This window comes from Dermacentor albipictus, unplaced genomic scaffold (genome assembly GCF_038994185.2).
Source record: "Dermacentor albipictus isolate Rhodes 1998 colony unplaced genomic scaffold, USDA_Dalb.pri_finalv2 scaffold_19, whole genome shotgun sequence".
NCBI classification, from domain to species: Eukaryota; Metazoa; Arthropoda; class Arachnida; order Ixodida; family Ixodidae; genus Dermacentor; species Dermacentor albipictus.
This window is the reverse complement of record NW_027225573.1, coordinates 2,907,660-2,977,551: the sequence shown is the minus strand read 5'-3', so window position 1 is coordinate 2,977,551 and position 69,892 is coordinate 2,907,660. Positions and strand designations below refer to the sequence as shown.

General features: G+C 46.8%; 3 long non-coding RNA genes across 3 annotated transcripts; 2 read left to right on the top strand and 1 right to left on the bottom strand.

Moving 5' to 3' along the window:
- Positions 1 to 16,543: 16,543 nt before the first annotated feature.
- Positions 16,544 to 23,789, bottom strand: LOC139052153 (uncharacterized). The gene is made up of 3 exons (XR_011509742.1): positions 23,602 to 23,789; positions 23,228 to 23,470; positions 16,544 to 17,760 (listed from the first exon to the last, which is right to left on the bottom strand). It is a non-coding gene; the product is annotated as an uncharacterized lncRNA (long non-coding RNA).
- A 6,284-nt stretch (positions 23,790 to 30,073) lies between these two features.
- Positions 30,074 to 43,887, top strand: LOC139052127 (uncharacterized). Its single transcript, XR_011509720.1, has 3 exons — positions 30,074 to 30,290; positions 41,755 to 42,341; positions 43,115 to 43,887. It is a non-coding gene; the product is annotated as an uncharacterized lncRNA (long non-coding RNA).
- A 20,761-nt stretch (positions 43,888 to 64,648) lies between these two features.
- On the top strand, positions 64,649 to 66,758 carry LOC139052158 (uncharacterized). The gene is made up of 2 exons (XR_011509745.1): positions 64,649 to 65,221; positions 65,992 to 66,758. It is a non-coding gene; the product is annotated as an uncharacterized lncRNA (long non-coding RNA).
- The last annotated feature ends 3,134 nt before the right edge of the window (positions 66,759 to 69,892 follow it).

Genomic DNA, 69,892 nt, shown 5'->3' with positions numbered 1-69,892 from the left:
GGCCAGGCGCCGGCTTCGCGACAGCCGCGGTAAATGGCGCCGCATGTCCAGAAAGAAACACGAGACCGGAGCCCGGTTCTCGCACGACCCGTTTCTCAGCGTACGCACGCACCGGCGCGCCATGCATTTCCGAGGCCACACGCATGCTTTGCGGCGGCGATGCTAGATGGCGCCGAGTGTTCATACGGAAGCGCGAAAGAGGGGCCCCGCTGTAGTGAACGCCTTTTCACATAAGTCGTTACGACGGTGCCAATACCTTGAATCGGTAGGCTATTCAGTGCTAACGCATTACCGTCGACAGTAATCGAGAGGTGTGTTTTGTCGCAGTTTTATTTAGTTATTCATTAATGCGAAAGCATTTCATGGTTCATGAGGCCTACAATCTGGCGTTGGCGTGACCATGCCATGATCCAAAAAAAGCTACGGATCCTCGACCTTTGGTGTTGATTAAGGCGAAGTTAATTAAGACTTTTATTTAGGTATAGTAAATTAAGGCACATGAACCCATGACCATCGGTGGGAGTAGAGCCCACGACACGTCGAAGTTGATTTAAACACAGGTATTTAAGGTAGTCAATTAAGGTACTCGAACTCACGATTTTTGGTAGGAGTCCAATCGACGACCTTTCATGTTATTTCAGGCGAAGTTAATTAAGGCACAGTCAAACGCACAACCTTACGTTGTGCGCAAATTGTGGTGAACACTGTTGGTCAAGTCTCGGTGCTTCTGCTGATGTGGCCGCAATCAAGGAATAAGTGCCCTTTGCACTTTTTTAATCATTTTGTACCCGATTCGGCATTTCAGGCATTGCAGCAAGGGGGGAAAAGTGCAATTCCACAAAGGGAAACTACATATTATCCCCTTTCTAGAGCATGGCAAATGTCATCATTAAAAAATTAACCCACGATTGCGATACTCTCTAATGCAAAATTTGAGCGCAGGTGTACACGTTTTCAATTGGCGATATAATGACTGGCGCGGGCAATCTCTCTCGGGTGGCGCGCTGCAAACGGAGCTAAGTGTAGCGCGACTGCATCGCTAATCGGGAGATCGCGAGAGGAAACCCGTGGATGACGCGTGGGCACGACTCAGAGCAGCCGCCGCAGGCAACCTCCACTCACGAAGTGCTTTGTTTCCATACAGACGATGCGCGCTACTCTGGCGCAATCTCGTAGCCATCGTCACCGCAAAGACCCCTCGAGCGCGGCACTACGCGTTTCCTCTCGCCCTTTCATCATACCCTCCTCCTCCGCTTTCCTCCTTGTTCTCTCATCGCTCTTGCCACTTCTTTAATCCCCCGCAGCGCTCCGCGTTTGCTTTCATCTTTCGCTGGGCTCGTTCGCTCAGTTACGAGGTAGGACGCAGACGTTCACCGCATGAATTCGCGCCTAAGAGCTGCGCTCCAAAATGTTAACAATATTGTGCAATAGAAGCTTCTAATGCCTTATTGACTGTACAAAAGCAATAGCGAAAGGCGGTACCACAGAGTGGAACCTAGCATATATTCAAGTAATGGTCTCGTCTTTGAGAGACATAAATGGGCGGCTTAAAATGCAACTCTATATCGATGCCAGTTTTAAGGTAATGTACATTATGCAAAAAAAATATTAATCTAAGATTTCGATGGCAGTCTTCTAGTTTGTCCAAATATAGTGTTTTTTTACTCTCCATCATACTTAGCGTCCTCTCATAATTACCAAAGGCGCACCACACTGCCCTGTTCTGCCCTATTAAACTGTGCCTGCGAGCTGAGACCCCAGTGTGGATCCTAGCAATAACTCCTATAATCGAATACAGTACGCAGGGAGGTGACACATAACTGTTCTTTAGGTTTCCTTGGTAATCGGCTAAAGGTACCTCCTAGAAAAAAAAAACGTTTCAATTGCTTTTTTTTTTCTAAGATTGTTTGCAAGCCTCTTCCAAATTAAATCAGCCGTAAAAATACATCCAGGTATTTATATTGTACCGCGTTATCAATCGCAGCACCGTTTATAGTGTAATTGTTATTGCGCCAGCACTTCCCGGTAAAAGTGACGTGCACACTCTTTCTTTAATTGACATTTCCCCATTCATCGAACCATGAGGCAATAAAATCCAAATGGTGCTGTAGTGCTCGTTTATTAGATTCACTCTTTGTAACTCTGTATGCTGAGCAATCATCAGCAAACGTTCCAAACGTGTATGTAATACCAGAAGCAACGTCATTGGTGTACAGAATAAATGAAAGTGGACCCAGAACGGATCTTTGGGGTATACCAGTGGTCCCGGCAACGTTAACAGGAACAGCCCTTGAGAACCACAGACATTTTCTCAGAGTAAGGACATTTTGATATCTAATCGATTATTTTTGTGATGCAAGTCACATTTTCGTATTTTCAATATCAAGATATCATGGGCGTCAACGTAGAACGTTTTCCTAAATCTAGAAATACGCAGTCAGTAATTTGATTCTTATCGATTGCTAAGGCCATGTGTAAGATTCAAGCAATTGCATCGTACAAAAGAAGGCCTCCCGAAATCCATGCTGGCTAGACTGAAGGAGGTTGTTAAGTTCAACATGAGACTTTATGCAGTTATGAATGACTAGTTTCGTAATCTTACACGTAAAGCTGGTTAAGGACATGGCTCTGTAGTTCTCAACCTTGTTTCTCTGCCCAGTTTTATGCGCCGGCAATATGTGTGCCAGTTTCGAATCGCCAGGCAGAGAGCAATAATTTATCGACTTTCCGAATAAGCAAAAACAAAAAACATAGATATAAAACCTCAGCAGTTTAACAGAATTGCTGCCAGGATATCAGTTGTACCACTAGTTTTTGTCGGTTTCACATTTTCTCATGATGGCCGCACACCCGGCATGCTAAAAGTGATCTTCGACATTTAGACCTCATGGACTGCAAGATCTTCGTTGATAATTCTTGAAGAACTAGGATGAATACTGAGGAAAGTTAATTAACAAAGATTTTATCTCCACTTACGTATCATGAACAACTTAACTGGAGTAATGCAAAAGAGGAACAGGTCTGTCGTTTTTTTCCTGGACTTATCGTACTTCCAAATCTTTTTCAGGATCCCCGACTAGCCTCTAACTCAGATTCGCAAAGCACGAGTTCTCAGCCAATTCAGTTAAGCGCATTAGATGACATTTCTATTCCATTAGTTATGTGAATTGATCATTCAAAATTTTAGTTTTAAACTGCCAATATACTCCCCTAATCTTTCGCAGTGAGGTACGCAGACAAAGGTTAAACCATGGCTTATCTTCTGTGCGTTTGGATGACACAGCTCGAAGAGGAACAAACTCATCTCGCAGATGAAACAGCTTTTCTTTGAATCTATTCCATAGTTGTTCAACGTTCAAATCTGCCAATGTTGTGTATATATATATATATATATATATATATATATATATATATATATATATATATATATATATATATATATACATATATATATATATATAGTCTCACGTTCTCGTGACGCCTGCGGCAAAAAAGACGTTCCACGTCCGCCGCCAAGGTCTGTGAGTGAGGGCGCTGACTAACACTCCCAGGGTTCTACTAGTACACATAAATACCCAAGAAAGTGGCTGGGGAAACGCCGCCGCGGTAGCTCAATTGGTAGAGCATCGCACGCGACATGCGAAGGTTGTGGGTTCGGTTCCCACCTGCGGCAAGTTGTTTTTTCATCCACTTTAATTTCCATTTTTATTATTACTTTATTTCATTTATTAAGCACATGCAATTTCTTCTATGTTGTACTTGGTGTCAGTGTTTGTTGGCTTCTCATTATATGACTAATAAATATCGGGTCCCTCGGTTAACCCCCTTTCTTCTCGTTTATATATATATATATATATATATAGTCATGTTGTACACGTAGACAGTTCTAGTCGGCTTTCTCGCAACACATACATGTCGACCAGTAATGTTGGCAACAATGGTATTGTGATCCCTCCCACCAGGTAACACATGCACGTTTGATACAATACTCGGTGTATCAGAAAACAGCAAATCAAGCACGTTGCCTGTGCCGTCATCGCGATGCATTTGTAACATATTTTCATTGCCAACATCAAAGAAAACTGTGTACGTAATGCCAGTGGGACTACTCATAGGTGTACTGCGTGAGCAGTCTATGGCGGAGAGATTAAAATCACTCCCGGATAAAATCTGATCACTTAAAATCGCCCCAAGAAGGCAATTCAGCCAACTACCGACAAGGCGCGCCAGGAGATCGGTAGTATAACCCCGCAGCAAACGATTTGCCATTTTTGTGCTCAATTTACAGAACACAGATTCACAATCTGTATCTGAATCATCCAGCCAACGCATGCTTAGTCGCAACATACAAGAATAGATACGCCTCCTCCCTTTGAACCGCAGTTGTGCTGAAAAAAAAAAAGTGGTAGCGAACAGGAAAGACTTCGCTATCGAGGACTGTAGAATGAAGCCATGGTTCTGTTCCGAAAAACAGCGGACTGTCGACAAGAATTATTTAGCAAATTAAAATTGTCATTATTTTGTAAGCTCCGCAATTTACCACTAGGAGACTGAACTGCTGCGTCACTGCCGTCTGGAGGGATGGTCATACATCAGTGCTACTTCACCAGTTGCGCTTTCAACCTGATATCGCTTATGGCCCAGATACAGGATATCAAATTTGAAAACGGGTTTCATGTCATGTTCTTATTTTGTTTTGGAAACTCCCATAATTTCTTACTTTTTACCCGGACAATGCACGATATATATTGCAATATGAGTGGGCTCGGTAGCATCGCCCGGAGCACTATGACTTACTTCGTACTGTTCTTCGTACAGATCCAGCTGGGGTTACGTGGATGCAGCGCTGGTTCCTTCCCTGCCTCGGCAAAGGCGATGGCGTCAACGGCGCCGATCACTCGACAACCCATTTCCACTGCACTGGGCGTATCTCCAGCATCGATACCGACGTGCTCACGTCACATGGATATAGGGCCGACTGAGTCACACCTGGATCGCTCATTTGGCTCACCAGCGACCCCTGGAACATCGGTGGACCAGCTTAAAAGGAAGCCCAGCAGCCGCGCGCAACTCAGTGGGCTCGGTAGCATCGCCCGGAGCACTATGACTTACTTCGTACTGTTCTTCGTACAGGTTGGTAACAAATGGCGTTTTTGCGCTTGCGTTAAGAGCAATGATGTCTGTCTGGTAGTGCTGCCGAGCCCACGGTGCGCACTGCTTTGTTGTTTGGAATCATTTCGCGTCATTCTCATGGTATTGCAACGGAGTGGTGACGTAGAGCAAAATCCGGGCCCCGATAAACTAGATGAAATATTGCGGGCTGTAACTGAAATCCGAACTTCGCACTCGACCTTAGAAACTGGTCTAGCAAATGTGCAGCAGAGGCTTTCACAAATTGAAGCGACCCTCTCGTCACTCAGGCAATATCACGATAAAGTTGATAAGTGTGAGGCAACTGTGCACGCTATGCGCAGTGAAGTTGCCCAAATGACTAGAAAAATTGATGAGCTGGAAAATAGGAGCCGCCGCAATAACCTAGTCATATATGGCGTGAAAGAGCACGATAAGGAAAATCCCGCAGCCTTGGAATCGTTTGTAACAAAAGATATACTGCATAATATTCTAGACGTTCAGGTCAGAACTGTGGAACGCGTACACCGAATTGGCTTAAAAAAGCCGGGTCGAGATCGACCAATCATACTACGCTTTTATGACTTTACCGAAAAAATGACAGTACTTCGGAACTGTTTCAAATTGAAAGGAAAGAAAATTTCAATTTCTGAAGACTTTTCCGCTGACATTCGTGAAATACGCAAAAAGCTATGGCAAGCCGCGGCAGGTTGTCGGAATAACGGCGATAAAGTCAGCCTACATTTTGACAAATTAAGGATTAATGAAGACCTGTACGTATGGAATAATGATCAGAAAAAAATGGAGCCATTGCACCGCTCGAAGCCCCACGTGACAGCGAACGCTAGCACTTCCAATGAATGACAAACAGAAAGTACTGCACGGCTGACGTTACTGTGCTTTAATGCGAGAAGCATTGTCAATAAACTTGAAAAGCTTGAGGAACTGCTGCTGTTGTATGGCCCAGATGTAATCGTAATTACAGAAACGTGGTTGAACTCGGATATCCACGATTCTGAGGTGGTTCCTCCCTCCTATGCATTTTTGCGCACAGATCGGGACGGTCGCGGTGGAGGCGTTGCTATTGCTGTTAAGCGGAATTTGTTTGTCCACCGAGAAACTTGCATTACTAATCATGAGAGCGTCTGGTGTACAATAAAGGTCAATGATGTCAATTTACTAATAGGTGGTGTATACAGGCGACCAGGCGCGCCGGACAGTTACCTTGTAGAACTGTACGACTTCTTATATAACCACACCAACCAAAGAACGAAATTAATTCTAGCTGGAGACTTTAACTTAGGGGGCATTGATTGGGATACCTTGTTAATCGGCAACAAAGAAGTCAAAAGTTGTGATCTTCTTCTTGATATCATGCAGACTTTCTCGCTAGCTCAACTTGTGCATGAACCAACTCGCGTCCAAGGGCAAGTGTGCTCAGTGCTAGACCTTGTCTTTGTGTCCACATCTTTAACCCCTGAAGTTAGCATAGAACCGGGTATATCCGACCATAAAATGATTTTACTGACGGTTGACGATCTTGGCATGGGTGCAAGGCCCTCTAGTACTGACACCAAAATTTTGGTTAAGAATTACACGAGGGCTAATGATGAAAGCATCATTGATTTTTTAGGAATTATGGAAGATGATTTTGACGATGGTACGTTGGACGCCAACGACCTATGGTTAAAATTAAAAAATGGGATTTCGCACTGTGAAAGTAATTTCATTCCTACCAAGCTTAAAAAGATAAAGCGGAGGTCGCCGTGGATTACAAGAACTATCATACACCTCAAAAGAAGGGTTCAAAGGATGCGCAAGAAAAAACATAATCCCACTATGGTTAGTCAGCTTTCACGAGAACTGAAAGAAAGGTTAAAAAGCGCGAGAGACAACTTTTTTTCCAATACTTTACTTGAGTTCATGACAAATCAGCCTCGGAAATTCTGGCGGTATCTGTCAAAACCGGAAAGTCCTCCAATGAAATTGGAAATTGCCGGTATAGTGGTTGAGGATGCGCGTACCATTGCTAACTCATTCAATACATATTTTCAGTCGGTATTCTCCCGTGCCCACGCCCCTAATATGCCCTTATCAGAGTATGACTCTGCAATGCCTGAAATCCTGATAACGGAGTCCGGCATTTTGAATTTGCTGCTACAGACAGACGTTAAAAAATCGCCTGGCCCTGATAATTTATCAAGCACTTTCCTCAAGCGATACGCGGGTCAGTTGTCCCCCTTCCTGCATAAAATTTTCAGTGCATCACTTGAAACGGCAGTGCTTCCCGCGGACTGGCTGTGCGCAAAGGTCGTGCCAATTCATAAAGGTGGGAACAAGCAGCTTCTTGACACATACAGGCCAATATCCCTAACCAGCACATGTTGCAAACTAATGGAACATATAATAAATAAAGCTATCGTAACTTATCTGGAAGAAAATAACCTATTATACTTCAGACAACACGGCTTCAGGCAAGGGCTTTCAACTGTAACTCAACTTTTAGAAATTATACATGACTTTGCTGTAACAATCGATGCAAGACTGCAAGCTGACGCAATTTTTGTCGATTTTTCGAAGGCATTCGACCGCGTTCCACACAGTTTACTAATCTTCAAACTTAAATCAATTGGTATTAATCCCAAGACTGTTTCATGGATCGAAGCCTACCTTTCGAATCGGTCCCAGTTTGTTTGCGTAAAAAATACTGAATCGGACTATCTTGATGTTCTTTCTGGTGTGCCACAGGGATCGGTTCTGGGGCCCACTCTTTTTCTTTTATATATTAACGACTTGTATGCATGTATGGAACCAGGGGTCACAATAAGGCTTTTTGCGGACGACTGCGTCATATACACAACTGTTAGAACAGCCGATGAACAGACAAAACTTAATAAGTCTCTGCAAAACATTGTTGCCTGGTGCGAAAAATGGGGCATGCAAATTAACACACAGAAAACCAGGTGTATGACTGTAACACGTAAGAAAGAGCCCTTAAATTTCACATATAAACTAAGTAATACTTCCTTGGAACGAGTAGACTCATTCAAATATCTAGGTGTCACAATAACAAGATCGCTGAAATGGGACGTACATATCAATAATGTTTGCGCACGTGCGTTCAAAAAACTCGGATTTTTACGAAGAAAGCTAGCAACAGCCCCCACCTCGGTGAAATTAACTGCTTATAAAACTCTGGTTAGGCCGATATTAGAATACGGCAGCATGGTATGGAACCCGCATCAAAAGTATTTAAATTTGGCATTAGAAAAGATCCAAAGCAGGGCGCTCCGATTCATTTACACAAAGTATTCAAGGTACGACAGCGTAACTGCGCTTCGCACACAAGCAGGCATACCGACACTTGCTGGTCGGAGGAGGTTGGCCTGTTTGAAGTTCCTTTACCTTCTTTACCATGACCTGATAAACTTAACAAAATCCGACTACTTGGTGCCCCCCGGACGTCTCTCCAGTCGAACCAACCATGAAAAATGTATCAGACCATTCTTTTCGCGTTGCGACACACTAAAATACTCATTTTTCCCTTCAACAATACATCTGTGGAATTCCCTGCCAAGTGACATCGTTTGCTCACAATCTGTGCATTCATTCGTGTCGACACTCGAATTGCACTTCGAGTCATTATCGGAATGATGACCGCATTCTGGTCGTCTTGGCTGAGCTATCCTCAAAAGTTATCAATGACGTATTGCCACGCCCCAACTTCTTTCACACGCCGGTGTCCATATGCTCTTTCGTACTTCACTGCGCTTGGTTCTAGAGCACGTCTGATAATATACATTACACGTGACACTGTTTGTACATTGCACGGCACACCCAAATGCATTTTTTCCTGTATTAACTGCTTCTTACACTTTACACGGCGTATGCACTGTATAGGTTGTTTTTGTTTCCTTGTATTTACTTATTGCTGACCTGGCGCGTCGATTGTAACCATTGCTTTTTTGTTTAAGTTTGCTGCAAACCCCCGGTATAACAAAGCGCCTGTACTGTTTGTATGTCCACTCCTGTATGAGCCTCTCAAGGCTTACAGTATTGATAAATAAATAATAAATAAATAAATATGCTGTACTCAGTTCCCTTTAATTTATGCGCTCTAGTTAACACCTGCTGATGTACCTTAAAAGAAGCAAATATGACAATCACAGGACGTGTTTTGCTTGCGGGATACGCCTCTATTCTCTGGGCACGTCAAATGTTGACGGCAACCAGTTTAAATCGCTGCCGTCAACATTGCATAAAAGCGCATTCACGAAGCTAATCCTATTCGTAAGACGGAAAGGTTGCAATGGCCGCCGCTGCAAAGACGAGTGCTGTAGTAAAAAAAAAGGCGTGTATATTATGGTGCATAGGTGCGAACTTCAGTACTTGCGCCTATAGTAAGTGTAAATGGATTCACAAAACTTAAGTAGCCGTCGCAGCTGCCGACTTAAGAAGGAATTTCTACGGGAGCAGCAGTCTTACGACCCTAATTATGTCTATGGATCTGGCGCGAGTAAGCGATGAAAGGCGCTGTCAGTTTTGTCATTGATATGCTTTGTGAAATTCTACTCTGTTTTGTTTTTTCTCATTGGAGCGCTCCCTCGCTCATAGGGCTGCGGATGATTTTTCCAGGCGCTTTTAAGGATATATAATTCTGCACGCTAGATGAAACAATGAATAAACGCCTAAACATTTTCAATATGAAAACTTCTTGTTTTGGACTATTCGCTGTTGCCTTACATGGTGTTACCCTCAGCCCTCTATTGTACTGCTCAAAGTTTCAATTCAGCATCAAGCCGAAGCGACGTAGTGTTTGTGCCCACGGTTCTGCTCATCCTGTGGCCTACAGTGTGAGAGAGCATATGTATACGACAGACGGCAATGCTGTCGTGACGTCAATGCTGTGACGTCAAAGAACACAGTAGCAATACTGTGAACGACAAAACAAACTTTTATTGGGCGAACCTGTGCCCACAAAACAGGCTACACTTATAGCACAACGATAGTGGCGAACACGCTCGGCGATCGTCGAAAATCTGATCAGCGGGTAAAGCGCGTCGGCTTTTATACAGCAGTCGTCGAATGTTCCAGACAAATCGTTCGGGCCCGCGTGCCTTCCACAAAGTTCTACACCATTCGCGTCACGCGATGAAATTAGATAACACAAGGTTCGGCGACAACAGACAGCCGGTAGAAGCATCGATAACTTTCCAGAAACTTCGGATACATGCAGGCGCGTGCCGCACTGTGCGATTACATTTCTTAAGCGGCGAAACGTGGTCGCCCGATAAAGATAAGTACACGCGTCAGTATCAAGCGAGAAGTGAAATGCCATGACATGTAAAAAAGTTAAATTTAGAATAAAATCATGTACAACCATTGATACGAAACTCACGTAGATTGTGCGAACAAGCGTGGCACTGTAAAATAATGTAGACCTCATGAAAAGAGTGAATAATCGTCACACGAGCCCTCAAACAGCCAAGCGTAGTAAAAGTAAGCGTACGAGTGCTCGTATGTAGGGGTAACAACATTTGAGAGGACAGTCTCTGCAGGGTGGGTCTAAACCTCTAGATTCTAAAGGACTGCAAAGATGTATGCGCCATGGAGCACCGCCCAATAGGTCAGTAGGGTGTCGTCATAAAGCGGCCTGCGATCCAATATATGGAATGTTGCATGACGCCAACCTTTCTTTCCTCAAAATTGTATATGTGCGTTCGGTGCACAAAGAACTACATCACTAGGGTGCCACGCACCTCATATCGGGCCACATTTGCGGGCCTGTCAGACCTATAATATTGCCCCATTCTTGAATTGCTGTTTAGTTAGCAATGCACTGAAAATGCGCATTTGCAACATTTAAGAATGTACAGATAAATCCTATGAATTTAGTGATGCTTCGGTTACGTCGAGGAAAACACACGCGCGCGCGCGCGCACACGCACACACACGCACACACACGCACACACGCGCACACACACACACACGCACACACGCACGCACGCACGCACACACACACACACGCACGCACGCACGCACGCACGCGCGCACGCACGCACGCACGCACGCGCGCACGCGCGCACACACACACACACACACACACAGTCATATCATAAGAAGCCAACAAACACCGACACCAAGGAGAAATTACTTGTGTTTAATAAACGAAATAAAGAAACGATAATTTAATGGAAATGAAAGTGGATGACAAAACAACTTGCCGCAGGTGCGGAACGATCCCACAACCTTCGCATTTCGCGTGCGATGCTCTAATTGATCTACCGCGGCGCCGTTTCCCCATTCACTTTCTTGGGTATTTATGTTTCCTAGTAGAACCCTGGGAGTGTAAGGTGGCGAATGTGGAACATCCTTTCTGCCGCAGGCGTCACGAGAACGTGATCTTTTTGGATTAAGGCAACCGGTCAATAAACCCACACATGCTACCTGAAGACATCAATGTTGCCGGATTCAAGACCCTCCTTATGTAATAAACGAGAAGAAAGGGGGTTAACCGAGGGGCCCGATTTTTATTAGTCATATCATAAGAAGCCAACAAACACTGAAACCAAGCACAGCACAGGGGAATTTACTTGCGTCGTTTAAACGAAATAAAGAAACGATGGTGTAATGGAAATGAGAGTGGGTGAAAAAACTTGCCGATGGTGGGGAACAATCCCACAACCTTCGCATTTCGGGTGCGATGCTCTACCAATTCAGTTACCGTGGCGCCGTATGTATATATTATATATGGTTATTTATATGGAGTGGTTATATATCTATATAAACCACACTGATGCATATCCCTGTAGACATTGTTTTTGGCATAAAGACCTGCAGCATGGGCGCTATAACGTAAAACTATTCCAAACTTTTCTATTCCAATTCTGCAACCCGCCCGCTTCGATTGGACAAAAACTTTTTTGGACCACCCCCACTTCACCTGTCTGTCACGCGACGTCACGAGATCCGCGGTAGCTCCCCATCTGATATGACGTGTGAACGCTGATTATGCATAATTTGACCGAACAAAAGAAAAAGTTATTTCTGATTCGACGTCGTTTTGCCATTAGCCCTCGGCTATTGGTCAAAGGTTTTCGGGCTGCACCAACTTGACCTGCTTCTCACGCGACGTTCCGAAACCGCAAAAACTTACCGCGTCAGAGTCACGTGTACGCGTTAAAGATGCATTAATATGCCGAACGAAATTGAATTTTCTTCTGAATAGCCGCAGGCTGCCCCGTTCCTAAAGGAATAAAAGATGGCTGCCGCCGATTGCTCGGGCACTGGCTACTCGCCCCTGCCGGATAGCGTGGGTTTATTTGCGTGTAATAAAGCCTTTTGCGTGACCGTGTAACGTTTTCGAGAGTTTCGGCACGTTTACGACCTCGTTCTGGCAACTCTTCTCTGCTGAGGATCCGTTTTAGCGTCATTCTTAAGCTTCCGTTGCATGCCGCTGCGATTGTCGACGAGCCACCGCAAGCTAAGTAAAAGAAGGCAGACCAATCGAAGACGCCGGCACCACCCTCTTCATCCGGTTATCGATATTCCACGCACTGGCTCGGCCCCATCGAATCCCTCTCCGGTTGAGCATGCCCTTCGCCTCTTCTGAGTCAAATAGATAAGACAAGCCGCTCAATGCAGGCAATGTTATTCGTTTTTCAAGCAAACAAAAGTGACCTCCTATTAACGAGGGGAGCATTTGATTGGTTTGTTCAGACAACCCTGCGGGTGACCGCCCCATGCTTGTGTCGGCGGTTACGCAAATTTGACGTCAGGAGATTGGAATAAAAACATATTAGAATAGTTTTACGTTATACGTCCCCATAACGCTCATGAAGGTGCCACTACGTTTTTTTGTGCTTAATGTGTGCAAATCCAGGTAATTATTATGCAGAATAGAGAAGTAATATGAATAGACTGTCAAGCGAACAAGAATTCGTGATTGGCAGTCTACCTCTAGAATCCGAGCAGGAGTGCACTTACTTAGGTCAAGTACCCACAGGTGACCTGATCATGAGAAGTAAATTTGCAGAAGAGTGAAAATGGGTCGGAGCGCACTCGGCCGCCATTACCAAATCATGACGAGGAGCTCACCGCTGTCGTTGAAAAGAAAAGGCTACAATCACTGCGTTCTACCAGTGTTCAAATATAGGGCAGAGACTTGGAGGTTAACAAAGGAGCTTGAGAACAAGTTAAGGACAACACAAAGAATGATGAGACGAAAAATGTTAGGCCTAACAAAGACAAAGTGAGGGGTGTCGATCAGTGAGCCCAAGTGAATAGCCATATTCTAGTTGAGATTAGGCGAAAAAAATGTGGCAGTTTTGCCAGAAAGCATCTATTGCGATAGCAAATTAGTGGACAGCTATGTACACGAAGTAAGGATAGTAGTTCTATCGGCCGTGTAAACTTGTAAACATAGGCATACTAACTAAATTAACAAGCATGGTGTCACGCGCGCACAAGCAATCACGAACACATCTTATTCGATGACCGCGGAAACTCACTATCAAAACGCTGCGGTGAGGAAACGCGGCAGCAGCAGCGAGCGAATTGACCTTCGTGCAGCTGCTCGCGTCAACGCGAACTAATACCCCTGTCACACGGGAAGATTTATTGTCATTCGAATGGAATGGCACTCGATGCATCGAATGCCATTCGGTCTCTTGCGGTGCTACACAGTAAAATATAATGGCATGCATTCGCAAATGATAGCAATGACGATCTGGAACGAAATTTGTGAAATTCAAAGAAATTTTGTGCCTATTAAACGCGTTTAAGAACTTTTGCGAGTACTTTTAAAACGGACGAAAACATTTTGACGCCAAATACTCACAGCTAAAAGCACTTCGATCAACACATCCAATTTGCCGACCATCGCAACAGACTCCTGATGCAAAGAGTAATAGCGCTTGAGCACAGCCCGTGGTGAAAATATTATCGCGCCAAAAATGATTATTCCTTTTTATAAGTCTAAAAAAATATCTTCTGACTTTGGTGATGCACGCATTATTTATTCGCGTTGCGTGTCGCTGTTGTCTACCTTGGGTCAAAAGTATACATTCGGTTCGAAATCGAAAGTGAATTAGTTCTCCTAACTCATTCGATGGCAAATGTCATTCCATTCGAATGAAATTAAGTTTTCCCGTGTAAATCCCGCTTAGTGGGATTATATGCGAATGCCATTCGATTCGAATGACATTAAATCTTTCCGTATGACAGGAGTATAAGTCGCCAAAACACAGCGCAGCGCGCACTCTGTACCCGTCGCAGATGGTTTTCAAGATACAGCGGGCACTGTCGGGGCGCGTGCTGCCGCCCGGACCGCCCGTAGTATGGGCTGTGATGGACACCGTAGTTAGCGGCTCCAGACCTTGACGTCACCTAGCTGACTTATTGCCTCCAAAACTGAAGTGTACGCGTCTGTGTGTATATAGATTCGGTCGGAATGCGGCCGCCCTGAACCTGCAAAACGAACTCTTGACTTAGTGCAAGGCATCGTCGTATTTTATCAGCTCAGGAGAAGCCAAGAAGAAGCGATGAACGCTGATACGATGTCAAAGTGTGATACGCAGGGAAACTTGTACGTACGGACGTTGCGTGGCGAAGTTTTCTGTCATAATTTGGGGATGTTGGTAGCCACGGCTTCTTTCCGCATTCCTCTTTTAGAGCAGCTTTCGTAACTCTCCGTGCCCTCGACAGGGATCCTATGTGACAGAGCGCGTTTCATCGTCAGTTGGTGATCGACGACATCGTCGACCAGCACCTTAGAGGGTACCGGCAACCCATGGAGCTGGTATTGAGCCTATGCGCGGCTTTTAACTGCATACTGCCACCACGTGCAGCGCAATCACGTACTGCACCGATGAACGTAGGGGTGCTAGTGCTCTTGCCTTGAGGTTATATTAACTATTAATTGTGCTGCTTTCTTTTTTTCCTTTCCCTAATTTGTATCGAAGTAAACATATTTAATCACTTAGCAATATTGTGGTTCTAGTGCTGGGGGTGATGATGTTGCTGTAGGCGGGTTAGCCTGATCGGCAATCGCTCCGCCTCAGCGTCTCTTTCTGCGTCAATTATGTAACCATTCGCCTATCACTACTGTCTCTCGCGGCAAGGTTAGAAGCGTGCGTGACAGTTCACACTGCCATTCTTTTTGACGGTGGTGCAGTGAATGGGTGAGCATGGTTGCGCTTTTCGGCGCTCTAGCAGACGTCCGGAAAAGGAAGCTGTTTAAGACGGGCGTGCCATAGACTTTCCCACAATAACTAGAGTGAACTCTGGCGTAGCCTTCAATCAGCCACCCTGAAAATGACGTGTAGTAATGGATTTCTCTGGTGTTAGTGCTTGGGGCTTCGGGCATTCTTGTGGCTTAGTTTATTACGCTTTATCTGGACCTAAACTGGCCTAAAATTCAAATCGATTTTTACTTTTTAATGCCGAAGGTAATAAGACTGCAAGTGCGCATAATCGTTGCTAAGTGCACTGGTTCCGCTTGTCCATGCAACCGTGGCGTAATGGCTTTAACATCGGGCTTCTGTGAGAGAGGCCCTTTGTTCGAATACTGACATTGCGCAATTTCAACAATGCTTGTTTCATTATATATAACGCAATACTTTCTTAAACATGGTCACTTTAAACAGTCACGAAGCCATTCAAAGCCAGAAGGACAAAGTTTAGGCAATTTCTTGTGCTACCCGTCATTCCAATGCTGGCTGAACTGCCCCAATTGCAGCACCCGTAGACACTCGCGCCCTAGTTCTCTCTTGTAACTGTATCAAACTCTAAGGAGTGTGCAGTGGTTTGACCTGAGAATATGTCCTCAAATACAGATGCATAATGGGCGATCACGCATCAGTTGACCACAATTCTTTCATTGTTTGTTGAATCTGAGCTTTGCTTCCTCCTCGCTCTCATACAATGGCGTAAGTTAATGCGTTGTCACTTCGGTTGCACCCTTATTTTACCGCAACACCTTTTTGCCAAATAGATTGCGCGAGAACAGCGCAGCTTAGGGAATTCCGCTCGTTATTTTGACTGAGGTGCAATTTCGCCAGCTCCAGAATCCTCTAAACCGTGAAAACCAAATTAATATGTCTTTGCCGGTTTTTAAGATTGTCGAGTTTCTCGATAAAACGGTAGACGCAGCAACATTGTCTCATTGCTGTTGCTCTGCAATTTTAGCGAATGCTGTACGCTTGTCATTGATTTTTGGTATTCTTGTAGTGGTATGAGCATCAAGTGACAGCGTTGTTTCTTGCGCAGCACTTCCGGTTCACCTCCTGAGACGACCGGGGACAAAATTCAAAATAAATCAGGCAACAGAAATAGTACAGTACAAAATTCATTGGTTTTATTATAGATATCAAAGCATAAGTTACAATTTCAGTTACTGAAGTGTCTGGAATAATTAGAGATAAATAGAAATAATTTATTACTGCACACCAATGCACAGAATCGTAGACTTTAGAGATCCGCCACGTGACCACGACTTTTGTAATATTCCTGGAAACCCGGAAGTAGAACGCCAAAGTAATGACGTCACTAATGAAGTCACACACAAGAAGGTGGCACGATATTTAACCGGCTAATTAATGGAAAACAGTTGCCTGCCATGGACTGAACATCCGCCAAGCATATCGTATGTTACGTCGCTCCTCTCTCGCTTCTCCTCATCCGGCGTTCACCTGCTCGCGCGTTTGCTTGCCACAGCTGCGCCCGCACGCACGCTCGGTACATGCTCTGACGTCAGCACCTGAGAAGGCGAAGCTGCGCTGCGTGCACCGCCCGCTATGGGGATACACCATGCCGGGTGGCGAGCGCTACGCTTCCTCCTCGCCATTCCCCCCTCCCTCCTCGCCCGCATATCGTGCCAAAGAAAAGGCGTTTGCTCGCTTAACCAAAAGAACACCAATGCCGAGGTGCAAGTGCCACTAAGAGACACCTAAGTCAAAGATTAGGGTCGCCTAGCATTTTTTTGTCTAATGATGCCAGACCCAATTTCAGTTCTATTATGTCGGCAGTAGCCTGTGATTTCTTACATTCAATAAGAGATTGCCTAGAGATAATGACATTCTGTCCTTCCACTAACTACTTGATCTGCCCTTCGAACGGTCCTGGGTTCATATCCATGTCCCCGCCGCACAACAACAAAATAGGCAAATAAAAAGCTGCACTTCGCCTTTGAGAACAAAATGCCGCCTGCGAATTACTCTGCGTAAGATATCTCGATCAGATACTGTGTAGGCAAGAAAACAAAACACTGGAGCGGAACTGGCATAACAAGATAGCAATATTTAGAAGCCACCTTATTGTGCGAAAAACCAACCTGCGTAAGGAGCAAAAAGGAAATAAGGGTCCCCGCCATGTAGCTGGTTCCATGCCCCGCAGATGAAATGGTGCTCCAGTCCCATAGATGCCTAATGCGACCACCGGTGCCACCCAAGAGCCAGTGCTGGCAGCTCGACAGTAGCGAAAAATGCAACGGAGACAGTGTCGGATGCATTCGCAGATCTTCAAGCCTTGCGAAAGGGGTAGGCAGAGCTGTACTGATGTTGATCAAGCACCCGGTACCGGCGATGAAAGGGGCTGCAGCTTTCTTTTCGGAGAGAAATCTGCTGTTCCAGCCTGCGTAAACAGCACAAAGGAAATAAAGGCCACCGCCACCACCACCACATCACCATCAACATTATCCTCATGATCATAATAATTTTTAAAGACCCTCTAGTCAGAGTATTATATAAAGGGTGAGTATACAACATATGCAAACTAGTGTTACAACAGTTTTTATTCATTAAAAAAAATTGTTCCATCTTGAACAAATTGTGAGAGCAAGTGATATAGAAAAGCCATGTCGCCGGTTCCATGCTATCGCCGGTTGCATACATCGTAATGAAGTACTAGTTCACGTCTAAATACGCATGTTGCAAAATTTAGAGAAAAACTCATTTTTTAAGAGGAACACCGTCGCGTGGACAGGAATTCAGGTGGCTACGAAGTTCGGAGATGTAACTTTTCAGCACTGCAAACTTCTCCCAAAAGAAAACTGCTACAGCGGCGACATAGACAGTAGAGTAGGCGATCTCCACGGTTCGTACACCAGAGACATTCGCGTAAATATATTTCGTAAGATAACGCCTACTGCAATAAGAATGGTCACATCGCCAGCCCTACATAAACGAAAGGCAAGCGTGAAATTACTCAAGGCGAGATTGTTTGCATGTGCAATGTGAGAAGCATAGCTCGATCAGTGTACACACACACGAATATTCTCACTCATACTCCCTCAAGAGTAATTTCACAGCCGAGAGATAGATTATTAGTGAGTGACGAAGTTCGAAAGGTCGTGAACAGAGCTCAATGCCGCTGAGTTTGGGTGTAGATGAGTACGTGCTGGCTAACCTGAGTACTAACGCAAGGAAGTGACGTTGATTTTGAGTGGACGTCCGCACAGACATAAGTAGTGGTTGTCGAGTGAGAGCAGATGTGAGCATGCGTATGTGAGTGTGTGCTACTGAGAGGTATTGTAGGCGAGCATCGTCGTGAGCGGGCGCTGGTAAGCTTGAATGGAAGTAAATATGAACGCAAGTCAGTTTCTGTGAGTTGAGTAAGCGCGAGTATGAACGCGAGTGAATACCGGCGCGCATACGATACATACGTCAATGAGTACGAAAATCTTGGTTAGTGAGCCGTGGTGTCACTCGGGTTCCCATCACCCTGTGCGGCGGCTCGGCATATCACCCTGTTCTCTTTCTCTTGCCACTTATTCCTATTTAGCGTTCATTTTGCATAATGAATGCGAAATACATTTAAAAGGGCAAGGCTCTTATTTTTGCGTTTAATTCGGCATTGATTTATCTGCACAAAATAAGTCGCAATTTCACACGAAATGCGAAGCATCGATTCGGATAGCAAATTAGCAGACGAGAGAGAAAATGCGGGACCTTTGCTCCTTGAATATTACTACTATTGCTTGCCCGAGAAAATCAGTGATGTTTTCTTTTGTTTTTCAATATAGAGTGGCCTAATGCGCCACAATGCTATTATCCGGCATGACTGACTCCACACCAGCGCTGCACGCGTGAGGATGTCTGTCCGACATTCGGACAGGCTCCAATGTTGGTTCTACCGCAATTTCGTTTTTAATTTTTTGGTTTGAATGTGTGTACTTTTAGACAGCAGCAGAGGCTGTGTTATGACACAGACGTGTTCGACTGTAGTGCAGCTTCTAGAAATGTTTGCTGTGTTTAAAGCTTTTTAACGCAACAGCGTTAAAAAGCTTTAGTGTGAGACGGAGACGCTACCACTCAGCCACGAGTTCGATGCTTCAAAGCTGTACAAAAGCGCCTCTAATGAATGCGGTGTTGCCTTAGAAACGAGCCGTAGAAAGTTATACTGCAGTGTATATCGGTAATTACGAACATGTAACTTACAGAAGTCGCTGTTACACGAGTAGCGAAGTGCGTTTCCGCTACATTTCTTCTGCGCTTTCCGCACACGCAGAGCCATCTTGCGGCAAACACAGAAGACCCCCTCCTCTCAATGTACGGCGCTGCCCCGACAGGAGGCGCGCCACGCGCGCATTGGGGCTGTGTGGGGGCCGGTGCGAGGCGCGTCGTGGCCCGGACTCCCTCTCCCCTGACGACGCTTCGCCGTGCTCCCTCACGGGTTGCAGAATCAAGCGTCCTTCCTTTTTTTAGTTCACTATCTGTCTATCTCTCTGCCCGTGCCGATCACGACGTTTGGCTGGCGTGCATCGTTTCCCCCTCCGAGACACCGAGTTCTTTGGTTCGTTCCGCGTGCTCAGGCGCACGTTTCGTTGCCGCGCCGAACGCTGCGTTGCTCGACGCTCACCGCATGATAGGTGGGCGCAAAGTCCGATGCGGGGCGCCTCGTAAGTGATCGCTGCGCCGTAGCCCATTGTCTTACACCCCTTGGCAGGTCGACGGGAACGCTGTCGCGTTCCACTCTTGAAGGCGAAGCTTAAGCGTCCTCCAATTTTTTACCCGGTGGCAAATTTATAAGGGAAGAACGTCTGTTTTCGCCTGTGTGCGGCATCGAACAAATCTTGGACGAAAACGTGTTAATGACAGCGGTCCTGAGATAACGACAAAATAACCTATACAATGTTATCCTTGAAGTATAAGTATGGCTTGTCACTAACGCCTCGAAAGCAATGTTGCGTTAGTTATAAAGCACTGACCTGCTTGACTGTTGATCCTGCGCTTGTGAAAAACATGCTGACAGAGTAATCGTTCCATCTATTTCGAGTGTGAGTTAACCTTTTGCCATTAATAAACAGCGATTGCTCTTTTACTCTGGTTATTGCACAGCTACGTAAAATCGCCAATTTTTGTCGAAAGCTTTGTTTATGGGTTACGTGCCACTTGTGTTACTAAGCATAGAGAGCTGTTAGCTTAAAAACGTCAAGTAATAATTCGTGCTTTGCGATGTCGAAGCATTATCGTGGAAATGCATCATCTCCATGAGACTTCGTTTGGCATAAAGGATGTTACACAGGCTAGAAGAGTGAGAGATCACTCTTCGTTTAGTTCCTTGGTATATATAAGTTATTTGTGCAGTTGGAGAGGCAGGAATCTTTATAGCATGAGCATTAGCACTTTACCAGAATAATATGAAACCGATTGGGTATTTAAGCTTGATTGGGTACTTTTTAAGCTTGAGAGGCTCTTAGCTACCGTTGTCGGCGACCTTTAAGTGACCTTCAGCCAAAAGCCAGAGCCGTTATCCGGGTAATTAAGTTGCGAAAACAAAACTACATCATCCGGCCAACAAGTCAACACGTAAGAAAAAGCGGTCTCTGGCCCCCAACCCTTTCTACAGGACCGCATTACATGTGAACCCGAACGAGTTACAAAAATATTACTTCCGAGTTCTTCCTGATGTTTGTTCACAATATATCACTCAAGCTGCAATTCTACTACGCTGTAGTTTTATTTGTCATTTCCATTAGCGACGTTCAAAAGGCAGATACAGGGCACCATGTGCTTCATTGTCATCTTTTACCACTGAGGCAGGGTTGCCTGTGCTCCTTTGAACGCCAGCGGTCCGTGAGTTCCATGGGGGTGGTTTTGCGTCACCTCAAGAGATGGCTCCACGTTGTGTGGTGCCTCCTTCAGGTACTTTTCTCCTTCTAGCAGGGCAGTACGCTCTGTCTCCCTGGCATCTTTCGCTGCCTGTCGTGCCGCCCTCAGCCGGTTTTCTACTTCTTTCTGGGCAGCGTCCATAGGGTCCAATGCACAGTATGTCGTGGTGCGATGTGGTGGGGTGTACCGCGGCGACTACACCCATTTTAAGATTGTGATTACTATCAGCTCCAACCAATCTGCTTTGCCGGTTCCGATTTCATGCTTACATCTACTCTCGATTACGGGGGAGCCATCTATCTTGTTTTTCAGTTCTCAGAATTTTTTTCAAGCCTATTGTGACATGCTGTAATTTATAAACGAAAATTAGCGGCAGCCTCACCTGGCGGTATTTATCGCATGCAACTGGCTCAGTCGCCAAGGATACTCTTATAGCACAGCGACGACAAACACTGAATCCATTTGGACGGCGGCAGTATTCTACCAAAACTCTAATTTTGTTATTTCGCTTTTAAAACGTTAATTACACTACCGGGAAAAAAGAAAGGCCCAAACATCCATTTAATAATATTCACTCCGATCGATGACCCTGTGCCGAATTAGTGTGATTTCACGGATTGTAGCGCATTTTCTGGCAGTTTGGCCGTCCTGGAGCAGTAAAACTGTTAGAATCTTTTTGAAAATTTGGCTCTTTGTCAATACATGTAGTGCATGCATATTAAATAAGAAAGGAAGAACTAAGAGGCCATAACAGACGTCGTCAAAGTAGTGATGTCACGCGACCTTGTGCGGGAACTTCAAAGTGGAATCACCGCCAGCCTTTCCCTCTTTTTTAAAATTTTCTGGCCTTACCGACCCTGCTGTCGCGCTAAGAGTGATTTTCTTGGTATCATACAAACGTATATTAGTTATGCAGGTGAACCTATTTCTCTGCTGTGTCCGTTTCAGTTATTCACTGCTCGTGTACGTACTTTCGTATACTATACTGTTGAAATGTTAATGGCCCAGCGCAGTGATTTCAGCATTTCAAAAAATGAAAGCCCTTCTACGCGTTCACGGATGCTTCGGCGGTGCTGTCGTGACCAGGACACAGTCTCAATAAAGCATGTGTTTAACAGTTATACTAGCTGCTGTTCACCTACAGAAAGCTCAGTGCGTAGCCACACGGCAATATACCACCGCCCTCAAGCATAGAGTGTTTCTAAAGCTGATACGAACAATTCAATTATTCATTTGTACTAATGACATCGAAGGCCATCGCGCCAGAGCACACAAACATGGTACTGTAGCCCTACAAAATGCGTGGCTGTCTCCCGCACATCGAAAGTGTTGTGCATTTACAAATTACGAAAGGTTAGAGAAGCACGTTTTGTCTGTCCCTGAGCTAATGAAATTAAAGGGAAAAAAAGACAACAAAAAGATCAGATACAAGTATATTTTTTCATTATTACCTAGGAAATTGACCTAGAAGAATGCGAAGTTTGCAAGATTCTGTGTGTGCTGTTTCGGGCAACGAATATGCGCATTATACCGATCCACAATTGTGATGAATGCTACAAAACGCCTTCCTTACAGTGAAGCCGGAAACTCAGTTTTTTAAATTTTTACTGCAGAAATAGCTTCCTTAACGGCATTTTATTGTCAAGGTTTTCGGTTTGTTTTATGAAGCACTTCACCGATCTAGCCTATATTATGTGGGCATACAAGAGCTTGCAATTGCTCTTGCGTGCAAAGCAACAATTGCTTTGCACGCGCACGTCAAGTACGCATTAGTATACAGGTGTCTTGGCATCCACGTGTATAGCTTTTTGTTATTATTCACTTGAGTAGCCCTGTGCAATAACTTCAGGATGAAATTAGATGCAAGTACGTGGGCCCCACACGTATACATCTGCCAAACGGTTTCCCTCTCCCTTCACGTGATAGGCTTGCCGCTCATACAGAGAACGGCGTAATTTATGTTGTACAACAGCGAAAAGATTCTTCACCTGTCAGCTCTCCCGTCGACAATAGCGCGCAGCCATTCCTGCCACGAACCAAGGGATGCCGAGACGTGTCAGGTGCCGCAGGACAAGACTTCGACATGCCTGCCGTGTTCTGAAGATTCGGGAGAGCGTAGAGGTCAAATGCAGCATCTCGTGGACGCTACTGCAGATCCGATCAGCTCAGCCATAGGTGGTGTCTTCATGACTCGCGTTCTGGAAGCCGCAGCCACTCGTTTTCGAATGTTCCTGCAATAGCTCGGCAAGAGAAATACGTTGTTGCATGATTGGCCGCACGAGGCTTGCGACAGCAGCTTGGCGTCAATGAAGGGCTTACGCCTGTACAGCTCCTTGAAGCTTCCCTGGCACCATGCACGTACCGTAAGTATCGAGAAATGGAATGCAGGTCCACGGACTCTACTTGCCGCACAAATAGTCGTAGTTGCTGTTGCAGGAAAATTGGGGGCATGCAGAAGGCCGCTGCTAATGATGATGATTCCTCATTTATTTGCACACCCCATGGTGGGAAATAGGCCACGAACTGGATCTTATTATAATGCTGAAGTTCATTAACCTTCGTCAGGCGTATGGCCAACCGATCGTTCAGACTATTTAAGCGAGCTGCTCGAGCACCTTTGTTTATTTTACCTGTGAACAAGGCTCCCGTGTGGGAGCCGAAACGTCTTCTTTTATTTTAAATCTTTATTTGGTCGGCGAAGTGCCCCTGGTTTTTGTTTACCTTTTAACCTTATTATAATGCTGTTAATGAACCTGTGCCATCGCTCGTACCTTTTAATTGGATAGGCAAAGAGTCGGGTAGCACTATGTAGCTAAAAAAATTCTTATTTGAAAATGAGAATCGCAAAGTAAAAAAAAAAGAAACAGAGAATATTTTTGAATAACTTCGATTCTTCATCGTCGTTTCGCCCGCATTGCGGCGTGGATTACCACACTGAGAGAAAATATTTTGAAAAGGGAACTCGTCTCCAGAGTATATATTCCACCGGCAACTGCACGCGCAGCCTAAGCGGCGTCAAGATTTTTGCGCGTTAGCGCAACAGTGTCGAAAAAAGCGAGAAAATTTCTTTCCGAATACGAGATAACAATTTCAACTGAAATAATACAGCCACCTCAAGTACTGAACCAGTTGCAGCAGTGCTTCCATGTGAGGCCTCGCACTCCCCGCTAAATTAAGCGCGATATCCGCTGGCTACTTTTAGAATGGAACCCACAGAAATGCTCCTTCAATGAAGTAGACGAAACCAGATGCAACCAGGTGAAAAGAGGCTACCTAGAAAAAACTTGCGGTTATCAATGCCCGAAGAATTACTTGGTTTAAGAATTCTTTGCAGTTGCGTCTCGACGAAACTTCTCGAAGGCACGGGACTAAGACGACATCAAACACGTTGATTTTCTTTTTATGTAAAATAATGAATGTGTACTCTTGGCCGTTGCGCGCTCCAAGAAAATGATTCTGCTGCCGGTTCCGCAGCTCTGTTTCCTGATGAAATGTAGGATTCGTTCGAGGCTATCCTTAGAGGTTTTGAGCGTTGCTTTTCTAGTAAAATTCCTCCGTCCCCTTTGATTCTTCATACTGATGAATGTGTCACTAAAGTTGACTGGTGAGAATTGAGACATCTGATACGCGGTGGCTCCGAGCCCTGATAGAGTCGCCTCTTCTATGTTCGAAATTTTAAAGCTGGGGTTAAAGGTACTTCCAACGTATCCTTTCATCTCTTAAAGCACAGCGCCCGTTCCTGCGTTGAGCCTCGACGTGTCTCGGCGCTCCTCGTAACTGAGCGAACGAGCACAGTGAAGGATGAGAGAGAGAACGTGGAATGTCGGCGGTTGACGAAAGAGTGCGATAGTGAAGAGAGGGTGAGAATGAAAGCGAAGGAGGTGGGTGCAGCGGAACCATGACGCTGAAAGCAGATGAGGGGGGCGTGGTGAAAATGTGAGAAGAAAAGCGTAGTTCCGCGCAACACGGGGTGGGGGGGGGGGCTAAAAGGCGACGATGGCTACGAGATGGCGCCATAGTACTGCACATCAGGCATATGACAAGAAACCACTGCATGAGCGGAAGTCTGTCTGCGGCGGCTGCTGTAAATAGTGCCCACGTATCACCCACATTCAGCCTCTCACGATATCCCGATTAGCGAGGCAGTCACGCCACATTTCACTCCATTTGCAACGTACCGCGCGAAGCAGATTGCCCGCACCAGCTAATATATCGCGAAATGAAAACACGTATAGAGTTGCGCTCAAATTTTGCTTTAGGGAGTGTGGTACTGGTCGGCGAACTTTTTGACAGGTACGTCATACTCATTCGCCAGTGTTTTATGGAAGCATGACTGATGTATCTAGAGGGTTTCGGCACTTTTCACGTTAAATTACGTTGGGTATAAGCACGGGTATGGTCCTTCACGAATTCAAGAGTGCTGAACTGATGCAGACAAAAAACATTTTTCTAGGTGAAGCGTTTATTTGGAATCAAACACCTGTGTAAATCTACAACCATCTGTAGTTTGAGAACATCAGAAACTTCTTAAAAATTATTGCAATGTACAAACTTCCTGCAGCTTGACACCATAACAAAATTGAATACGGACAGATGTATTCCGTGTGGCCAAGTAAAAGATTTCCCAAAAGAAATAAATCATAAAAAATAAATACCTAAATAAATAAATGTGCAAGCAGACTGACAGTATATAAGAACATGCAAAAAAGGTACTTGCTTTTTTATTAGGTAGTAAGTGGTATTATAACCATGACACGATTCGCTTGAGCCAACAGCACTCACTGAGACACTGATATGCAGGGCGGTTATCTTTGTGTTTAATGGAATTTGTTAAAGACTGGCTGTTACACCTGCTTTTCAAGAACGCGTAACAGATCACCTTCAATGCTAAATCACCATCGCTGTTTGTTTTTCCTCACTACAAATGTAATCCCACCCCTTATGTAACACCTCCTGAAATGGGGGCCTTTAAGGAATAAAACTGAACTGAACTGAACTAACCTAATTCTAGATACAGAGTGCCGAACATTACCTGAATGAGCAATCAAGACACATATTAAGCTAATTAACAAAAACTCACTTCCTAATTAATTTTTTTACAAATCATAGCTTGTAATTTTACAAGGTGTATGCACTCAGAATCAATTTCCAGAATGACACCAGAGCCAATTGGCTCTGGTGTCAATTGGCTCTGGTGTCATCACGGCCAGTTTGATGGCAAGTGTCTTAAGACACTTGCCATCAAACTGGCCGTAAAGGTGCACTGTTGTTCCACTTACCTTCTTTAACAAGACGCACTGTCGTGCAGTGAAGCACAAAAGTAATTGGAATGCCCATGTATTTCATCTCATATTTATGGAAAAATCTCGCAACTGGTGTCATCCTGGAAATTAATTTCAAGTGAATGCGACTTTCAAACTCACTGGCTACAATTTGCAAACTGCAACATGTGCCGTAATGTTGTAAGTCAATTTGTGAATTTGTGAGAATCAGTTCAATGTGTTTCCATTTCTTGTTCTAGCGATGTCCACCTCTAAGTAATCCAGCTCAAGAAGAAGAATATGCTACCTGGCACAGGCAACCTTAAAAAAATCTGTAAAACTCAAAAAGGATCACTCTGTACAACCCTTATTTGTTGCTTGAATGGTGTATGCCATTTTCAGTAAACATTATCTACTTTTTGAAACATCGCATTCGCAGTAAGTGATGCCATGGGAGCAGTTTATTATGCTGCATAGCTTATTGCATGATCCAGTTGTGATTTCTGCCATAACGTCCCTACACAGGTCATTCCATATCGACTTAATCATATTCACCAATTCAAATATTTAGACGAAAAAAATACAGCTAGTAGTGACGTACTGGAAAAATTAAAAAAAATATTCCTCGTGCAAGTTCAATTTTGTTCGGTACCAAAACAATAATGAAAGAATTCACAAAAAATATCTGGTTTTATGCAAACATGAAAGGCACGTCATGCCACTACTGGAGAGCTTTTCTTGCACTTTAAATTTAATCCGCCTTATACCAATTAATTCTTACTCATGTATTTTAAATTGCAATATAAACCATTTTTGCGAAGTTATGTAAAATGCAGCTTTTAGTGAACAGAACCACTCTGACAATGGCAAAGATGCAATTGCAGGTGTGTCATTCCATGCCGAATCGACCAGTGTTTTTTCAACACCACAGATATAGCTGAAAGCATTGCCACGTGTTTACTGGAGTTAAAAACTCTTTCCCTACTTTTTATTTTTGCCCAAAATATTGTAGCATTTTGGTGGCAGTTTATTTTTCCTGCTCAGCTTAGTTAAGGACGTCCATTGTCATTTTTTTTAAGTATACGTTGTATGGATCGAGGCCTTCACATGCTGTGCGTGGAAATACAGCGAAATGATGTGACTGCAAAAATAGCCAATTTTTCAAATATGTGAATACTTCGAATCCTTTTGGCACCGGCACAAGTGAGTAATATTGCAATTCGTTAATTTTTTTTTCATAACGAAAAATTCAGAAGAGAGAAATTAAATACAGAATGGTAGTCCAGGCGACACAGTACAGCAGAAAAATCTCTGAAGCTCTGGAGGTTCAGCCGATTGCCTATAAAGAAACTGTAAAATCCTAATCTTTTGCAAGAAGCATCATGTTCAAGGCAAAAAACTGCTTTGGTGGTTGGCCGAAAAATATATGAGATACATCATTAGATAGCTCTACATGTCGGCTATGCATGTGTGAAGTTAAGAAAGAAGACGTTATCTTTAAATGCGAAAAATTCATATTGAATTTTTGTCTGCATTGGCGTTTCTCCTATGTGCGCACAAGCTTGCCAGCCGGGAATGCAGAGGACAAAGCTGGCTTTGTCTGCAACACAGATGACAGAGAAACGGTGTTGGGGTCTGCGTTTTATTCCGAAGAGACGCACGCCCTAGCACAACGAGGCTTGTGTTTTGTGCGGGCCGGGTAAACCATGCAGTCATTGCACATGAAATATCAATACGTGTTAAATTCGTGAGGGATTTCTGCAGTGTTATAAGTTTCATGCAGTTTACAAGAAGAAATATTTGCTATTACGTAGCCAGTAAATCCGGAGAGCGCTGATATTGTTCATGCAAAGCACTTTAGAGGACATGTCGCGCTGCAATGCAATGCGACATGCAGGGAGCAGGACACTGCGCCCTGCTCCCTGGAACCCAATGACGATGCAAGTAGAACACACCTTCATAATTAAAACTGAATACCTACACAAATATTAACAAATTGTTGTGGTGTTGCGCGTTACCACTGTTTGAGAGCCAGAACATGCTCATGTATAAAAGCCATATGTGCCATGTTAAGTCTGATGTGGTCAGATGTCGTTGGCTAGCACTTTTCGCGTTCGTGTTCAAAAAAAAAATATGAGTAAAAACTGCTGTGCTTGACGTCACCTGCCTTCGTATCGATAAAAAAAAAGGCAGTCAGTTTGTTGAGTTGTTCTTGTGGCTAATTATATTAACGATCCCTCCTTGCTAAATCACAAGGCTTCATATATTTATGCTGTATGCATGATCCACAAATGAACATTACAAAAAATAATTTATCGCACTTAAAGAATAACACCTTTTCATAACTTGTCACATGCATAGCAGACATGTAGGGATATGTAATGATGGGTCACATACTTTTGCGCCAGCCACCAAAGCTCATTTTCTTACCTTCAACACAAAGCATTTTGCAAAACATTTGAACTTTACAGTTTTTTTAGCCCATCAACTGAACCTCCAAAGCTTCAAATAGTTTGCAGCTACCCCAGTTAACCACGCTGCGATTCTATATTTATTCTAAGCCTTCTGTACTTCCCTGCGTTCAAATTAAAAAATTCGAACTTTACAATTCTTTCGAATTCGAACTTTAAAATTCATCTGTTGGGCCTATCAACTGCGAGCCATGAAGCAATGGCTGCCGTACGATTCCGCACACTCTAAGGTGGTGAAGCGAGCAGTTGGTAGTCTGCTTGGAATCGGCTTTGCGGAAATCGTGCGTACTAGTGCACCAAATGCGGTCTAGTTTTACGAACCAAGTTGGACGCTTTTGACAGCTGGTTTCCCTTTGACGGTCGTCAACGCTTCTGCAAAAAGTAAAGCTTGGAGCACAAAGGGCGAGAGCAGAGGTCAAACGACCGAAGGTAAGACCAGGGGTGATTCCCTACGTACGCAAGGTGTCACACAACCTTAAAAAGGTTGCTAACCGTCATGGTATTCGTCTGGTTTTTTTCTGCGCCCAACAAGCTCTCGAAGGTGTGTTCTCGAGTTTGCCGTGAGAGCAGGCGGCGCTGCCGCTTGAAGCATGAGAAGCCCTTTGTTGAGTGCTCCAGAGCGGTTGTGTATGGAATTCCCTTGCACCCTTGTGGGCAGCTCTACATTGGAAAAACCGAGCGTTGTGTGAACGACCGTTTAAGGGAACATGCACAAAAACTAAAGAAAAAGGAGGATAAGGGCGCACATTTGGTGGCTCATGTTAGCGCGTGTGGTTGTGACGCTCGATTTTCAGCGGCCACTATTCTGGGCAGGAGCGGCAACGCCTCTTCCAAGCTCTCTCTTGAGGCCTTCTTTATCAAGAAGAATAGAGATAGGAGTGTAAGTGAGCCTTCTATCACATTACTATATGCCGAATTTCACTTCTTGCGCAACTGCCTTTGATGTGCATGCTCCTGTTTCTCTTCTGCTTGGTAGGCGCATGCGTGACAAGAGGATATATATATGTACTATCCTTCTTTCCATTAAACAGTTGTGAGTAGCGCTTGTCCTTGTCCATCGTTCTTGTTTCCGTTTTTTTATTCGCGCTAAGTTACGAATACAAAAATGGACGACCAACTAGCCCAACAGTCAATGCTAATCTAATGTAAGCGGGGTCGATACCAGTTCACTGTAATTGTTTTTTTTTCTTCTGCGGAAGTTTTCATGACATGGTGAAATCCTTCTTCGGTACTTAAATCTGAGAAGGCAAACATGACGGCAAACTGCGCATCTTCGCTTTGACAATCCTATCCATTGGACCGTCAGGACAAGTGCTCAAGTAAGTTGTTTTTAAAGAGAAGCTTTTGAATGCGAAGCTGTCAGTGCTTCTTCGACTTTTCCACTGCTTCTGCTGCTATCGCTGTCTTGCACACCGCGCCGGGAGGTGGTTCACAGCGCGTATGTATATGGCAGGAGCGCGGCAGAGAGGAAAGGCGGCGCGAGTGACTCGTTCGGCCCTTTCCACTGCGTCGGCACAATGTCCTCTAGAGCTCGCTATGCGTCGCCCCGATACCCTCTTGACGGCTGTTGTTATCCGTGCCCCCTGCAAAAGCATCGCAGAAGCTGCAGCGCTTGCCTTTGTACTAACATGGAACAGTCCAAAGGGAAGGTCGATAAAATGGTAGAGAGGAAGTAGAGAGTGGATGCAGAGGATCGGTAGAGCCGACGCAGTCACGAAACGAGGGAAGAAGTAGACACCGCTTTAGCATATGCTAAAGGGGATGAAGGCGAAAGTCTGAACGCTCACGGGACATTCATTAAAGTACTTGACATTCCCAGTGCAATGCGTTGTTACTTCCTATTACTTGTTTTCTCCCACCAGCGGTCATGGGTGAGAGGGTGAGGAGTGTGTTAATTTCCTCTTAAGAAACTGTGTCCTAATTAACTGCGTCTTAATAATTTCGCCTCAATTACCCCGAAAGGTCGGCGGTTCGACTCCCACCAATGGTCGTGGGTTCGACTATCAATGGTGGCACGATCAATTTTGGTGCCATCGAATTTTGTTTCCACCAAAGTCGAGCGTGAGTGTCTTTATTACCTACATCTTAATTGCTTCTATATTAGTTAACTTCGCCTTAACACCAAAGGTCGTAGCTTCGACTACCAATGATGGCACCATCAATTTCATGCCATTGAATTTTGGTTCCACCAAAGGTCGAGGGTTCGAACACCTTCATTAACTTCACTTAATGAGCACCAAACGTCGTCGGCTCGACTCCCACCAATGGTCGTGGGTAACACCATCAATTTTGCGGCCATAACGCCGCACGGCCAATTTTTCGATAACACCTGACAACGGATTTTTGGACCCATGAGGCCCTTTAGGCTTTCGCCGCAATAAAAGCCTTGTCATTCTTTGCCACCCACCGTGGTTGCTCAGTGGCTATGGTGTTGGGCTGCTGAGCACGAGGTCGCGGCATCGAATCCCGGCCACGGCGGCCGCATTTAGATGGGGGCGAAATGCGAAAACACCCGTGTACTTATATTTAGGTGCACGTTAAAGAATCCTAGGTGGTCAAAATTTCCGGAGTCCTCCACTACGGCGTGCCTCATAATGAGAAAGTATTTTTGGCAGGTAAAACCCCATAATTTAATTTTAATTTTTTTCATTCTTCGCTCACAACTCGAATACATAGAGGCAGGGTGGGAGAGGGAAAAGGCGACGTAAAAAGGCACGGAAAGGCTACTAGTAATGACGACAGCAGTTGCGGACAGACTGAATAAATTTAAGTTCTAGGTGCGGCACAGTACGTTTGTACTATTTCTGAAAGATAAACACCGTGGGGGGGGGGGGGGGGGTGCGAGCAAATTTGTCTAGCAAAGAACTGACGCAAGGCGTGCAGGCGCAAAGCCGCATTAAAGCGCCGTAGCGTCTAGGCGACCTTACGGAAGCGGCTGTACGTCGAATCAGCACTTCTGTGCCCGCCGCGGTAACGTTGCGGCTAAAGGCGTTGCTCGAGGACGTGGGTTCGAACCCGCATGCGGAGGCCGCATTTCGATGGGGAAGAAATGCAAAAACGCTCGGGCACTTAGATTTAGGGGCACGTTAAAGAGCCACAGAGAGTCCAAATTAATTTCCGAGCCCGCCACTGCGGCGTGCCGCGTAATCAGATTGTAGTTTTGGCATGTAGAGCCCCTCAATTCAAGTTTCATACTTCGGCCATGATGCGATATGCCGTATGAGGCAATAGTAGTGCTAACCTTCTCGGAGGTTATGAACAATTACGCAAAACAATGACACAAGCAAACACGTCTCGCTGTGTGTTCTGTGTACTATACGCAAACAGCAGCGGTGCACGCAAGGTAATGTTTAACATCAGCTCGCCAATCTCGTATTGTAGTAAACGCTGAAACAAATTTAACATTCATTGTCGACGTGACCGCTAAATATCGTCGATGAAAGCAAACAGAACAGAAGCATCGCTTACATCGATTCCTTCTGTGCGTGGTGTGCGCATCATTTTTAAATGTGCTGTTTTACACAAGTAAAAAACAGCGAAATGAACGTGCTGTAAACAGAGTGCAATGAACGTGCTTAAATGTATCACTCGACTATCCAATTGATGTGGTTCTAGTGAAAAAACTCACCCCTCAGCGTCCATGGCACTAATTGCAATGGAAGTGTGCTATTTCACGCAGATTCTTTCTCTTGTTTGCACGCAATCCCATCTAGCACACATTAGGCCAGCAAGGTACGCGTGTATGATGAAGTGTTGTGTACGTATTGCAACCGATGTATTTTGAACATATATATGAAGCTGATGATATATGAAATATGATGCAGCTTTGGCGCAAGAGCTTTGTTTCTATGGAACCGCAGCAGATTTGAGATTCTGAGGAGAAGGTACGTAAGGCGTACCTGGAAATGAATATGATTGGATCCTTCGGGCTTTATTAGATATTAGCGTGAACGTCCGACGGATGTTTACACATGTAGTATATTCTCAGCTCTAGGATTCCGGATGAACATGCATGCGGGATGGACAATAAATACAGCGGCTCTTGGTTTACATGTTATATAATTACTCTCGATCGCTGCTGTAAACTGCGTACGATCTGACAACATGGCGATGTGGTCGGGAAGTTCGTTCCACCCTTGAGTCGTAAGTGGGTGAATTCTGGTCGGTCTTCGTACACCTTTGTTGGGAGCTGGGTTTAGCGGAGGCAAGGAATACACATTTTGACAGCTTGATAACGGAGAGTCGACTGGCTTGATTCAAAAGTAAAAGCAGGTTGGCCGAGTGGCTGCGGTGGCGCCCCAGTCGGGCAGCCGCCTCGATTCCAAGGAAGAGCCGGGGGCAATGAGCCCCACGGCGAGGCAAACTGGATTTCCCAGAAACGGGGCCAAGGAAGTGTCGGACGGTCGCTACACGTTCGTTGGGGACATTCGCTGTTCGGATCGCTTTCGCGAAATGTCCGATGGCCTGGTCTGATGACTACATTGTCTGATGGCGAGGAAAAGAAATGTGTGTGAGAGAGACACAGGCGTAAAATTGGATACCAAACTTGATATCAAGCTATACAATAAAACATGCATATCATGTATCGTTCAGATTTAGATGTCCGGCACAAGTGAGGAGCTTGTAAACGATAAATATCTGCTTTCAATTATCTAGGGCACCATGACAATGACAATAATGAAACAAGGAAACAGCACGTTACCAGATGCACGTACAGTGTTGTCTTCGGTGAAGCACGGCTAATGTGATACTACACCGCCGTAGATTACTTTAAAGGGCCACTATAGCAGGGGCGTAGCCAGGGGGGGGGCTTATGGGGCTTCAGCCCCCCCCGAAATTTTTTCGTGCTGTCCATGCACCGCTGACCAAAGCGACCCCCGGCGCCGGAAATCACTCTGGATTTTGTCTAGAATGTCTTTTTGACGCTCGAAAAGACATTTAACCGCGAAGATTGCGAACTCGGGCTGGATTTCTTGGCAATGCCCATACACCGGCAGTCACATAACGCCAAGCAGTCCCATACGAACATAAAGTTTCAAGGGCGCTTTGATGGTGAGCGGGCTCGCCACGGCATCTCACTGAGGCCACGGAATCTATGGAGCGCATGGATATCAATTGCGGAACTTTATGGGTATAAATCTCATAAGCTCTTGATGTGAAACGTGCATTGACATTTCCTAAGTTGTGCTTTAAATTTTCAATTGCGGAACTTTGTTGGTTTAATGTTGTTATAAACATTTGACGCCAAAGGTCCATTGACTTTTCTAAAGTCTTACATCGGAACATACAACGGGACAAGCGAAATCAACACACTAGCAGACGAGTTGACAAAGCACGCAGCGAGGTCCAATGAGACGATGTGTTGGGGTGGTTCATTTGTGCCGTCATGTCACATAAAAAAATATCAACACTTTTTAACCTACGCCAGAACAACCATGTCAAGACACTAAAGCCAGCCAAAGTAACTACGTTCTTATTTATTTTTTCTACTTTGACTTTTATTCGCCGAGAACACATTGAGCCTCTTCAATTTCTTTGTTCTCGCTACCCTACCCGCGGGCTGCCAGAGCGAGCCAGAGCGCATATGTTTTTCTCGTACGGCCCCGACCACCGTGCGGTGCACTTCGGTGGGCATTCGGTTTGCTCTGGCCGAGCGGATTTTCACCTGACAGAGTTTTGAAAGCTTTCTGGCTAGCAGACGAGAAAAAAAAACAATGGTCGCTCGCCGCCATCACTGTGGGGACTCGAAGGATTGCACCGCGTTCCTTGAGCGGAACCTTTCCGGAAAGTCTTGTTTCGCCGGTGTAGGATACTGAGCAATATGCGTATGGATCTCAGTGGGCCAATCGTCTCATGTTTTCTTCGGTATTAATTCTGTAGCCCCATTAGGTGCCCGATGTAGGCATTCGATTCTGGCCAACATACTTTCCTATGCGTTTTTTTTTCATTTCGGTGCCTCCGCCTCACAGAAAAAAATACATTGTTGCGGCGCAGCGAATTGTGGCATGGTGAAAGTTCGATTTTGATACTTCTTTTGCGGAAAGTAATGGGCGACGGGACGCTTCAGTTGCCGGATACGTTTATTATATTATTGCGAAAGCAATTATAAGGACACTCCAGGCGCATTCCTGCAGTCGCCGTCGCCCTCATGTTTCGTATAAAGTCCAAGGGGGATAAAATCGTGACCACGCGCTGCATGCTGTATGTGCGAATGAAAGCGTAGGGGGGGAGGTGGAATGGGTGAGCCGACGATGGTGGCTTAGTCTTGTGTGCGCAAAGGAGAAAAGCGGGGAGCAAGCGCGCCGCCTTCCGTCGCACGCAATACATCGGGGGGAGTGGATGGAATCGGGGCGGAATCTAGGATTCTGTGTATCTATGATTGTGCAACATGTTTATTTGCCTTGTTTGACGCATTACATACAGTTACTTTTTCTTACATACATAGACTCATTGGAGACTTATACGTATACTTAAATATCTTGTTGCGATGTTTTGTGTATACATGCAGTGAACTATGTTTCCAGTGACACTTTTTTGTCCTTTATCAAACCGTATTTTCACATTTGTATATCCCATTGTATTTTTGCATTTCTAATGTACGAGGGCGAGTCAAATGAAAGTGCGCCTACCCTAACCACGCAATAATGGTTCGGTTCATTATCTGCGAGGCATGCGCGTAGGAGAACGGCATGTCTCATTTACAAAAGTGACACGCAGGTGTGAAGATAAATGTTCTTTAATGCTCTCATACACTGGGTTGAATATGGTTGCGTCACATAATGGGAACTTCAAAAGTTGAACAGCTAGGTGTCGCGAAGTTTTTGACAGCTAAAGGTGTTTCCGAAACAGAAATTAATCGCCGTATGGCTGCCGTTTACGTTGAACACGGCATTTAATTGACCACTGTGAAGCGTTGGAGCAAACGGTTCAAAGGACGTTGTAAAGACATTCCAAGACCGGGCCAAAACCATCGTGCAATCACCCCCTACACAATTTCAAAGGTTCATGAGCTGATGAAACAAGAACGGAAAATAAGCATCGATGAACTGGCAGACCGTCTGAACATCAGTCACGGTTCGGTTCACGCCTTAATTCATGAGCTTCTCAGTTATCGGCTCTTTGGAGCGCAATGGATCCCCAAGATTTTGATCCATAGCGAGAAGACGGAGTAGTTTCGCGCTGCCTTGACTCATCTGATCGGGTATCACAATGAGGATGATGAATTCATGTTTGCAATTGTGATCGGGGACGAACCTTGGTGCCACTACTACGAGCCTGAAACACGACGGCAAAGCTTACAGTGGAAACATTCGAATTTACACGCCCAAAGAACGCAAAGGCCATCATTTCCGCTGGAAAGGTGTTGTTGACTTTTCTTTCGGTCGTCAGGGTCCCTTACTGATAGAATTTGCTAAATCTTGAGAGGCTATCAATTGTTTCCGATATTGTGAAACGCCAGAACGGCAGTGTGTCGCAATCAAGAAGGAACAACGTGGAAAATTGACGAATGTGGTCATCTTGTTCCACGACAATGCCTGTCCCCAGGTCGCTTATGTGGTTAATACAAAACTGGCAAAATTCAAGTGGGAAACGCTGCAGCATCCGCCATACAGCTCAGACCTGTCACCTTGCGACTTCTACATTTTGGGGCAACGGAAAAAACAGCTCAAGGGAACCAGATACAGACTTTTTGAAGCAGCAACCCAAGTAGTTTTATAAGACGGGAATCACGCGACTCGTTAGTCAATGGGACAAATGTCTAAATTCTCATGAAGACTACTTTTAAAAGAAGTACCCCGTTGTTGGCTCACATTTATTTGACTTGCCCTCGTATATCTTGCAGAATTCCTGCTTTTTATACGTGCCCTCTGTTGCGACTGATTTCGGTGCAATTACTCACGATACACGACCGGTGACACCTGCTTCTTCGTAATACATTAAAACAAATTACAGCGTCATTGAGATTTTTCACTGGCCATTGCATATATACAAGAATGTAAGCACGGTTCTTGCATGACAAAGTTTCATTAACATATTTGTCCTCAACTTGTTCAGTTCATTGCCTTTAAATTTTTCATATCAGTGGCATGCACTGCTTTCCTGGTTTCGAACTGATATAGTTCTAAAGTTCGTGTGATATTTTCTTTACTTAAATAGACAAAAATATGGAAGCATTGATATCAGTTATTTCGGGCAATATTTTTGGCACATACGAGTATATTATTTTATGAAGAAATACAGATTTTATTGTTTTGACTGTGCGTAGCGTTCAAGAATTCGTTTGCAGCATCTTTGGCAATGACAATGCAGTTATTCATGTATTTGATCCCTTGACAAATTGTTTAAGAGGAAGCTTTAGCTCGGGCCCAATCCGACGCGACCTATTCAAATACTTGTAAAACGCAGAAACCCTTTTCTTAGATAATCCTGCTAATCGCTTTTACTGAAATTTGTTGCATTTGAGAGAGAAAGTTAAATCCTAGTTCTGTTGGAAACACAACTTCGATTTAGGGCCTAAATGTTGTTTAAAATATTTTGAAAAATTCGAAAGTTTGAAAATATAGAAGCACGACGTTTACAAACTAATAGCTATGCATGAATAACAGACACTGTGGTTCTGTAAACGGCATCTATTATAACAGTCAAAGGGGGCAAGTTTGCTATGTCAATTTGTATTTTACGTGAATTGGTTACGTTGTGTACAAGGGTTCTGCACAAGCCGTATTTCCACAATATTAAATTTTTTTGAGAATCATGTGTAACATATCCATTTTGTCCGCTGTAGATGAACTATTAGATGCAATTCACAGAATGGAGATATCATTTTTCATTGTTGAGTCATGGAGTTTTAAACTTGATACCTTCGTTTTCTGAAAATTTTCGATTTGGCCAATTTCTAATAAATAATTGACCACCTAAATAAAAAAATTTGAAAGCAGTAGTCACTAGAATTAAACTTTTACTTTTAAATGCAACAACAAAATTTCTGGCTACGCCACTGGCCCGATATATACATATATATATATATATATATACACGTAGGGCCAGTGGCGTAGCCCCCCCCCGAACAAAATTTCTGGCTACGCCACTGCACTATAGAGGTCTGGCCATTTCGAACAAACAATTGCAGTGTATACAATGCGCGTTAACGATCGTGTCTGCAAAGTATTACAGCGCTGCACACCGCGAAAACAGCTGCAGTTTCAAAGTTGAGGACTGGGCGTGTTGGTATAGCATATTAGAGGCTCGATTGCGCAACATTTTGACGACACACACAGAAGAGAAACACACATCACAGAACGCTTTGTGGTGTGTGTTTCTCTTCTGTGTGTGTCGTCCAGCGCAATCGAGCCTCTAATAGGCAATTTCAAACCAAACGCCGCGCGCCCTTGACAGTGGAGCTCCTATTCGAAAAGACGAGGTCAAATCACATCAAATTAAATCAGTGTTTATTTCAAATACATCTTTTGACAGATCTTGTTTGCTGGTCAATCTAAACACATCGTGCTTGTCAGAAAACCCAGCAGGAGATGGTATAGCTTTCAATAAAGATATGAAGCATACAATTACCGTTCATAATTATGCAACTTTAAAGTAAAATATTCTAACATACAAAGAATAAATACTACGTTTTCCAGTCGCGTGAGAATCCCCCCCAAAAATCCCATATTACCATAAACAGTTGAATACCACTTCCTCACATGTTTCTTCATTTTACGTTTTTAATTTATATCATGCAGTGTTGCATCAAGTTCATTAGAAATATCAGAGACATAATAATTTCTTGTTTTCGTTCCATAGTAGTGTTAACACCCTTAACGTAAAATACCTTTCTGTTTTTCGTAACGCAACATCTTTTTTTACCAATACTTTAAAATAATTTGAATAATAATAGCGTGTTACAACCACATACCTAAATAGCTCCTGCACTGGAAGTATTCATAGAATATTATACTTTTCTTTTCTGTCTAATTGTTGTAGTCCGGTTCCATAAGTTATGCTATTCACAATTCTTTTGACTACGCCATCAATAGCTTGCTTTTTATAGTCAGAACATGTACCATATAACGTTACACCATATGTAATTACCGATTCTGCTAATGCCTTATATAGTAACTCTTAGGTTGACAGGCGTTTTCCCGCGCAGACTGTGCATCAAGGCCGCGACAGCTCTTAGCGTTCCACAAACGTGTGTGACATGGTTATTCCAGGTAAGATGCCGATCAAATAAAATTCCTAAATACCTAACCACACGCTCAAACTGTAATTGTTGACAAATATATGCGTTGCAATTTGAGGCGCGCAAATGTGTATTCATATTAAATGAAAGCGCCTTATGTGGATTCCTGAAGCAGATTAGTTTAGTTTTTTGATGATTTATAAAACTTGAATTGTGTGCGAACCAGTCTACGATTACTGATATGTCTCTTTAGAAGATTTGACATACCGAGTTGCAGTCACTCCTTTGTAACGCTATCGCAGTGTCATCAGCGTACTGAAAAAGTTTTGATTTCAGTGGTAATAATAATATTTGGGGTTTTACGTGCCAAAACCACTTTCTGATTATGAGGCACGCCGTAGTGGAGGACTCCGGAAATTTTGACCACCTGGGGTTCTTTAACGTGCACCTAAATCTAAGTACACGGGTGTTTTCGCATTTCGCCCCCATCGAAATGCAGCCGCCGTGGCCGGGATTCGATCCCGCGACCTCGTGCTCAGCAGCCCAACACCATAGCCACTGAGCAACCACGGCGGGTGAGATTTCAGTGGTAGGAGACCGAGATCTGAAACATATATATTCAAGAGTACTAGCCCTAGCGTGCTTCTTTCGGGCACACCACGCTTTATTACTTTGAGATTGCTGTAGCTATCATCTAGTTTAACGGTTTGTAGCCGATCACTAAAATAATTTAGAAAAAAATTATAGAAGTGATCACTCAATCCTAGATTCTTTAGCTTGTTGAGTAATATCTTGTGTACTACCGTGTCAAAAGCCTTTGATAGGTACAAAAATAGGGCTAAGACTACATTATTATTTTCTATTGATGTACTAATATAGTCAGATAATTCTTCTAGCAGAGTAATTGTGTGTTTATTCTTTGTGAAACCAAACTGCGCCATGTTATTCAGGGAATACATTTCGCAGAATGATTGCCTTACAGAGACCATATATTTTTCCATTATATGCTCTATTGTGGACAATATCGGTCTGTAATTTGCGCAATCACTTCTCTGTCCGCTCTTGTAGACAGACCTTACGATTGAAATTCTCAGTTCTTTGAGTATTATGGCTGTTTGGAAAATTCCGTTTAGAATATTTCAAAGTACTTGTTTGAGTCTGCTAAACTTTAAAAAATTACATTAAATTATTGGATTTTACGTGCCAAAACCACTATCTGATTATGAGGCACGCCGTAGAGGAGGACTCCGGAAATTTTGACCACCTGGGGTTCTTTAACGTGCACCTAAATCTAAGTACACGGGCGCTTTCGCGTTCCGCCCCCATCGAAATGCGGACGCCGTGGCCGGGATTCGATCCCGCGACCTCGTGCTCAGCAGCCCAGCACCATAGCCACTGAGCAACCACGGCGGGTGATCTGTGAAAATTGAAGTATAAATCTCGAGGGCGGATTTTATCAAACCCTGGAGGTTTGAACTTAGCTATGCCTTTAATTATCATCCAAAGATCAACTTCGGTCATCGCTGGAAAATAAGCTGAGTGCGCGCATGTGCGTTTCGGCTCGTATTCTAAATGTTGGTCACTCTCCGTTTTTTTCTTCAGCTTCTCTGCTGCAGGAATAAAAGTTTAATTCAGGTCAGTCGCACAAGTGCGACTACGTAATTCGCATTGCTGAAACGTTATTCACTTTAACACCGAAACGTGGCTTCGAGAATCATTGAAGGCTAAGGTTATTTCGTTGATGTGCTGCTTCACAAGGCGATTTAAAGTTTGGAGAAAAAATAAATCTTACAAATCCAATGTCTGCACGAAATTTAGTTTTACTCCAATGCCATAGCAAGTGGGCCGTGCTTCCGCTTCGTCTGGTATTCCTCCCACGTTGTGCAGTCGCGCGCGCAGTAAACGAAACTGCGAGCGCGAAAAAAAAAAGGGGGGGGGGGGAGAGCACCTTTATATGAAAAAAGAAAAATCGAGAACATAGATCAAAGGCGAATTTTCTGAATGCCTTTGCCCAAAAAGTTTGTCTCACATTGCCAATTTATGGCAGGAATGTAGTCTGGTTCGCCTCCAGCCGGTATATAGAAGAGAAGAAGTGTTTAGAAGGTGTAGCGGGAGGACACGATGGCGACTGAAGAGCCGTGCCGTTCTCCCTACATTTCTATTGGAAGGCGAAGGCCCAGCGGAACGGTGGCTGTGGCGGCCAGCCCCGTCGAGAGCGAGCGTTCTTTTTCTCCTCAAAACACGAGCCCCTTGCGAACGTGCACGACGCTGATGATGATGTTGCATGTGAGGACGCGCGGTGGTAAAGATGGCGCTACATTTGGCACAAGGGTGCTTTTGCTTTCAAAAGTTCAAAATCTAACGCGTTGTTGTATTTGAAGCGTACAGATAATTCTTTTGTTCAATTTTATCACTAGTACAACGCTAAAAAAGGGTGCGCCGCTGCTTTCATTAGCTAGTTTCTGCATGGAACGCTTAAGTTTTGGGGGAAACTTCCTTTTATTTATTTTAGTATCAACTTGGCCACCATGAAAAAGAAAGAACAATAAAAGTATTTCGTCAGTTACAAAGTTAATTGTAATAAACCACAAACTTCAACGCAGGCTGGCACCAGTACTTTACTGCTCACATCTTGTCCCCTGCGTCAGAGGCATCGATCTTCGCAAGATATTTTCTGGTATGCGATTGACGCACGTGAGTAGAAGAAAATGAAGAACGCAGCAGGCAGCTGTCTCGTGCACTGCGCGCCCTCCGCCATTTTGCACGCGCATTGCTACTGTCTGCCAGCGACTAGTTTCTTGGTTCCGCAGTGCGTAATCTAAAAGAAAATACGGCTAGATTTTAGGACGCGCCCACGCCAAGTCCTGCTTTACCGCCGAGCTGTGCGGTAGCGACGCCTCGTGTCGGTCATGAAGCAACGTTCGCAACCTGATGCCCCGGCTACGAACAAGGATGGAGCCACGACTGGCCGCGGATTTCGCCACGCAGCTCAGCCAGACGACAGGTGCGGCGTCGCTCAGCGATCGGCAACAGCGTGCGCACAGGGCTACGCTCGGTCTCAACCTCCTTGTGGGCGCGCGATACACGGCGCGCCTCCCGGGACTTTTCCTACTGGCCGCTCTCGGGCGTCGGCGTTCCTTTGGTCCGGGGAGAGTTGCCCACGCGCCTTCCTCGACGGAACAGCCGACAGGTGAGTATTCGCGCGTGTTCTGTAAAGCGAAACGAAAGTCTTTCTCAAAGAGAACGTTGAAAATGTAGCCTGCAGATGCAGTGCTCTGTCGAGAAGTGGCGCTCTTCTCGATGGCACCGCACATCGAGGCCCGCAGAAATTGTCGCGATGGGGATTTCAGCGGCATTTCGAATACTTGTTTCGAAATTAGTGGTAATTGTAGCAGAAACCTGTGTGTGCTTTGTACATTTGGTGCGTAGACATTTGGAGCTTTTCCCTGGGCAAGCTGTCGCTTACTTAGTCACATTTCAGGCGCCGCAAAGAAAAAAAAAGAAAAGAAAGAACACACCACAGCGCACCTTTGCGTTTGTTTTCCTTTTTTTTTTGTGGTAGCCTTATCGCACTGACTGTGGCGCTTGTAAGATGCATGCAACTTGTTTGTAAGTGGCTCTTTGCCATTGCCCTGTCGTTTTCCGTAATAAAACGCACACATAATCATGATTGGTTGGTATCTACGCGTCACGGCAGTTCTAGCATAATGGGAAGTTTGTGAATTTACGCCCAACTGCCAAAAGCACAACATAAGTTATATGAACACTTCCATTGGTCGGTAACCAACAAAAATAGAAAGAGTTAGTTTAATTACGTGTTGCTTTTGAGTTCTTTAACCTTTGTTGCTGAAATTTATTACTGGGTGGAAAAAATAAGTAGAAGACAACACATAAGTTATGCGGTAACTTCTAGCAATTGTGATGCAAGAACTCCCGACTTAATGAGCAGTGTTCTTGTTTCAGCGGTAAGCCGCACAGAAGAGGCGGCCTTTGTCATTCTGGCCGTGAATCGGTTGGTGCAGCCACGGCGTCGCTCTTCGCTCCAGCTTCCGCACGCAAGATGGTGGTTCACAGCAGCCGGATGCAGCTGGCCGCTGGTGCAGCGTACTCTCATCCCAGGCGACGCCTTCACCAGCCTCGGGTTCTCGAAGCCTCCGCCCAACACCTGGCCATCGCAGCAGTACTGCGCAGTCTTAGCCGCTGTTCCAGCAATGGGACTTGGCGCACGGGCGACGTTCCTCGCTTTGACTGCGCGCACAGCTTTTGCGTGGCTGGCTCCACGTGTGGCGTCGAGAAGTCCGCCGTTGTCGCCTTCGACACGCGGCCCTGGCCCGCGGCGAGCACCACGAGTTCTTTAACACGCGGGGACTTCTAGTTCCGTGATGCTGCAGGCACTCCGCCGTCATTCTGACCATGCATGGTGGCTTAATTGTCACACAAGTTTTCATACTTTTCAAGCAGTACAAGGACGTCCCCGCTGGTGCTGGGGACGTTTTAGGCTTCCATAAAATCGGTTCTGCAAACTCTGAACCGAAAGCCTGACTGCGCCCTCGCAACTTTGCCATGTCGTGCCGCTCGAGGGACCGCCGAAGGACGCAACTCGTCGGTGACTTGCGCCTTTTTTGCGCAGTTTTTTTTCTCGTACACTCCTGGTGCAACTCGTACGCATTTTTGCCTTTATTTACGCGAGATCTTGTATTTTTCTCGTTTGCCCAAATATATTGTCACTTATGCTATGTTTGTTGACTGGCTATAATGATTCTTGCTAATCATTGTTTTTCATTCACGGAATTTAGGCGTATACCTGTTACGATAAAAGACATGATGGGGTACATCTTCACCTCATATACGTAGCACTCGATAAATTCAGGTTAAAGGGAAGAGAGGAAACCACATAGAGCTGCGAGCTTTGTCGCCGCCTCGCTTTCTCTTTTCGTGTTTATTGATGGTGCACTGCGTTCCTAAATAAAGTCACGATGTATCAAGTCGCTCAAATCGCTGCACTTGTGAATCGAGATACTCTTTGCCTCGCTGTGGTATAGAAGTTAGACAAAGAGGAATGAAGTGCCCCAGAAAGGATGGTCGACGTTTCAACGGTGGCCAGCGGTGGACCGGTCTTTGTCAATGGCGGCCTTGTCATCCTCGGTGGATTAGTTTCAACGGGTTATCAAGGTGATTGCACCTGCGGCTGGCTGTAAAGGTAGAGACTGTAAAGAATAAAACGAGTGCTGTCATTTGGCGTTTCTAGCCGTCGCGGCAGGAAATTCAGACGAGGGCGTGAGTGCAAGGAAGGGGGAAGGAGGAAGCAAAAGAAGGAAAAAGGAAGGGGAGTCGCCGGAAAAAGAAGTTAGTAGGATGCCTTCAAAGAACTGTACAGAGACCGTGGGCGTCGTAGGCGGCGTGCGTTTGCGGGTTTATAAGGTCCGGTCAGCCGGTCAGCGCGGATGGGACCCAAGGGACATGAGTTGAAAGAATGGCCTGAGCGTCCCAGTAGCATTGCGCCGGAAAAGTTTTCCCAGAGACGTCGAGTCTCTGGGAAAGACGGGGGGGGGGGGGGGAGAGGCTGGGGGGCAGATACGCGGTGGAAGGGAGCGGGTTGGTCCTTAAACGGACGCTGGCCTCAGTATAGATGGGCTTAGGCGTCATTGCGACGATATACAAAAGTGGCATGCTCCTGTAGCGCACAGGCATCGAAAAAGCCATGCTCAAGTTTAGCTCTTTCTCAAATTAAAGAATAGAAGAAAGAGAAAAGGCAAAAGATGTCGCTTGAAGGGAGAGCTGAACATGCGAGATGGTCTCGTGTAATTTTGACATTTTGTTTTTTTCAAGAGTGATATATGCGCACACACGTGGGAAGACGCGAAAGGTTTTTATTGAGTGATATAGGAGACCTAGGGAAGAGCAGGAAGAGGAGACATAGGTAAGCCTAAGAAACCTTGTTGGCTGCCCTATTGCAGAACCCAGTATCCAGTGTCCAGTGCCACGCCGGATTATGGGCCCAGTGTCGCGCGCTGGATGCCGGGGCCCTGGGTAGGCGCGGCGTACTGGGGAGGCGCTGCGGACTGGTGCGATAAACAGCTCTAGTGAGTTAAATACGCGGCGCCTGGCCACCGAATCTATTTTTTTTTGTAATGTAGAAAGCAACACAGAACGCTTCACTGCAATAAAAAAAAACGAGGAAGTAAAAAATAAAAATGCTCCGATCAGGATTACATCGCCGGACCTACACAGATCCCAAGCCCGGTACTTTACCACTACGCCACTACGTGTTTGCGTGGTTTTGATCAAAAATTTAGCTATCCGCCCAGTCAAAAGGGAAAATGCAAAAAACTAAAGCGATCTTAAGTTTGTGCATGCATAAACAGGGTAGCTCACGCAAATTTATTCCAAACTGCGACACATAATAGAGTTTTATGACCCCAAGATATAGCGTTATTTAGCACAAGAGAGTATTATCAAGCGGTGAAATTGTATAAAGCATTTACTATTCAGCAGCGCTCGTCCTTGCGTACTGGAACCAGTGCGGCACAAACACAACCAGCGCAGTTTCCAGTGCCAACGAGTGAACTGCAGCGAGAACCAGCACCTGTACAGCACAAACCAATGACGCCCCAGCGTCATGGCAGTGGAACCAGCGTCTCGTCCAGTGTGACCCAGCTCTTATCCATCGTTCTCACTGGTGTCCCAGTGAGTCCCAGCGAGCGCCAGCATCCCCAGTGCGATCCATTGTCAAAATACGCGCTGGTTTCTCACAGGAAGACGCTGGCTTTTGCAATAGGGTGGTGACGTAACGTATTTTTTCGTCTTCGTTAATGATATGAAAATTTCAGAGGTATACAACTAACAGCTTTTAGGGATTCTCTGTTGCCACGTGCCAACTCGATTCTCTTAGGGCATATGCATTTCAATTTGTGTATGACTTGTAATTCTGCATAATTCCCTCTCACTTTGTGAACGCAAATTTGGTTGTACTGCATAAAGTATTGCTTCGTCGAATATATGGCCGTGTTCATCTAAGTGGCTGGCTGTACTGCTTTAAGCAAACTGTGCTTTGTATCTGAACGATGGCCCTATCAGGCTGCTATGAATTTGTTGTCGAGCCTCCCCTATGTACCGTCTGCTACAAGTGGCACGCTTTAACCAGCAGACTACGTTATTGACGCGCAGGGGGAACTTGGACTTATTTTGGGAAACTAATATGACAGTACACATTTTGCTGAAGTAGCAGGTTGTACATGTTTGCAACAAGAGCACCTGGGACGGCTACAGGGACCGGATGTTGGCTTTGTCTTTGTTCTTAGCTTGGCACGTACAAAATTGTCCTTGAAATTGATGTATTTGGAGGCTATACTGCGCGGGGTGGAAAATATCTGCTTGCTGAAGAGAATTGGCTAGTATTTATTAAGGATATTGGTTAGGTTTAAGGTGCATTTGTGAATTTTGTAGTAAGAACAGGCCTTCTTCTTCTTACAACCTTAAGGTGGTGTTTGACGACCTCGGCTCGCGCAAGTTTTGTTGTGTCGGTGGGGGCATATTGAAGCGACGTGTTCGTGTGGTTCCTGTTCAATGAGGTTTCCTTACAGTGATCGAGCCTTCTTCAAGGCAAATTCGACGTATTCGCGTGGCTTGGCCTTTAAAGATACCTTGCTTGCAATGTCTGGGATGATGGCTTGTATATCCTAGGTATTGTTGTTTGTCGAAAAGTTTCCTATACAGCGTCGTTGTCATTAGTGTCCCATTGTCAACTATGGGGTTGTGTCCAGGAAGGTTATGCGCCAAGTTGAAGATTGTGATGTGGATTTTAGTTTGGGGTGATAAGTGTTTGTGAATTTCACAAATTTACCTCGACCGTCCGGACTAAGTCTCCATATTTTAAATATCTCCACTATGCATGTCTCAAGAAATAACTGATCATATCTAATCTTATTTAGATTTTTTCTGTAGTGCTCCTTTAAAGCCTTTTTCGGTGGCTCTGTACACGCGTACTAAACCTCGCAAGATATTTGCCAAAATGTTATCCGGGTACTGCGTAAGAAAACTAAGTGCAATGGAAATGTACATCCCATTTTATTTAGAGGATGGGTGTTTAGAAAAAGGCAGTAGTGTAGCGGTATCTGTTGAATGGACACGGCTTCGGTAATGCTCGGGTTCAATTCCGATATGGCAACGTGTGCCTTCATGTGAATATACGATAGTTTATTAACATTAATGGGTAATTAGCGGACCAAGCATTTCAATCTGGCGCGGTAATTGAAATGTCTGCCTTTTCAAAGTTACCCCTTGAAAAGACACAAGCGCATAATATGCCACAGGAGATGCTTGTGCAATCTGCCCAGAATTAGGAAAAAGTGGGTTTGATTACTAGACACAGGCATGGAGTAATGCTATTGGAATGGAAAATCTTGTCAAGTACACGTAGGAGTAGCCGTTGTAGTAGTAAAGATCCCTCGAAATTCGTGAGCATTTTGTCTTTTCGGTTGGTCCTGCGAAAGGCAAAAGGAAGAAAATGGAGCTTTCGCAGAATAAGGGGAGGAGTTGGGAGGAGGCCGGTAAGGCCAGGAAAACATTGTAAGGAAGGAGCACTGAGAAATTCTGCAGTCTCCTGATGGTAGCGATAAGGGAGGGGTTTGTTCTTCGTGCGCTAGAACTCTCTCTATAGTCGAAGAAAGCAGATGCTAAGGGAGTGCGGGTGTTTTCTAGTGGGCACGGTTTTGAAATTCACCTTCTTTAAATGAGAAATTTTAGTTTTAGGAAGGGTGACTTTTGAAGGCCAACAAATTCGCTGTGGAGAAATTCGACGTGCAGTATCTCCTTCTAATTTGCGAGGAGTTGGTCATTTCCGCTGGCTCCGCAAAAACAAAAGGAGCAGTTTTCGACTTCATGAAGCAAGAAGTAGTGACTTTCGTGTAGGGTGACGAGACTTGGGAAACCATCTTTGAATGAAAGCGAAAAGTAGAGACAGCGGCGGCGTTCGGTACGGAGAAATCTAAAATACAGGGCCTAGTTCTAATTTGCGAGGAATTAGGCATTTCTCTCGGTTCCGCAAAAACGAAAGCGGCAGGCCTCGAAATCATGTATGCAGAAGAAGTGACAGTCGAGGAAGCTGAGGAGGCTTGGGAAACCAATGTTGAAAGAACGCAAAGGCAAGTGGAGTACGAGAGGCGGGAGCGGGAAGAAGTATGAATGCGCGAGAGGCGCGAGGGTGAAGCGTAAATCAGCGTTTCTGAAGACGTAGAGAGCCACAAAGGAGAAGTCGAGGAGTACGAAAAGAGCGAGCAGGTGGATGCGCCACGGTGCGCATTTAATATGGCAGAGCTTGAGCGCAAAAAATCAGGTACTTATGGCGTTTTTCACTGCTCGATTCGGAGCAGGATTTCTTGCTCCGCGGCAACGAATCCGAATTTCACTGGTCGATCTGGGGCGGGTTCGCGCGAGCCCAGCCGCTAAACCGGTTGCCAATCGGACTTTGCCTGCGCGGCCCTGGCGCGCCAGGCTCTCCGACTGTAAAACCACCGCCCCGACTGCTGAAATGGCCCCCGAAGTTTCGCCCGATGGTCCGGGCCCTTCCAACGGCCACCAACGTACACCATCCATGCTCAACCTCCCTGACGAAGACTCCGATATGGACTCTCGTGATTACTTCACGCAAGAACCAGGCCTCCTGACATCGTCGTCCGATTCAGCTGCGAGCTTCCCTACCCACGGTCCCGCGTGGGAGTACGTTCTCAGCAAGCATCGTGCGAAGAAGCTCCGCAGGGCCGCCCGGGAAACACAGACCTCCTCATCACCGGAATCAGCCATATCCGTGAGTGGCACTCAGTCCAATTGCAACCTCGTGTCCCCAGGCATAACCCGAAAGCCCGGTCCTCGTCGCCCCAGACTGCCACCCCTACCAAAGGGAGATCTGAAGGTAGTCATCCGGCCGACGAGAGGCCTAGCCCTCAAGAAATACCCCAACCACGCTAACGCGGCAGCAATTGTCAGGTCCTGCCAGAACCCCACCCGTGCGGAGGGGAAATACGTCGTGCGGCCCCACATGGGCTCAAACATCCTGATAGTCAGCACCCCGCACGAGGAGGCCGCTGACGAGATCTGCCAACTCACCCACCTTAAGCTGGACAACCAAGCCCACCCGGTGAGAGCATACGTCCCGTTCTCACCGCAAACCATCAGAGGGATCATTCACGGACTCGACCCCAACAACACAAGGGAAAGCCTCATGGAAGGACTGTGGGTGCGGGACACCCGCATCAAGATCCTGGACGCCCACATCTTGGGCGCATCTACAACGGCACTGCTCACCATAGAAGGATCCCACCTACCCAAGCTGGTCTACCACGGAGGGTGTGAATACCCATGCTACCAGTATAGGCCGGCCCGGCAGTTCTGCCGGATGTGTATGCAGCCGGGACATCGCCCGGATGTGTGTCCAGACCCCAACACGCCGGTTTGCCGCCGGTGCGGCATGCCGAGCCCACCCCCCACCCACGTTTGTGAGCCGAAATGCGGACTCTGCGGTGGTCAGCACGAAACCGGCACCAAAGAATGCCCAAAGAGACTGAAGCCACCAAGAGCGCTTCAGCTGCCACCCACCCGCAACAACGAAGAGAAAAGGTTGTCTCGATGGGACGGCCTCCCCAAGATCCACAATAACCGCTGGTTCGACTCCGAGGACGGGGACTCAGCCGACCGCAGCCGCAGCCGCAGCCAATCCAGGAGCCGATCCAGGTCGAGAACCCGAGCCCGGCAGCAGCAGCCACACCCACAACAAATGCGGACACCGCCCACACCGATGTCGAGAAAAAAGCAGCAACCCGCCCAAGACACTACCAAGCAGGTGAGCTGGGAAAGCAGGGGCAAGGACTCCTCTGCTCCTCCAACAGACACCCGAATCCCTAAACTACAAGCGATAATAACTGCACAAAATGCTAGGATAGCAGAACAAGACGCCAAGATCGCAGCGCTTATGGCCAAACTAGACAAAGTAGTCACACAAAACACTGCGCCGCCACCCACCACACCCCCACAGCAACCCGATGAAGTAGTGACACACCAAACGCTACAGCAAACACTACAGGACATGGAGAAGAGAGTAGTCAGCTCCCTCACCGAAAATGTCACCCAACTATTCAGCGTGCTTCAAGCTAAAATCGAAACCATAGCGGGCAACCTCGCGCAGGTAACTGCTGCACAGAACTCACACTCAATTTCAATTCAGGCGCTCCAGACTCAAAGCCGCAAACACGCCTCGTCACGCGAGCAAGGTCCCTCCCGCAATCGCAGCCGTGCCAGTTCCATTGGGAGCGATGCCGGCCCGCCAGCCCACCTAGCCGCCCAATATGGCCCCAAACCATAAGCCAAACAACACCGAACACATAGAAATATGGCAGTGGAACTGCAGAGGTTTCAGACGAAAACAAGGACTCCTTAAGCAATACCTCTGCACCACCCCCATAAGACCTGACCTTATCTGCCTGCAAGAGATAGGAGCCGAAAGAACCCCAACGCTAGCCGGCTACTACACAATCCACCAACCCCACATGGCGACGGTTGCAATCCTCGTCGCAAAAGACATCACTGTCATCGAGCACTCTTTATCGGAACCGGACATTGAGCACTTAGCCATAGAGATAGTGCCCAATAAACGGGGCCGGAAGAGCACGTTCGTGGTTAACACGTATAAGCCACCAAAACCAGCAAAGGCCGATTTCACCAACCTCCTTTCCGAAGCCAATCGACTGGCGCAAGCTAACCAGCTCATCGTAGTTGGGGATTTCAATTCCCCCCACCATGACTGGGGGTATCAGTCAAACTCAGCAAGAGGAGTGGCAGTCGCACGAGCAATAGAAACCCTCGGACTGGAACTCCTCACCGACCCTTTATATCCGACTAGGGAAGGCAACGTGTCACCCGTGACTCCTGCCCCGACCTCACCCTAACGAAGGATGTCGCCGACACCACGTGGACGAACCTAGGCGAAACGCTGGGCAGCGACCACTGCATACTCAGCACGTCCATATCATCATCCAAAATTAGAAGGGGTCTGGGCACCGCCCATATCACAGACTGGCCCAAATTCCGCAATGCACCCTTCCCGTCAGGTCCCATTCAGTCTATTCACGCCTGGAGCGAAGGCATCAGGCAAGCATACAGAACAGCAACAGAAACAATACACCGCACACCGGAAGCCCCAGAAGTAGACCGCCACCTACTCAAGCTATGGCAGAAGCGCGGCCGGCTCGTGGGAAGATGGAAAAGGCAACGCCTAAACAAACCCCTCCGCCTGCGGATTGCACAGCTCACGGAGGAAGCTCAAACATACGCCACCAATCTAGCACAGCAAAATTGGCAACAGTTCTGCGAGTCACTGCGGGGAACGCTGGGAACTTCCCGTACCTGGGCAATTCTGCGGAACCTCATCGACCCCTCTAAATCAAAATCACAATCTACACGCACCCTGAAGCGCATTGCTCACCTCTTCCCGGGAGACGACGCAGCACTGCTTCAGGCTCTAAGGGACAAATACATCGGCACTAGTACCGCCCCACCGTGCTCGGCGACCTACCAGGGCAAGGAAAATCCTGCACTCGACGCTCCCATCTCAGCGGCCGAGGTGTATGCCGCCGTCCGATCGTGCACCCGAAACACGGCGACGGGAGTAGACAGAATTACCAACGCCATGATCCGCAACCTGAGCAAGGCACAGATCAGGGACCTCACCAAGTACCTCAATGACTCGCTCTGGGAGAAGAATGAAATTCCCCCCGAGTGGAAACACTCGGAGATCATAGTAATTCCGAAACCGGGCAAGAAGCCGGTGATCGAAGCACTACGACCTATATCTCTCACATCGTGCCTGGGCAAGCTCTACGAGCGAGTCGTCCAGACGCGCCTCCAACACTACATAGAAGACAACAATCTTTTTCATCCCTCCATGATTGGCTTCCGGTCGGGCTTGTCGACGCAAGACGCCTTCCTTCTCCTGAAGGAAGAGGTTCTCTCCAACATCCCGAGGGGTGGCGAACACATCATTATGGCGCTGGATCTCAAAAGTGCGTTTGATAACGTGTCTCACGAGGCCATTCTCTCGGAGCTCAGCAACCTCAACTGCGGCAAGCGCACCTTCCAATATATCAAGAACTTTCTATCCAGCCGAACGGCAACAATAGGAATGGGTGACACGAGATCGGACCCTCAAGACATGCCCAACAAGGGCACGCCACAAGGATCGATCATCTCCCCGCTCCTATTTAACATCGCCATGATCGGAGTCGCAAGGGCTCTGCAACAGGTTCCGAACATTGGATACATCCTGTATGCGGACGACATTACGATCTGGACAAACACCGGCTCCCTAGCCGAGAAGGAAGACACGCTCCAAGCGGCAGCAAACTACGTCGAAACCGAGGCCATTCGATGCGGGCTCTGCTGCTCGCCCGACAAATCCGAAGTTATCCGCATACAGGGACACAACTACAAATCACCAGGCAACCTGAGCATCCTCCTACACGGGGCTCCCATCCGGGAAATGCCAGTCATCCGGATCCTGGGTCTCTGGTTGCAGAGCGACGGAAAGGCCAACCACACAATCCAACTGCTCAAAACGACAACGCAGCAGATCTCTAAGGTGATCCGCCGGGTGGCCAGAAACAGAAAAGGCATGCGGGAGGAGGACACGATCCGTCTGGTGCAGGCGCTGGTCATCAGCCGCCTCTCCTACGGGCTCCCATACCTCACCCTGCTCCGAGCAGACCTAAACAAAGTCAATGCGATGATACGTGTAGCCTACAAGAATGCCCTTGGTCTCCCACCGTATACATCCAATGTTAGCTTGGAAGCTCTGGGACTACACAACACGTTCGAGGAAATTCAAGAGGCGGTCCTCCTGTCCCAGAGAGAACGCCTGCTCTCCACAGCGACAGGCCGACACATCCTCAAGCGCATCGGCTACCCGGCGGACATTGACACCATCCAGTCGACCACGAACATTCCTCCACGGTACCGGGCCAGAGTACACGTGGACCCGCTCCCAAAAAACATGTCTCAAACTCACAATGAAGGCAGAAGAAACGCCCGAGTAGACTACCTCAAACGCACAGCGGGACGAAGCCCGAAGACGGTCTACGTTGACGCTTCCCTCTATCAGGGTGCATCGAACGCAGCAGCAGCCGTGGTGGTGGACTCTACTTACACAGAAGTCTCCAGTATCTCCATTCCGCACTGTATGGTTACGGAAGCGGAAGCGGCGGCGATCGTGCTGGCTGTTCAATACGGGGACGCGACCAACCGAGAACTACAAGTAGTAACCGACTCCCAAGCGGCATGTCGGCTCCTTCTAGCAGGCAGAATACCTCAAAAATTAGCTAGATTCACGACTAATCCATTGGATACAAATTCATCACTCAAACACCAGATTACGTGGGCCCCGGGGCACTCGGGGCTGGAGGGTAACGAGGTCGCGGACAGGCTAGCTCGAGGTCACAAAAACCGAGCGGCCACAATCCTCGATTCCACCCTCCCCGTCCCCGCGGCTTACGGCGCGAGACTTCAATATCTGCGTAAACAACGACAGCTTTACCCCCCACCACACAAGGGGCTAAACGCACAGGAAGCGCGGGATTGGAGACAGCTCCAGACCAAGACTTTCCCCAACTTACACAAATACAGCTTCTTCTCAGAACACTACAAAGACGCATGCCCCTGGTGTAACGAACAGCCCACTGCCTACCACGTCACGTGGGGGTGTACGGGCCCCAAACCGCCAGACATACAAACACAACAACCGGAGGAGCAATGGGAGGCCACCCTGTCCAGCTCAGACCTAGAGACCCAGCGCGGACTGGTAATCCAGGCGAGAGCAGCAGCCAAGGCCACTGGAGTTTTGAAATGAAGACTCCACTCACTGTACATTTCTTTTTTTCTCCGTAGTTCTTTCCTCTTTTGTGAATAAATGTTTTCTACTACTACTACTCCACTGGTCGTTTCGGATCAACTCGCTCCGCGCCGGATCGGTCGCACTTGCTCCGCCGCCGGGGCGCGCATTCGGGAGGAAATAGCTCGCGTCACTGTCGTCTTCAAGCGAAATCGGTACCCGGTTGGTACGCACCGTACGCATAACATTGTGTTGCTTCGCAACATGGCTGCCGTCGGTGCTGCTGCAGAGCTCGCGTTTAGCGATGAGAGCTCGGACTACAGCGATTACGAGGTGACGCAGGTGCTGCACGAAGCCTTCTATGCACGTTGTCCATGCACAATCCTTGCGGGCGCGACGTGGAAATGACGGACTCTGCGACTGCCGCGGCCAAATTACGCACGAGGGACGGCGAGTTTGGTTGCCGTGGAAACGTACAGAGCGGAAGTGGGGCACGGTTCCTGAAGCGGTTTGTGCGACGTGTACGCAGACTTCCTGTGTGATCCCCCGCGGAGCGTTTTTTCGCTCCGCTGGCCGATTCCGATTTGTGAAACACGAGCGCTCGCTCGAGGATTTCGGTGGCCGCTCCAGATCGACCAGTGAGAAACGCCATTACATGGAAGATAGCGCGACGCCAGCTCCACGCTTATACACTCCACAAAATGGTTCATTCCCTCGCCGGTTTTCAAAATGTGTGTGAGAAAGAGGGTGTTTGCTGGGAGTGGTGGACCGAGATATTACCAGCGCTAATCCCGTTGTATGTCGCTAAGTAATTCATGAACTGCTTATCCGAAGAGAAGGCGAGAGACTATACGATAGGGCCAAGAAGGCTTTGTTCAGACACTTCGGTCTGCAATTACACGCCGAATTCGAAGGCCAACAAGTCAAGAGAGTGGAAGAATTCGCCGAGGATAGCTGCACGTGCCAAAGTTTCCGCAGTACGCCGCGACAACCAAAGAGGAATGAGGCGCTTATACACTCCACAAAATGGTTCATTCCCTCGCCGGTTTTCAAAATGTGTGTGAGAAAGAGGGTGTTTGCTGGGAGTGGTGGACCGAGATATTACCAGCGCTAATCCCGTTGTATGTCGCTAAGTAATTCATGAACTGCTTATCCGAAGAGAAGGCGAGAGACTATACGATAGGGCCAAGAAGGCTTTGTTCAGACACTTCGGTCTGCAATTACACGCCGAATTCGAAGGCCAACAAGTCAAGAGAGTGGAAGAATTCGCCGAGGATAGCTGCACGTGCCAAAGTTTCCGCAGTACGCCGCGACAACCAAAGAGGAATGAGGCGCTTATACACTCCACAAAATGGTTCATTCCCTCGCCGGTTTTCAAAATGTGTGTGAGAAAGAGGGTGTTTGCTGGGAGTGGTGGACCGAGATATTACCAGCGCTAATCCCGTTGTATGTCGCTAAGTAATTCATGAACTGCTTATCCGAAGAGAAGGCGAGAGACTATACGATAGGGCCAAGAAGGCTTTGTTCAGACACTTCGGTCTGCAATTACACGCCGAATTCGAAGGCCAACAAGTCAAGAGAGTGGAAGAATTCGCCGAGGATAGCTGCACGTGCCAAAGTTTCCGCAGTACGCCGCGTTACACAAAGAGGAATGAGGTGCCCCAGAAATGATGGTCGACGTTTCAACGGTGGTCAACGGTGGACCTGTCTCTGTCAAAGGTGGCCTTGTCAACCTCGGTGGATTAGTTTCAACGGGTTATTAAAGGGAAGCTGAAATGGTTTTCAATTGCCATGAATTGCTGGGATTGGGAAGAACAGACCTAATAACTTACGGTTCCGAAATTTTTTTTCGTTTTGTTAATATAAGGGGCGGAAATCGCTTTCTAAATCACCCACGCGGACACGCCCCCATCGCTTCCCGGAGCGCCAGGTGAGGTGGTTGCCAGAGGAGAGAACCGGCGAGAGTGACGTCATTCGCGGGGACCGAGCTGCGGTACCGGCATGCTGGCATGTGCTGGCATGCCTCTTTCCGTCCTGCGCTTTACTGAACGACGCTACGAGAGATCTGCCGCCGCCGCTCACGTTTGTTTTCTTTTGCGATTTTCGTAATCTGTTCTTTCCTTCTGTGCTGCGTGAGTGCCTACAGCCAAGGGCGCCCAACATGCCCTCGTTCTGTGCAGCATTCGGCTGCGCGAACACAGGCGGGCGAGGCGATGTGGTGTTTCACAGGTTCCCGAAGGACAAGAAGCTTGCAGCGCGGTGGGTCCGTGCGGTGAGGAGAGATAATTTCGTACCGACAAAATCAACTGTGCTGTGCTCGGACCATTTCCGTGATAGCCGGATAGCCGTGCGACAAATGCGGAAACGCGTTGTTGCTAGCGTTGTTATACTCCGTTTCATACATCAGGTGCAACGCTGTGGAGGCTTGGGATACTTCTTGCAGTGGCTGCGTTCGCGCTTAGAAAAAGTTCGGTGTTTCTTGACTCAATTTTTTAGCAAATTTTCCATATATAAGCTCAGTTATGAATGAAAAAAAAGAATTTACCCATAGAAACAATCCGTGTACTTATACGGCTGCTAACACGTTCTTTTAAATCAATTTTCTTTTCGGCATTTTTTAATTACAGCCCGTCGGGGCAGCTTCACGTGCAAGCTCGCGCGAGCAAACGCCGCTGGCACGCTGCGAACCATAGACGGAAACGAGCGCAGCAGTCAATTTTGGTGACCGGACTTCGTGCGTAGCTTCCACAGCGTTGCACCTGAGGTATGTAATGGAGTATAGGTTTGCCTAGTGACGTTCGACGTACAGTTGCAGTTATCGTGTTTACTACAAGGCGGTGCTAAAACTGCCTAATATCTTTATGTCAACATTAGCATGGAGCACGCATACCGATTCTTGATCGAGCCACAATCGCTAAGTCGTCGAACCATAGTATGAATATTGCACATATGATACCTCTGGCCATCTCTGGATGTGTATGATAAGCTACTTCCATGACTGCACCTCGCAGCACTGCATGTGCGCGCTTTGAAACGCGGCACTTCTGTTCGCGATCGTGTATCAACACTAAAAAAACACGGGACTTTAGACAAGCAGCGGCAAGGTGCTTGACATCGCGGAATTGCACCCGTGTTTACAATCTAATAAGAAGTTAGTGCTTCGGCATACTTCCAGCAGCAAGTTCCCAGTGACACTATAGCGCATTTTGTCTCCCGTCATTGGAACGTGCAGCTACATGGAAAAAAAAGACATCCGTACCAGCTAAGATTTCCAACGCGCGAGAAGGTGCACACATCGCTCTCGCTGTTGGCACACTCAACACCGTCATTGCCGCCGTTGCCGTCATCGTTTTCCGTATCGGCTGTCGGTTCGAACATGTACGGCGAAAATACAAGCTGTCAGAGACAGCGAGAACGTTCCATAATGCTTGCAACTCAGCTATGAAGCCAGAACAGAACAGCGTGCTACGCTCGTTACGCTCTGAAACGGCGGCGCCGACCGGCGACTGCCGCGAATGACGTCACAGCGGCCCCGACCAATCACGGGCAACAGCGGCGTTCGCGCGATGCCCTGAGGCGCTGGTGCGCGTTTTCTTGAAAAAACAGCCGCTTGCGTTTGTTTCCGCCCTTTTTGAACCAGATATTCGTGTTCAGGGGACTCAAAACTGTAGAATGCCGCAGAGAACTCATTTTTTTTGAAAAGTGTTTCAGCTTCCCTTTAAGGTGATTGCACCTGCGGCTGGTTGTAAAGGTAGAGACTGTAAAGAATAAAACGAGTGCTGTCATTTGGCGTTTCTAGCCGTCGTCGCAGGTAATTTAGACGAGGGCGTGAGTGCAAGGAAGGGGGAAGGAGGAAGCAAAAGAAGGAAAAAGGAAGGGGAGTCGCCGGACGAAGAAGTTAATAGGATGCCTTCAAAGAACTGTACAGAGACCGTGGGCGTCGTAGGCGGCGTGCGTTTGCGGGTTTATAAGGTCCGGTCAGCCTGTCAGCGCGGATGGGACCCAAGGGACATGAGTTGAAAGAATGGCCTGAGCGGCCCAGTAGCATTGCGCCGGAAAAGTTTTGAATGAATTAAGATATCGACGTCGAGTCTCTGGGAAAGACGAAGGGGCGGGGGGGAAGAGGCTGGGGGGCAGATACGCGGTGGAAGGGAGCGGGTTGGTCCTTAAGCGGATGCTGGCCTCAGTATAGATGGGCTTAGGCGTCGTTGCGACGATATACAGAAGTGGCATGCTCCTGTAGCGCACAGGCATCGAAGAAGCCATGCTCAAGTTTAGCACATTGCTATACGTGTCGGGGTCTCTTTTTCAATTTAAAGAAGAAAATAAAGAGAAAAGGCAAAACATGTGTGAAGGGAGAACTGAACATGCGGGAAGGTCTAGCATAATTTTGTCATTTTGTTTTTCAAGAGTGATATATGCGCACACATGTGGGAAGACACGAGAAGTTTTGATTGAGTGGTATAGGAGACCTAGGGAAGAGCAGGAAGAGGAGACGTAGGTAAGCCTAAGAATCTAGGTTGGCTGGTGGCGTAACATATTTTTGCGTCTTTATTAATGATATGAAAACTTCAGAGGTACGTAACAGCTTTTAATGATTTGTTTCCACGTGCTAACTTAATTCCCTTATGGCATGGGCATTTATTATTGTGTATGCGTTATAATTCTGGATAATTCCGTCGCACTTGGTGCATGGAAGTTTGGTTGCACTATTTAAAGCATTGCTTCGTCAAATATATGGGTGTGTTATGTTAAATCGCTGGCTGTACTGCTTTAGGTAAACTGAGCTTTGTATGTGAGCGATTGCCGTTCAGGCTGGTATGAACTTGTTGTCGAGTCTCACCTCTGTATCGTCGGCTACAAGTGGCGCAATCTAACCAGTAGACTACGTTGCTTGACGTGCAGGGGGAAGTTCGGCTTACCTTGGGAAAGTTATCGGACACTGCACATTTTACTGTAGTAGAAGATTGTACATGTTTCAACTAGAGCGCCCGGGGCGGCTAGAGGGACCACATGTTGGCTTTGTCTTTGTCCTTAGTTTATCACGTACAAGATTGCCCTCGAAATGAATGTCGTATCTGGAGGCTACTCTGGGTGAGGCGGAAAATTTCTAGTTGCTGGTATTCATTAAGGATGTTGTTCACTTTTGGGATGCTTTTGAGAATTTAGTGGCAAGAAGAGGCGTTGTTGTTCTTGTGATCGTAAACGGCCCCTCACGAGGCCCCATGGCTGATCCTGCTTACACGCTGGAAGTTGTTACTTGTCCTCTAGCGAGCGTTCTGCCGCAAATTTTTTTCACATTGGCTCATTAATAGCCGAGATAGGAATATTTCAGTGCCGCGAACCTTGATTTCAGCAGGCGGGCTCCTCTGCAAAGCAAGACGCTCTCTCCACTCGCCCCGTCTAGCCCCGACGCAGGCGAAATTCCTTCCCTGTGTTCTCCCATACCGGACCTCGAGGATATCGTGACGCATACGTCAAAGGCCTCGCTTTATTTATTATTATGTTTTTTTGCTACTCCCTTTCTCTTTTTCGGCGCGAAGCACCTCCGCCGACGGCGTCGCGCGCGAGCTGTTGTCTCGTTCGCGCCGCGCACGATTTTGCGCGCTGTGCACAAGCAAACATCACTAGCCGTATAATTCAGTGCTACACGAATACTGAGGCCGAACAAGCAGATCGCAGAGCACGATCACGCACTGCAACACGATAGAAAATGGCATAGTTCGCGTACCTGCGCACGTCATCGCACGACCGTGGGAAGAAGCACACGAAGCGGAAGTACATCTCTCTTGCTTCGGTGCGCACTAAAACGAAAAACACGCGGACATTCCCTTTGTCTGTTTTATAATTTCTCTAAACTTCAATTCGTTAATTCAAGCAACAGATGGCACAGATAACAGATATTTTCTTGAATAACTCTCGAAGTCACGTGTCACCACGAGCGACGTCACACTTCGGCCACGACTGCGTAGGCGCAGGGCACGACTACGTCACCGTTTCGTTTGGAGCGTGGAGACCACGAGGAGAAGGGAAAATGGCGTTCGGTTTGAAATTTCAAATCTTTCCGAGGCGCGTAGCGATGTAATACTTTGCAGACACGATTGTTATCGCGCAATGTATGCTCTGGGCTTGTCAGCTCAAAATGGCCAGACCTGGTGAGGGTCCCTTTAAGGCCGTGGTTACGACCTAAGCTCGCTCAAGATTTGTTGCGTCGGTGTGGGCTTTTTGGAGGACATTGTTCGTGTGGTTTCTGTTTGATGAGGTTTCCTCATAGTGATCGAGTCTTCTTCAGGGAAAATGCGACGTACTCGTGTTACTTGACCTTTAAAGATACCTTCTTTGCAATGTCTGGGATGTTGGCGTGTACATTCTATGTATTGTTGTTAGTAAAAAGGCTTCCTATGCAGCGTCGTTGTCTTTGGTGTTCCATTGTCAACTATGGGTTTGACAATGGAACATGGGTAGGCGCAAACGAGAACATGGGTAGGCGCAAACGAGAAGCATAGGAGTAGGAGAGGCACGAGCAGGAAGCCGCGCAACGGGACGCTTTTAGCGTGGCAGAGCTTTAGCGCAAATGTCGATACTTCGATGGCAGATAACGCGACGCCAGCTCCACTCTTTCGAGGCAGATGAGGATATAGTCAATTTTCTCTTCGGATTTGAAAGTGTGTGAGAAAGAGGATGTCAGCCGGGACTTGTGGACCGAGAGATTACCAGTGCTAATCCCATCGAGTATAGCTATGTGCTTCATGAACGGCTTATCCGAAGAGAAAGCGGCAGACTACGATAGAGCTAAGAAGGATTTGTTCAGACACTTCGGTCTGCAATTACACGCTCACTTCGAAAAAGAGAAAGTGGCACAATTCACCGAGGATAGCTGGTCGCGCCAAAGTTTCTGTAGAAGCGACAAAGCGCGATATGGTGCCTGGAAGCAAAACAGTAACAAGGCTTTCCATAGGAATGTTAAACCAGATACTTCAAATTCCCCGGACACGCATCAGGAAAGGAGTGAGACGAACCTGAAGCAGAGCTAGTCAGCTACTGCTCTTCGAAGAGGTCAGAGCAAATGCTGACAGAATGAGAACCCTTCCCCAGTATGGGAGCGTTCAGGGCAAAAACATCGGAGGAGACTCAGAGTCTGGCAGGCGTGTCCCCTATTGAGCAGCGTTCAGGCGACCATGGAACGATTCCCGAGGCAGCTGCATGCAGTAACGACTAAGACGTGTCTGTAGGCGGAAGCGATGAGAAGGCAGTAGACAGCGGCGGATTTCACGCACAAGATATGAAGTGCCCGTTAGGCCAAGTATGTACGGAGGCGGCAAGTTCGGCCGGCCTGCCGGAAAATGTCTTCTATGGCTTTTCGGAGAGGTCAGAACAGATGGTGAAGTGAAGGCGTAGGCACAAGAGGAGAAAGGCGGACGCGGTCGACGAGTCGGGAATCAAACGTGCGAAGCGCCAAGGCGGCAGAGGCAAAGGCACGAAGGTAAGCATCCAGCAAAAGACTGAAAAAGCGAAGGACGGTGAATCGCAAGCTTAGGCGTTTGCAGAAATCGGGGATAGGTGGGTCGCGCGTCGCTAAAAGGAGAGTTTCGCGAACATTCAGACGTAGTAACCGTGGCCTATCCACATTGGGGTTGTCTCGTGGCAAGCATATATATAAGGACAAAGGGAAGTGTTCTGTAGGCAGCTGCAATAGCCGGTCACTCGCGGGGGGTGGGGCAAACAATGGCAACTGCGTAGCACCTACAATGCGCGCGCGGGTCTGTGAATGTAGCCCTCTCCTAGTACGCGGAGGCTGTTCCAAAGTCACAGCTACGAAGTACATCAGGCAAACTAGCGGCTTTTCTTCGCGACCGCACTCTGCGAGAGAGCCTCGGAAAGCGCGACCCTCTCTAGTTCGTCTAAAAGGGTTCAAATAGGGAAGACATGTTGCAAAGTGGTTTTCTTCTTTTGTAGTCCTTTCGTACTCAGCTTAGTGGCACTTTGAACATGTGAGAAGCGTAACGAATGCCAGATTCGTTGCCTTTTAGCATTTTCGATTACGGTTTGATCCACAATTTTAAGTGGAACGTTTACGTGACGACGAGTGTAAGGCAAGCAGCGTCAGCGTTGCATACAATTTGGAAGGTCACGCGCAAGTTGCGCAAGTACGTAAGTTGTGCTTTAGTGCGAGTTAATAACTAGTGGGGTTATTGTTAGACAGAAGGTAAGGGGTGCTGTGGAACACGCACTTGTCACGGTTGACGTTCATGCCTCATAATTCACTCCACGCCAAGACAGTAACGTCAACCTCCTGACCGTCACGACGTGGCCAGTTATAGATAAAAGGGTCCTTCCTGGGGGAAGGCATCGACGACAGGTGGTTGCCTTTTATTGCGACACGTTGGAGACAGGCGCACCACGTCCACGAGTAGCACATCGAGGACATGAGCTCCGCGAGCAGCACATCGAGGACAGCACCCGAGCAGCACGCTGACGACCAGTGAGGGGCGATGGAGGTCGTTAAGGATTCGGCGTTGTGATTGGCCAGCGACCCTCAGCAAGGAAGGATTGAAGAAAAGGGCGTAAAAAGGGGATCCGGATGGCTGTGAAGGGGGAAGAGCTCGGACATGCATAGGGAGACACTCGGGCGTGCAGAGGGAAAGACGCTCGGACATGCAGAGGGGCTACAACAATGTTCTCCTATAGATGAAACCATGTTGTAAAACTTGATCATGTACTTTTTTTTTCAACGTAATATTTTCTTCATTCTCTTCAACGTCGCTCGGAAACTCTCTTTCTTCCGGCCCCTGGCAGGGTACCGACCAATGCAACCTTCATTGGCCCCACGTACCCCCGAATTCACAACAGTTGTAGGCAGCGGTGAGATTGACCTCACAGGACTTGTGAATACCAACTTCACAACAACACAAGACCCATGGTGCGTCGTGGGTACAGTGACGTTCGTGTAACATTGAATGCCGAACATTTCCACGAGAAACGCCCCGAAATACTTTCCCTATTGCCGAGAGACTTGCATTTACGATGGGAGTGGAGTCTGCAGGGGTGATCCAACCAAAGCTGCATACGCTTCGCTTTTGCGGCACGACCTTCGTCCGTATTACATTCCACCCGCCATCGCCGCTCACATTCGCGCTTCTGTTCACGACAGTGTTCTTTGTAGGCGCGCTGTTCTTCCGCACTCCACACCGCATGCGGCCTACCCAATGCACGGGGGTAGAAGGGAACGGAGATAAGGTTACGTGGTTTGCCTATGGAGCCCGTGACGTCGCACTTCAATCCATACTAAGCAGCCTCTACTCGAGTTTTAGTTTTTACAGCGGAGCTGTTATAGGCTAGGTTCTGGCGGTCTGTGTAAGTAGGCTAAAAAGAAGGCGGCCACCCCAGATCTAAAAGGGGCTAAAGCATAAAACAAAATCGTATCGCCGGGCATGCCCCAGCTACGCTTAATCGCGAAAAGTCGGAAAAGGTATAGCGATAAAGAAAATATCGTAATAAAAAAGTGGATGTCGTATTTCGTCGTAGCCATCGCGCCGAAGAGCCCGTCTTGCTCAGCACTGCGCTTTTCTTCTCACGCTTTCGCCACACCCTCCTCCTCCCCCCCTCGTGGTTCCGCTCCTATCCAACACCCTCTAGAGAAGGTCCTATCTCCTGCTCCGCTTTCCTCCTCGCACTCTTTTCGCTATCGCCGTTTTTCATCTTCACCGGCGCTCTGCGTTCGATTTCATCCTTCGCAGTGCTCGTTCGCTTCATTAGGATGGACAGCGCCGACGCTCACCGCAGGAACGTTCGCCTAAGAGCTGCGGTCTAAAATGCCCTCAGGCCGGCTTTGGTGGCGGATAGGCTCCAGCGCGTAATTAACATTTCTTTAAGCGTACCAAATTCACATTTCGACGACACCGGACGACTAAAGCTTTGTTTTGATCCCCGTTATTGACAAAAAAGCATGGAGTGCGATAAACGGGAAGATCACCTTTGTATGCAAATATCGAGAACATACATCAAAGACGAATTTTTTGAATGCCTTTGCCCCCAAAAGTTTGTCTCACATTGCCAATTTTTGGCAGGAACGTAGTCCCGTTCACATACTGCCGGTATAGGAGAAGGACACGATGGCGACTGAAGAGCCCTGCCGTTCTCCCTACATTTCTATTGGAAGGCGAAGGCCCAGCGGAACGGTGGCTGTGGCGGCCAGCCCCGTCGAGAGCGAGAGGGAGCGTTCTTTTCCTCCTCACGACACGAGCCCCTTGTGAACGTGCACGACGCTGATGATGATGCTACATGTGAGGACGCGCGGTGGTAAACATGGCGCTACATTTGGCACAAGGGCGCTTTTGCTTTCAAAAGTTCAAAATCTAACGCGTTGTTGTATTTGAAGCGTACAGATAATTCTTTTGTTCAATTTTATCACTAGTACAACGCTAAAAAAGGGTGCGCCGCTGCTTTCATTAGCTAGTTTCTGCATGGAAAGCTTAAGTTTTGGGGGAAACTTCCTTTTATTTATTTTAGTATCAACTTGGACACGATGAAAAAGAAAGAACAATAAAAGTATTTAGTATCTCGTCAGTTACAAAGTTAATTTTAATAAACCACAAACTTCAATGCAGGCTGTCACCAGTACTTTATTGCTTACATCTTGTCCTCTGCATTAGAGGCATCGATCTTCGCAAGATATTTTCTGGTATGCGATCGACGCACGTGAGTAGAAGAAAATTAAGAACGCAGCAGGCAGCTGTCTCGTGCACTGCGCGCCCTCGGCCATTTTGCACGCGCATTGCTACTGTCTGCCAGCGACTATATAGTTTCTTGGTTCCGCAGTGCGTAATCTAAAAGAAAATACGGCTAGATTTTAGGACGCGCCCACGCCAAGGCCTGCTTTACCGCCGAGCTGTGCGGTAGCGACGCCTCGTGTCGGTCATGAAGCAACGTCCGCAACCTGATGCCCCGGCTACGAACAAGGATGGAGCCACGACTGGCCGCGGATTTCCCCACGCAGCTCAGCCAGACGACAGGTGCGGCGTCGCTCAGCGATCGGCAACAGCGTGCGCACAGGGCTACGCTCGGTCTCAACCTCCTTGTGGGCGCGCGATACACGGCGCGCCTCCCGGGACTTTTCCTACTGGCCGCTCTCAGGCGTCGGCGTTCCTTTGGTCCGGGGAGAGTTGCCCACGCGCCTTCCTCGACGGAACAGCCGACAGGTGAGTATTCGCGCGTGTTCTGTAAAGCGAAACGAAAGTCTTTCTCAAAGAGAACGTTGAAAAGGTAGCCTGCAGATGCAGTGCTCTGTCGAGAAGTGGCGCTCTTCTCGGTGGCACCGCACATCGAGGCCCGCAGAATTCGCCGCGATAGTGATATTTCAGCGGCATTTCGAATACTTGTTTCGACTTAGTGGTAATTGTAGCAGAAACCTGCGTGTGCTCTGTACATTTGGTGCGTAGACATTTGGAGCTTTTCCCTGGGCAAGCTGTCGCTTACTTAGTCACATTTCAGGCGCCGCAAAGAAAAAGAAAATAACACACCAAAGAATACCTGCGTCACTTGCGAGTGTTTTATTTTCCTTTTTTTTTGTGGTAGCCTTATCGTCTTGGCTGTTATGATTGTAAGATGCATGCTTCTTGTTTGTAAGTGGCTCTTTGCCATTGGCCGGTTGCCTTCGGTAATAAAACCCAAACATAATAATGATTGGCTGGTATATCTGCTTCACGGCAGTTGAAGCGTAATGGCAAATTTCTGAATATACGCCGAAGTGCCAAAAGCGCAACATATGTTATACGAACACTTCCATTGGTCGGTAACTAACAAAAGTAAACAGAGCAATGATTTTTTTACTTGTTACTTTTGAGGTATTTACGCATTTGTTGTTAAAATTTATTAGTGGGTTGAAAAACAATGTAGAAGAGAACAAATAAGTTACGCTGTAATCTTGATGCAAAAGCTCCCAATTTAATCTGAAGTGTTTTTATTACAGCGGTAAGCAGCACAGAAGAGGCAGCCCTTGTCATTCTGGCCGTGAATCGGTTGGTGCAGCCACGGCGTCGCTCTTCGCCCCAGCTTCCGCACCCAAGAGGGTGTTCACAGCAGCCGGACGCAGCTGGCCGCTGGTGCAGCGTATTGTCATCCCAGGCGACGCCTTCACCAGCCTCGGGTTCCCGAAGCCTCCGCCCACCGCCTGACCATCGTAGCTGTACTGCGCAGTCTTAGCCGCTGTTCGAACAGTGGGTCTTGGCACAAGGGTGACGTGCGTTTCTTGGAGTACACCCACAGCTTTTGCGTGGCTGGCTCCACGTGTGGCGTCGAGAAGTCCGCCGTTGTTGCCTTCGACGCACGGCCCTGGCCCGCGGCGAGCACTACGAGATCTTCAACACGCGGGGACTTACAGTTCCGTGAGGACAAGCACTCCGCCGTTATTCTGACTGTGGAGGGCTGATTGTCACACAACTTTTCATACTTTTCAAGCAGTACAAGGGCGTCTCGGCTGTTGCTTGGAGCGTTATAGGCTTCCATAAAATCGGTTCTGCCAACTCTGACCGGGAAGCTGGACTGCACCCTCGCAATTTTGCCCTTGTCGTGCTGCTCGAGGGATCGGCAAATGACGCAACTCGTCGGTGACTTCAGGCTTTTTCATGTAGTTTTTTTCTTGTAGACTCCTGCTGCAAGTCGCACACACTTTTGTCCTTATTAATGCGAGATCTTGTATTTTTCTGCTTTGCGCAAATATAATTTTACCTAATGCTATGTTTGTTGACTGGCTGCAATTTTCCTTGCTAATCATTGCTTTTTCATTCTCGGAATTTACCCCTACCTGTTACGATAAAAGGCATGAGGTGGTACATCTTCACTTCATATACGTATTACTCGATAAATTAAGGTAAAAAAGAAAAGAAAAAGGAACAGAGGAAGGACATAGAGCTGCGAGCTTCGGCTCCACCTCGCTTTCTCTTTGTTTATTCATCTTGCTCTGTGTGCATAAATAAAGTTACAATGTACCAACTCGATCAAATCGTTTCCCTTGTCAATACTCTTTGCCTCACTGTGGTAGAGAAGTTGCATAAAGAGGAATAAAGCGCCCCAGAAAGTCTGGTCAATGTTTCAAACGTGGTCAACGTTGCTGAACGGTGGACCTATCTGTGTCAATGGCGGCCTTGTCATCCTCAGTAGATTACTTTTAACGGGTTCTTAAGGTAACGTCACCTGCTTTCGTCGGTTGTGGCTGGCTGTAAATGAAGACTGTGTAAAGAAGAAATGCAGTGCTGTCATTTGGCGTTTCTAGCCCTCATGGCAGGAAAGACGAGAAGAAGGAGGAAGAAAAAGGGAAAGAGGAGTGGGAGTTGTTGGGCGATGAAGATATGATGCCTTCTAAGAACTCTACAGAAGCCGTAGTCGGCGTTCGTTTGCGGGTTTAGAAAGTCTGGTCAGTGATCAGCGCGGGGGCGACCCAAGGGACACGAGTTGAAAGAATGGCCTCAGTGGCCTAGTATTGGTGTGTCGGAAAAAGTTTCGAATGGATGAAGTTGGCGACGTGGAGTCGCTGGGAAAGAACAGGGGCTGGTGGGTGGGATACGCGGTGGTTGGTCCCTAAAGGGATGTTGGCCTCAGTAGATGGGTTTAGGCGTCGTTGCGACGATATACAGATACAGAAGTGGCATGGTCCTGTGGGGCATAGGCACCGAAAACGCCATGCAGAAGTTTGGCACTTTGTGACGTGTCGGGGCCCGTTTTTAATTAAAGAAGAGAATTGGCAAAGGAAGCGTGAGGGGAGAATTGAACACCTGAGAAGGTCTCGTATAATTGTGTCGTTTGCTTTTCAAGAGTGATATACGTGAAGACGCATGGAAAGACGCGGAAATATAAATGTAGTGGTATGGGAGAGGTAGGGAAGAGCTGGAAAAGGAGGCATAGGTAAGCTGAAGAATGTACGTTGGCTAGTAGCATAACATAGTTTGGTGCCTTTATTAATGATTTGAAAATTTCAGCGGTAACAGCTTTTAGTGATCCTATGTTGCCACATGCCAACTGGATTCCCTTGGGGCATACACATTTAAACTTGTGTATGAGTTGTAATTGTGCATAATTCCCTCTCACTTTGTGATTGGGAATTCGGTTATACTTTATAAAGTCTTTCTTCGTCGAGTACATGGCCGTGTGCATTTAGGTGGCTGGCTGTGGTGCTTTAAAAAGCTGCGCTTTGTATCTGAGGGATGGCTGTTCACCTTGGTATACCCGTCCCCATGTCGCTGATGTAGTTAATACAAAAATGGCAAAGTTCAAGTGGGAAATGCTGCAACATCTGACATACAGCCCAGAGCTGTTGCCTTGTGACTTACACATTTTGGAGCATTTAAAACAAAAGAACACCTCAAGGCAACCAGATTCGTGTGAAACAGGTAGACTTTTTGAAATAGCAACCCAAGGCATTTTACGAGACAGAAATCACGTACGCCACTCGTTAGTCAGTGGGACAAATGTCTAAATGCTCATGGAGAATACTTTTAAATAAAGTACCCAGTTTGTCATATATTTGCATTGGCTCACTTTCATTTGACTCGCCCTCGTATAGTTTGCAGAAGTCCTGCTTTTTATATGCGCTCTCTGTTGCGACTATAATTTCGGAGCAATTACAATACACGACTGATGACAGCTGCTCTTGCGCAATATATTCTAGCAGAGGACAGCGTCATTAAGATTTTTCTCTGCTCGTTGCATATGTACAAAAAATGTAAACAAGGTTCTTGAATGACAGAGAGAGAGAGAGAGAGAGAGAGCTGCAAATGAGGGAAAAGCAGGGAGGCTAAGAAAGTTTTATTAAAATATTTGTCCTCAACTTGTTCATTTCATGACCTACACATTTTTCATATCAGGGGCCTCAACTTGTTCATTTCATGACTTACACGTTTTTCATATCAGCGGCATGCACCGCTTTGCTGGTTTCTAACTGATATAGTTCTACAGTTCGTGTGATACTTGCTTTACCTATTAAACAAAGAAAACATTAAAGCATTGATATCAGTTATTTCAGGCACAATTTTTTAGACATAAGAGTTTATTCTTTTATGAAAAAACACTTATTTTACTTGTCTTGACAGTGCCTAGCGTTCAAGAATTCACTTGCAGCATCTTTGGCAATGGCAACGCAGTTATTAATATTGTTTAATGTATTTGATCTCTCGACAATTTCTATAAGGAGGAGGCCGAGCTGCAAAGTGAGCACCCCCCTCCCCCCAACCTCCGCGAACGAAATTTCTGGCTATGCGACTGGTTATTAATATTGTTTAATGTATTTCATCCCACAACAATTTCTATAAGGAGGAGGCCGAGCTGCAAAGTGAGCTCCCCCCCATCGAACGAAATGTCTGGCTATGCCACTGCCTTCTAGATATCTCGCAGAATTTAATAACCTCGTTGCGAGTAGCGGGAGCGTCCCTGTGGCCGTAAGGAGGAGGGGACTTGACGCTCCTTACAGAGGAAGCGCGGTCGGTGAGGTCACGCGCAGCCTCGTGAGCACACTCATTGAGGTCCAGGGGAGCACCCTCTACCGACCCTACGTGAGCGGGAAACCAGGGGATTGAACTATGCGTGAGAGCATATGGACTTGAGCCGCTAAGAAGATGAGCAGCTTGCTTGGCGATGCAACCTATTTGAAAAGCCCTAACTGCCATTTTCGAATCGCCATAAATCTCTGACCCACGACCGTCTAGCAGGGCGAGGGCGATCGTGGCTTGCTCGGCGACTCCGGGGTCTGGAGGGCCGAATGGAGGCGCTATTGGAAATCTTGCCGCTGGAGTCAACCACAACGACGACAAAGGTCTTCCCATCGCTGTACTCTGCGGTGTCAACGAAGCTTGCTCTAATGTCTCGTTGCTTGATCTGTT